Here is a 60948-nt window from a genome sequence, read left to right on the forward strand (position 1 = left end):
GACCCCACTTTGCACCCAGTTTGGCAGGGAATGAAGAGCTCCAGCAGGGGCTCAGGTGGCGGGGCAGGGCACAGTGCCTGCCCCCTCGCAAGGTGGACCCTGTGTCCCCCCCCCATCTCGGTTATACACAGTTCTCCCCATGGTCTGCCGGGATGGAGCCGGGCAGGTGGAGGCCTCGTCCAAGCCCCACCTGAGCCTCGGCAGCCTCACCTGTACACAGGAATGGAAGGAAGAAGCTAGATGCCGGGGCTGCCAGGCGGGCGGGGGCCTCGGCAGCGGCTGATCTTGCTTGTTTCCTGCCTCAGCCCCCACCATCCTCATAGACGTGGACCCCCAGTCCCAGGTGATGCAGGAGGAGATCTTCGGGCCCGTGATGCCCATCGTGTGTGTGCGCAGCCTGGAGGAGGCCATCCAGTTCATCAGCCAACGCGAGAAGCCCCTGGCTCTCTACGTGTTCTCTCTAAACGACAAGGTGGGCCTGGGCTGCCCTCCCCCCGGGGTCCTGGCATCATGGGAACAGGAGCTAGGGGTCCATGGACCCGGGTTCAGATCCCAGCTGTGTGACCTTGGGCAAGTCACTTAACCTTCTGAGCCCCTTTCTCAGCTCTGAAACCAGTCGTTTCCCACAAAGTGTTTGACACCTGGGGAGAGTGGGAGGCCCCAACTGGGGTTCAGACCGCAGTGTGGGTCTGCCTCCACCAGCTTGGCCCTTGAGGCTCTGGGATGCGCCCAGACAGGGTGGGGAGGGGCTTGGGGTGCCCCGGGAAGGAGACTGAGGCAGGGGCTGGGTGCCGTGGCAGGTGATTAAGAAGATGATTGCAGAGACATCAAGCGGTGGGGTGACAGCCAATGACGTTGTAGTCCACACCTCTGTGCACTCCCTGCCTTATGGGGGTGTAGGTGAGTCTGGGGCTGAGCTCATTGCCCACCTGCCCCCTACAGATGTCCCCCCTCTCCCAGCCCTGGGTTGGGAGTTCAGGAGGGACCTCAAACCCCCACGAACCCTCCCCTGTGGACCTCTGGCTCCTGTCAGCATATCCACCAGCCACGTTTGACCTCGAGACCCGAGAGGCTCCTAGAGGCCCCCTGGTACACCAGGCCTGCTTCATGGAGGCCCCGAGAGAGGGGACAAGGGCCAGAGTCACACAGCTCTCTGGTGGCATCGCTGAAAGCAAACTCTTCGGAGCACTCTCCGTTGTCCCCAGTGTGGACTCCCTGGGGGATCCTCCAGGGCTCGACCATCCCTGGGAGGCTCAGAGAAGGGGTACATGAGGGCTGCGGGCAGGGGCTGGGGGTCTCAGGCCACCTGGGGCTGAGCCAGCTCCCCCTCCACCTGCAGGGAACAGTGGCATGGGCTCCTACCACGGCAAGAAGAGCTTTGAGACCTTCTCCCACCGCCGCTCCTGCCTGGTGAGGCCTCTGCTGAATGATGAGTCCCTCAAAGCCAGATACCCCCCGAGCCTGGCCAAGGTGAGAGGCGGGGGCGGAGGCTATCCTAGAGACCAGGCTGCAAGGAGCCTCTGGGCCCAACAGGACATGCGCCTTCCTGTCCCCTTGTGTCCTCTTCACAGATGACCCGTCACTGAAGTGGAGCTGGCCTCCCCGTGCTGCACCCCTGCCTCTCTGCCCAGCCCTAGGAGGATTGTTCCTGGAGCCCCCCTCTTGCTCCTCTGTGGATCAGTGCATGCCCCCACTCCCATCTGGGCCCTGGGCTTCCCTTCCCCAAGTCCCCGCTGCCCCTTTGCTGGACATAGACCAATAAAAGTTCACCAGCCAGACAAATGTGTGTGTGTGCATGCTTCCTTTGCAACCCCCCTCCATTCTCTCCAGTCCCACCCACCCCCCCCCGCCAGTTCTCATCCTGACTCGCAGCGAAAGTCTCCCCAAAGTCCCGCATTGGCCCCCGGGGGGCATGAGGCAGGAGGCACTGGTGTCCGGGAGACATTAATCTTGCATCTAGACGATGGGAGTCAGCTCCATTTCTGGAGTGTATCCAGAGAAGGCAATGGCCAAGGAGGGTGTCTTGATGGCACATGGCTCAGAAACTGGAGGCCAATGTGCTCCTCTCAAATTAGGTTTGACCCCTGGGCTAAGTACCACGGAAAATGGTACCACTGAGTGGTCTTCTTTCTTCTGCTCTTGCTCCTCCCCAGGTCATTCTTGCTCCTCCCCAGATGAGATTGCTAGAAAAAAGCGTCTGCCTTCAGCTCAGGTTGTGATCCTGGGGTCCCGGGATCGAGCCCCTCCTCCCTCTCCCCCTGCTCGTGTGCTCGCGTTCTCTCTCTCTCTCAAATAAATAAATAAAATCTTTTTTAAAAAAAATCAGATCATGCCACTATGAGAGCAAATAATTGTAAAAAGAGGCTTAATGCCCCCACCCCCGTCAAAAACAGAGGAACAGATTTTTTTCCCCTAGTAAATACAAACTGACTTCCGAAAATTTGTCATTGTATGTTCTTTGTCTCTTTGAAACCTGTGGAAATCTTTTTTTAAAAGCTAAAAAAGCCTCTAGCCAGCTTAATACGTCAGGAGCTCTTTCTCAGGGACCTGGGAGCCGCCTTTTGGAAAGGAGACCATCCGGGGAAACAGCGCCCCCTATCTCCTCAGGTCGGAGCCACACTTGGCCAGCACTTGACCCCCAAGTTGCAGAATTACCTACCTCCTGTCATATAGACGTTTGCCCCTGGAGGAAGCCAATTAGTTAGCACAGATAGTGTCCCCAAGTACCAGGTGAGGTTAGGATGAACTCTGTGTGACAAATGGTGCTGCCAAGTCCTCTTATCGAAGGACTAGTTATCCTTCATCTTAAGAACGTGTGTGTGATGGAATGTTCCGCCTGGCTGTGTAAGGTGGTGGGATGCCTTCTGTCTCTGCCTGGGGTATGCATCACATTCTGCTTTAATGCCTCCTGAATCATAAATCTTCGCGGAGAGGTTTCCTGGGTTGTGAGATTTAGGTTTTAATTCTATTCCCCCAACACCACCTTCTGTTTAAAATCCTTAGGTCCCTAAGTTGCCCTGCAAGGGGGCTGTATGATCTGGGCCCCGCCTTACTCTCTGATCCCAGCTGATATCTCAAACTCCCCATCCAACACATACATCACCCAAAGCCTCATGGCAGGTGCGTCTCATCACCCCTGTCTCAGCCCAAACCCCAGCGCCCCCAAGTCCTTCCCCATTCTTTATCACTCACCCTGTTTTGTGTCTCCAAAATGCTTCTTATCATCTGTCCTTAACTTGATCTGTTCATCTATTTGTAGCCTGTGTCTCCCCATTAAAATGAGAGCAGTTACCTTTGTCTGTTGTATTCACTAGAGGCTCCCTAGAGGCTAAAACAGTGACTAGCGCATAGTAGGTGCTCACTAAATATTTAAGTGCATGAATGTATTGCGGGGATGAAACAGCCCAGGAGCTGAAACCGTATTAACCCTAAAGACAACATCCCGATCAAAGACTTCGTGTCTCTTGTCTTCCCCGAGCTTAGGCCCCACAGGCATCGCTCTGATAAGTGAGAGAGCAGAGCGCCCCTACCCCAGGCCAGAGGTGGGAGGAAGGAGAAAGCCTTAGCTGGTCCCCCCCCCCCCCCTCCCCCCCCCCCCCCCCCCCCCCCGCTCCTTCTCTCCTTCACCGCCATCCACCTGCAGCTCTATGAGTTAGTCTCATGAGCCCGTTCACAGATTAGGAAACTGAGGTTGAGGAAGTCCTGTCACTTGGTTTCATGTCACTGTGCCAGTCACAGTGCCACATCCCTGGAGCATCTGCTCTTTCCTGATACCACGGAAATGTCACCCACGGTGACGTTTTGAATGGCTCCTCCAAACCCTTGCACGAGGAGCTGTTGAGAGAGCTGGAAGCACCCAGCTCAGAGAAGAGATGGCCCAGGGTTTCCAAGGACTTGACCTGTGTTATTCCTGAGGGAAGATTTAGAGGAGAAGTGAAATCCCTGATTCTCTTTCTCCTTCCTCTTCCTCTCCTTCCCACCCTCCTTCTGCCCTTCCTCTTTACTATTCTTATCAAACGTACACCTTGCAATGTAACCTATTTTAGTCCGAACGTCCCCAACCCAACCTGTTCTGGTCTAATCCTATTTCCAAACTGGATTTGAACTCAAAAACAACTGGAGGGGGTGGAGAGGGAAGAAAAACAACTTGATCTTGTCCCAGCACCGTGATTCAATCTACTGTTTTTCTTTCTACTGTTTTTCTTGGTTGAAGGAATGGGCCAAAAAACATTTGCCCAATCATGATTCAACTTTTCCAAACAATTGCCATTGTCCTGAACATAAATGGCCAAGAATCGTCACAACTCATGTGTTACCCAGTGAAAGCAGGTGACGTTTCTGGGTTGCTCATCGCAATCCACACCTCACTGGACAGAGTGCACAAGGGGGCACCTGTCACGCTCTCTGTCTTTGGCCATCTCTGAGGTCAGGCAATGGGGAAACCCACCATGCTGCACTCCAGGAGTCTGAAGGGAGGGCAGATGGCAGCTGTGGATGCCCGTCTCCAGCTCTGCTTCTGGGGTCCCCTTGGCCCTGCCCTTTCCGTGGGTCCCCATCACCCTCGGGCCAGCCCCTTCTCTGTCCCTGCTTCCCCAGAGTTTCTTTGCAGTCCCCTTGACTGGTGTGGACTGAAGTGAGGACCTTGGTGACCGTTGCCTCTGCGACGTCCATCCCCTCCATCCTTGCTAACAGAATCTCCATGTCATTCAGATGTTCACCTCCAGGAAAGGTCACTTTGTCCCCAGCTCAGAGACAAATATCACATAGTTTAAACCAATAGTTCCTCAACTCTGGTGGCATGCTAGAGTACTATAATAATTTTAGGAAATTTAAAAAAAAAATAGTAATGCCTAGGATCTTGAGCTTTAAAGAATTTTTTTTAAATATTTTTTTAGAGCAGTTTGAGGTTCACAGCCAGATTGAGTGGAAAGTACAGAGATTTCACACATACCTCTGTCCTCCACCCTGGTATAGCCACCCCCATATCAACAGGTGCATTTGTTACAATTGATGAACCTACATTGACACATCATTATCGTGGATACTGAGCTTTTGATTCATGTTCCAGGGTGGAGACTAGGCATTAATATATACATTTTTTTCTTTTTTAAGTACTCCAAGTGTTTCTCATATATTGCCAGGGTCGAGAGCCCCTAACATGAGCCAATAACGAAATGTGTTTTCCCAGCCAGAGACTGATTAGGGATGACCATGGGACCCAGTTTTGGGCATTAGGGTCTGAGAGGAAGTCTACTGGGGGATTCTGGAAACAGTCTTTCTTCTGGTAAAAACAGAAGCCCAGAAGGGATGACTCCTCTTCTTAGAGGTTGGTGTGTCTGGATGTGACATTTGGAATAGTGCAGCCATCTTGTGACCATGAGGACAGCCCTGCTGAGGCTAAGCAGACCTACAAAGAAGGCTATGGCAGAAGGATAGGAAACAACTTGGCCCTTCAAAGACAGTATTGGGCTAATATAGATGCCCTGTCTTTGGAGTCTTTGTTATATGTGATAACAAACTGTCCTTAAAAAAAATTTTTTTTTTGGAAGAGTGTCTTCAGTTATATACATGTGAAAGCATGGAGGGAATCAACCATTTCCCGCACAACAGACTCCACTCTTCCCCTCCCCTCTGCTGGTGTCCATCTCTCTCCTCTTGGCTCTCGGTCCACACCTTGTTCCAGCGTCTTCCAAGCAGGGCTGGCTTGTTCCCCTACCTGAGACTCCTGCTCGTGATTTCCAGCAATTCCTCCCTGCCGGTCTCCCTTCCCTAACCCTACAAGCAAATGCTAGCTGGGCCTCCTGATTCTGAACACCCATGGCCATCGGCCCCTCACTCAGGCCACTGCTGCCCCCAAGCTCTGGACTCTGAAACCAGAAAGACAGATGGCTGAGGGCGTCTGGAGGCAGGAGACCCTGGTGTTGGCCCCAGCTTTGCTTCTTCACTAGCTTTGGGACTGTATCAGCCTCGTCAGAACAGGAAATGGAAAGTCCTGGCAGTTATTTTCAACAGAAGGAGGTTCAATAAAGGGAATTAGGTCTCTCCAAAAACACAGGAAAAGCTGGGGGCGCAGGGTCCAGGCTAGGTCCCCAGGAATGGTCCCCCGGGGCACATGAGAACTGTCCAGCAGGAGAGTTACCTCTCCGCCTCCGGAATCAGAGGTCACCTCTGCAACTCACAGCCATGGATTGGGAAGGGACGCCGACCCTGTAACTGCCTCTGGACCCCAATCAAGGCAGTGAGTGAGCACAAGATGGTAAGTGCATAAAACCCCACGGGTCCATGCCCTTGCCCATCAACCCAAGCTGCCAACCCCTGCGCAGGTGTCTCTGAAGGACAGAACCTAATTGTCACCTAGAGCCCTGGAGGCAAGGGAGTCTGGGAGTCAAGTCCTAGCTCTCTGGTCCCTGCTGCAGAGAAAGCTGCTAGCAGGAAGCAGGCATGGATGCTGAGAGCCAGCTGAACTTGGGGCAGATTCCTGAGCCCCTCCAGCCTGTTTCTTGATTTCCAAGGGACTATGCTATCAACACTGAGCTCCTAGGGTCAGTGTGAGGATGAAACGAGATAATGCAGGTAAAGCGCTTGGCATGGTGCCTTATGAGGGGCTAATTACTTTTAGTTATTATTTTGGGTACTTTCTCCTGTGGTTCCCTGAGCCCGGGCGAGGCCCCTTACTCTGAAATAGGCACTGGAGGTTGCTTGCATGGTGGTGTTTGCAGGGAGGTTGGAAGGCATGACCCCGAGAGGGTGGCCTGGCAATGACCGTGGACGACTTCATTCAGCCCCAGCCTCCCCGGACACACTGCCCTGGGGGCTCCTGCTGGCCGCTTGCCTCTCCAGCCCGGGGTGCGATATAACCTGCATCTTTTTCTTTGTTTACAGGAAAGCATGAAAATACCAATTGGGTGTGGCTCAAAGTACTTAATTCCTTAGAGGCAACGCGGATTGGGCTGGCGGGGCAGCCACGTGAAAAGCAGCTGCCCAGGCTCAGAGCCAGGTCTAGGAGGACAGGCAGGCTCTGGCTGTCTCTCCATCAGCCACTCCTTGCTGGGAGATCCAGAACACCGAGTGCCTGGGTGGGGGTGGGGGGGCGTGGGGTGGGGGAGGCAGCCCCGGGCCCTCGGATGTGTCGCTTCCAACCATGCTCACTCTCAGACGGGGCCTCGGATTCCCTGCCCGGCCCTGAGGTTCTCCACCACAAATGGCAACCCTCCGTTCTGCCACCTCCCATGTGATCTGGGAGCCCCGCCCCCCAGGCATCTGTTGATTCTTCTGACTGGCGTCAGCCTCTTAGCAAAGCAGGAGGAGAGGGCAGCTCAGTGTCCTGGGCAGGGAGGGACGACAGGGGTAGGTGGTGGGACCATGGTTTCACCTCTCTGGTTTGACCCAGGTTCTAAATCGCGAGACGGGGAGAAAGCTCACACCCTGGGCCCCCTCACGTGACAACAGTACCACGCAGGTGCCAAGCTTCCCGAACGACTGCCAGATCCATCCCGGGAATGCTGCCCAGGCCCGGTCCCAGGGTGTTACAGTCACAGAACATCGTCCCTTTTGAGTCGGGACCAGACATGAGCTCACAAGTCCTCATGTGACCTTCTGGTAAATAAATGTCCGTGCTGGTAGAGCTGTTCTGCCAGAGAAAGACAACAGCTCTCTGTGCCCCAAAGCTTGTCCGCCTGGTAAGAGTTTACGGGGTTGGGGACCGGACGACACAGGAGTGACAACTTCTGCCCCAAACCCGGGCTCGGTGTGATGGAGGCTGGAGAGGCAGACGCAGAACACACAAGCTATCTTCCTTACTCCTCCATTCCAGGCCCAGGGCAGATGGGTTCGCAATACAGCAGTGCAAGGCAAGGTGCCCAGGGGCGCGGAGCTGGAAGGCTGGAGAAAAGCTCTCACCCCAGATGTGGTAGAAAGAGCATGTCCTTTGGATAAAATACAGATCCAGCCTCACCCTCTGGCTCCATCACTAGACGGGGGCAAGCCCTTCGCTTCTCTGGGCTTTGCTCTTCTCCTTTGTAAAACCGAGATAAGCATATCTACCTGAACAGGTTAGTAGAAGATCAAACGAGAAGAGATGTCTGAGTCTGCTCGTCCACTCACACACGATTGATCGAGAGACACTTGTTTCTACATACACCCTGGCATCAGCACAAACCCTCCTACACTCCGTGCAAACATACTCTGCATGGAATCTATAGGGATGAAAAAGCCACCAGCCAAGCTCAAGCTTTCTCTCGAATCTTCCTCTCCAACTCCCCCTTCTCTTTCTCAAAGGATTTGTTGTTGTTTTTTAAAGATTTTATTTTTTAATTATTTGAGAGAGAGAGTGAGAGAGAGAGCACAAGAGGAGGGAGGGTCAGAGGGAGGAGCAGATTCCCTGCTGAGCAGGGAGCCCGATGCAGGACTCAATTCCAGGACTCCGGGATCATGACCTGAGCCGAAGGCAGTCACTTAACCAACTGAGCCACCCAGGCGCCCTTTCTCAAAGGATTTGTAACGCAACAAAGCTTAATATGAGGATTATGGAAGCTACTTAAGAAACCTAGGGATTTTTGCACTGCTTATTGACATAAAGGTTAAAGTCTGGGCTATTTATAAATTCTTCTCCTCGAGTCTCTATGATGTTACCGCATCAGGCGTCAAGGACCAGAACTTGAGGAAGAAAGAAAGAAAAGAGACCCTAACATCTATTAAACGTCTGCCATGTTCCGAGCACTTCCGTATCAACACCTTCTGTGAGGTTTCAATTTTTTTGTTGTTGTTTTTAATTGTGGCAAAATACACATAACATAAAGTTAATCATCTTAAACATTTTCAAGTGTTTCGGTGAGTCGTGTGAAGTATTGTTGTGCAACCAATCTCCAGAAATTTTTTCATCTTGCCAAACTGAAACTCTACCCCCAGTAAACAACAACCCCCACTTCCTTCCCCCGCCCCAGCCCTTGGCAACCACCCTTCTCCTTTTCTGTCTCTATGGATTTGACTACTCTAGGTACTTCATATAAATACCTCATATAACACCTCATTTATCTTCTTGAGACTGATTTATTGCACTTAAAACAATGTTTGTTCAGTGTTCCCAATGTTCATGTGTTGTGTGGCATGTGTCAGAATTTCCTTCCTTTTTAAGGATGAATGATTGCCCATTGTATGTATTTACCACATTTTGTTTATGCCTTCATCCATCATTGGACATCTGGGTCGCCTACACCTTCTAGCTATTATGAGTAATGTTGCCATAAACATGGGTGTGCAAATCTGTTTGGGTCCCTGCTTTCAATTCTTTTGGGGTATATACCCAGAGGTGGAAAAGCTAGATCATAGGGTAATTCCATCTATGTCACGTTTTGTTACAAAGGAAGAATAAGCCAAAGAGAAGAAATGACTTGCCCGACGAGAAAGGGGCAGAATCAGAATTTAACCTAATTTAACCGAGCTTCACTGACCGCATTTCGTTTCTCACCTGTTAAAAGATACACTGAGGCAAATGGAAAATGGTTAAGAGTATATTTGAGTAGAAATCTATTCAAACCAGGTAGTTCCAAACCAGAGTGATTAGGAGCACTCCACTGACAGGAGCCGGGGGGAAAGGCTTTTTATAGAGAAAGAGGCAGACGCAAATCAAGGACATTATTTGGCTATAGCTTAAGCCTTTGCTTTATTGTGGAAAAGCCTCGTTGACTGGGATTGTCCTTAGGTTTTGATTTCTTAACCTTGAAGCATTTACAGGCTGATGTCTGGGTTTGCTTAAACAGGGCAACTAATTTGTTTCATTGATTTAACACTCCCTTAAGCAAGCAGTCGGTACCCCTCATGAAAGGGGTACAGGAGTGAGGGAAAGTGGGGATGAATTCTTTCCTCCCAGGCTGGCATGTGATCTGATGGGTCAGGAAGGGTCTCGGTAGGTGGTTTGGGAGCATCCTCGGCCCTTCATGCTGGGCCGGCGGCCTCCCCGGCAAGACCCACGGGAAGGACAGCGAGGGCATCGTTTGCTCGGCGGGGTCAACACGCCCTGGGGGTGGGGGTGGGGGTGGGGGTGGGGTGGGGAGCCGGCAGGCGCACGTAAGTCAGGGTTGCAAGGAACAGACCTCCACTCAGATCACCTCAAGTGAAAAATGAGGATGGAAAGATAGGGCTGTCATCTTATAGGGAAAAGGAACAGGCCGCACAGCAACAAGAAATGGGAAAATGTTGAAAAACAAAAGAGTGAAAGGCGGACATTGCGACCCCTTCCCCCCGGCGGCGACGGGGTCTCCCAGCTCTGCCTCTCGTGGGCTCTGCTTTTCTCTTTTCTCCTGCCAAATCGGCTGTTTCCACTGCCTTTGCCCCCAGTGCCCGCTTTAGCTTGGGGTTTCTTTCTTTCTTTCTTTTTTTTTTAAAGATTTTATCTATTTATTTGACAGAGAGAGGCACAGCGAGAGAGGGAACACAAGCAGGGGGAGTGGGAGAGGGAGAAGCAGGCTTCCCGTGGAGCAGGGAGCCTGATGCGGGGCTCGATCCCAGAACCCTGGGATCATGACCTGAGCCAAAGGCAGACGCCTAACGACTGAGCCACCCGGGCGCCCCTAGCTTGGGGTTTCATACGGCTCTGCCCAGCCTAGCAGGTACCAGCTTCCCCAAGCTGACCACGTCTCCACCTGCCCGCCCCGACCCGGACTCTCAGGCCCAAGTGCGAAGTCCCGGGAGAGAGGATCTGACTGGCCCAGCCTGATGGGGAGGCGACCACGTGGCACACAGGACCACCCCCTTCCAGGCACTGTGTCCAGCCAGTGGGGGGGACCCCTGGGTGGCCCCTCCCGGTGCGGCCCACGGTGGGAGGAGGCCCCCACCTGCCCGCCTGCGGGACCGTGACCGTGACCGTGACCGTGACCTGGGCAAGTGGCTCCAGGAGGCGTGTCATCCCCAGCTGGCTGCCCCCAGGCTCCGTAATCCGGGCCAACTGCGCACAGGCTGGGCTGAATTATGGCTTGTTTTTAAATAAAGTCGGGTTTATTCCCACCATTTGGCCGCCTGGAGCCAGGGCCCCGCTTCCTGTTTGCGCTCCCGGCTGGTCACGCTCCAGCGCCCAAGGCAGATGCACTGGCCTGGCCTTGCTTTGACCTCAGAGAGCCCCTTGCTTCAGGCCAGTCGCTCCCTGCCTGTGGAGGACAGTGGGCCCTAGCCCCAGGGTGGCCCTTGGGAGGGATCCCTGCAGCCCTGCTCCCAAGCCTTCAGGTCCCACTCCCTGGATGCGCCCTGCTGGTGGCTGGACGGATCCCATCTGGAGAAGTCCCCAGGGCTCCCCCCTCCAGCATAAACTTCCAGCATGAGCTTCCCCCAGGGTAAGGCTTCCTGGGAGCCGAGATCTCCCAGCCCACCCTGTGCCTTCCAAATCCTCCACTGCCCTGGGGCATCTTGTCAAGTCTGAGGGCAGGCAGTATCTGGTTCCAGTGACTTTAGACGTCTCAAAGTTGTGGGTGCTGGAGTCTTGGCCTTGGCTTCTGTCATTCCTTATATTCGAAGCCGCTCTGGGGCAGAGCAGACAGGCCCTGGTGGAGAAGGACATGCTGGGGAGCGAGGGGGACGCCCAGGGGCCCCTCACCCACGAGGAGCTGCTACAAGCTTCACCCCAGCCTCTGAGCTGTCCCTTCTGGTGCCTCAGGATACCACAGGTCTGATGACACTTCCCGGCTGACGTCCTAGGGGCCTCCTGTCAGTGAGGCACCTCCCTGCACCCACAAGTGGGGCCGCTCGCCACCCCTCCTTCCCTCTACCCCCTCTGAGTACCTGCCGCTGCTCCTTCTGGTCCTGGGCTCCTGGTTGGCTGGCCTGGCCTGCCCCTACCCGCTTTCTCTCCGTCCTTCGGGACCTCGGGCGCACCTGCTGGTCCTGGGCGCGGCAGGCTGACCTGGGGTTTGAATTAAGTTCAGCCTGGCCCGTGTGGGACGTTGCCTGGTTCGCACGATCTCTCAGAGCCACTTCGCATGTCTTCAAGCTCACCCACGTTGTAGCCTGGGTCAGTCCTTCATTCCTTTTTAGGGCCGAATAAAATTCCATTGTTGGATAGACCCTGCTTTGTTCGGCCTTTTATCAAGTCGATGCATACTCGGGGGGTCCCCACTTTTTGGTGACTGTGAATAGCCCTACCATTGCATTCTTAAACTGCAGGGACAAGGGGGAGGATATTTTCCTTAGAAACCTCAGTAAATGCTACCCCTTTATTATGATTTTGTCTATCATTTTTTTGTGACTTTTTTAATAAAGTTTTGTTTTTTTTTTTTTGACAGAGAGAGACACAGTGAGAGAGGGAACACAAGCAGGGGGAGTGGGAGAGGGAGAAGCAGGCTTCCCGCGGAGCAGGGAGCCCGATGCAGGGCTCGATCCCAGGACCCTGGGATCATGACCTGAGCCGAAGGCAGACGCTTAACGACTGAGCCACCCAGGTGCCCCTGTCTATCAGTTTTGAATAGACTTTATTATTATTATTATTATTATTTTAAGTAGACGCCACAGAGAGCATGGAGCCCAACACCAGGCTTGAACTCCTGATGCTGAGATCAAGACCCGAGCTGAGATCAAGCGATCAAGACGCTCAACTGACTGAGCCACCCAGGCGCCCCCTAATAGACTTTATATTTTAGAGCACTTTTAGATTCATATAAAAATTGTACAGAAAGTACAGAGTTTAATTTCCAGTCCCCTCTCCAAGCCCCCACCCCACCGGTTTTCCCGAGTATTAATCTCTTGCAAGAGGATGGTACATTGATTATAACTGAGGAACCAATATGGATAAAGATTATTAATTAAAGTCCAGAGTTTACACCAGGGTTCCCTCTCCATGGTGTATGTTCTAGGGGTTTTGACAAACATATAACAGCAGGGAGCCAGAAAAATCCTCCTTCCCAAACGTTCACCCCTCCCTCTCCACCCACCCCTGACCCCCACTGATCCTTTTACTGTCCCCAGTAAATGTCACATAGCTAGAATCACACAGTATGCAGTCTTTCCAAACTGGCTTCTTTCACTTATCGATACGCATTTCAGGTGCCTCCCTGTCTTTTCATGGCTTGAGAGCTCATTTCTCTCTAGTGCTGAATAATCGTCTTCTTTCCTGCAGACTTTTTCCCGGTAGGAAACGCCCCCCACCATCTTTGGGGTTTTAGGAGCCTTGCTCTTGGCAGGCCTCACGTAGGGGCCTCGCCGTTCCCGCTGAGGCTCTGGCAGCTCTGTCCCTCCCCTCACCCGCAGGCCTGGGAGCACCTTAAGCCTCTGTCGGGACTGAGCTCTGGGCGGTTCTGTGGGGAAGGTGCCCAGTGAGGCCTTGTGGGAGGAGGGAGGGAGGAGCGAGCAGGAGGGGGTGAGGCCTGGAGGGACGAGGTGCTGGGTGGACGCAGGGAGAGAAGGAAGCAGCTGTCTTGGGGGTGTCGGAGTGGCCTCGGGCATTTGGTCAGGGCGATGTGGGTCACCGCTCAGCTGAAGGCCTGGGCACAGGCGGGAGGCAGACTCCTTGTCCTTCCCCGCTGTCCTTCGTCCTGAAGATGGATGTGGGGCTGAGGGACCGGAAGACCAGAGTCGCTACTCTCCCCAGTGGATAACTGGGAGTTTTTTCAGTCACGGGGCAGTGAGTGGGGCGGGGTGGGGGTTAAAGAGAGAAACTCTGGCTCCCTGGCCTGGGGGTGCAGGGCTTGGGGTAGCCAAAGGGCAAACAAACGTGGTGAAGCGTAACCAAGCGAAGAAAGAGGTTAGCAGAGGCCCGGGCATCCGCGGTATCCAGCAGTTACTTGAGGGCAGGCCCCCCCACCTCCTGCTGCCCCCAGGACTTTGTGACTTGAGGTCCTTCTTCTGTGGGAAGGTCCTGGGCAGGCCCGAGCCTCACCACTGTGTGCCGGAGACTTCATCCCTTCCACCCTTGCTGGGCCAGGCTGTGGGGGATGGGCCGGGCAGGGGAGAGGAGACGGGGCGAAGAAAGGAGTCGGGGCAAGCCCTGTGATTAGCTCTGGCCGACAGACAGAAATGACCTTTGTCACTTCCCAGGCTGTGTCTTGTTGCGAACGCAGCTTCCTCTTGTACTCCTGGAATGTTCTCTCTTCAAGCCAACCCCTCGCGCGGTGAGCAGCCCAAGCAGCCCAGGGAGACTGTGTGGAGGGAGATCCGGGTGGGCAGTGTGACCCTCAGCAGGCACCCCTGCCAGCCCTCGGGGGCCATCCAGCCCAGGCCGGCCTGCGGGCGCTTGCTCACACAGCAATGCCAGAGCTTCGCCACCAGAGTGCCCAGCTGATCCCCCCAGCCCAGACCCAGCACACAAATGGTGGCTGGTCGAAGACACTAACTTGGGGTGGGGGCATTTACTATGCAGGATGTGTAGGGGATTCCGTTCCTTTTTATCTGTACAGCATCCCGTCTTTTGGGGGAACCCACTGCCCCACCCCACGTGGCCACAGCACCCAGCTCCCCGCGTGTTCCTCTTCCTTTCCCAGCACTGGCTGATCCCTGCTCCCTCTTCCAAGAATTGGCCTCTGCGACGGGAAGGTGTTTGTCACTGAGTAATCTCAGGAGCTTGCCTGAAAAGCCCCGCGTCCAAAGTTGCCGGGATTCTCTTGTTTTCCAGGCTAGTTGCTCAACTTTCTTCTGCCAGTGATCACCTGCTGATAATTATTCCTCCCGCCCCCACTCCCTCCCCTTCTTCCTCCCTCCCTCCTCCTCCCCCTTCCTTGCTCAGATGGTATCATCTCAAGGTAATTTCTACTGTTTCTGCCAAAGAACTGTCATTGGCACCGAAATTGGCACAAGGGAGGACGTTGTAAGTCACGGGGCCCCAAGGGGAAGGGCACCCCAAGAAGCGAGAGGCTCCCCAAGTCATGGGGATTCATGGCCCTGTTCCCGGGAGCTGAACTGTTATCAGTGTGGTGTGCGCTGCTGGAGGCCGCGGGGGATGCGGGACAGGAGGTGGGAGAGGATGCTCGCAATAGCGCTGGGCAGCTTGGAGAGGGGGCCGACACCCCCGAGTTCTCACCTCCCCGCGGGAGGGTGCTAGGGCCTCCACGTTGGCTGCCTTGGCTGGAGTCCCAGAACACCAGCCTCGGAGGCTGGACCTGCAGGCAGCTGAACCACAGCCCAGAGCACAGGCCCAGCTGGAAAGCACCGTCATCTGGGAGCATCTGGAAGACTCGAGACCTGGAGGAGGCAGTTCCCACAGGGCGCCTGTGCCTGAGGCAGCACCCACATGGCCACTGGGCCCTAATCCCTGTTCCTAATCCCCCAGGCCTGGACCTGGACCCACCCAGGGCCTGAAAGCAGTGTGGGAAAGAACAGCATTATTAGCTTTTGTAAGAATCCTGGGGAACATTTGTGGGAATGGCTTTGAGGACGCTGGAGCAAGGACCCGCCCTCGGGAGGTTGAGCTGACCTTGACCTACTGCACCCCCTCGGCCAGACGGAGAAACCCTCACTGGAAACTGCACCCAGTGTTGCCATTTGCACCAAATATCTTCCATCCTGGTGGGGACAGCTTTGCCTTCATTAAAGCTGACCTTGGATTTAGATTTGCTCGCCTGCCCCGCACCCACGGGCTTACCCGAACCCCCTCCCCCAAACCCCCCATCCACTGGGGACTCCCACAACACGTGACTTCTGAGCACGGAAGTCACTTTCCTGCCACAGGAGTGGGGCAGGGGGCCTAGGCTGGCGGGACACCGCTCTGGCCGCGTGGCCCCACATCTAGGGACAGCGGGTGTCACCTAAAAGAGATTTCCCCCACCCCCACCCCCACCCCCCACCCCCGAGGCCCAGGTGCCCTGGAGTGAAGGAAAAGGTTTTGGCCAGCCTTTCAAGAGAGGAAGCCAAACCAGCCCAGAACCAGAAAGGGCAGAAGGTGAGAAGAACTGGAAAACGCATCAAAGGAGGCACATCGTAGCCCCAAGGCACGTAGCCCATGGCGACGGGCTTATCACTAGAACCGTGCAGCTTTGATCCGTAGCCCTGCCTTGTTTTGGTCACACGCTAATCATTGCAATGGTAATAAAATGTCTTCTCGTTCCTCTGTGTCGGTGGCAGTTAATTTGGCTGTGTCGTGTGCAGGTTGTAGAAATTTGCACTAGGAGCTCGGCAGAATGGGGGAAGGAAGAGTGGTCGCCCAGGTCACTGGGGTGCACAGGGCGGCGGAACATTTGGGATTCTGCGTGTGCATGTGGGGAGCAGAGTGTGCGCAGGGCTGTGTCCTGGGGGCCTGCTGGCTGCTTCCTCCCTGCAGGGGAGCGTATGGGAACCAGCTGGGCGGATGGGCCATCCCATGGCCGCTGTCCCACCTGCCCCTCTTGCTGGCGCCTCTCACTTGGGCTTCCTCTTCCTGGCTGAGCCCACCTCCCAAAGCCTGATCGGGGACTGGACCAGGTAAGGTGGCAGTTATGGGCCTCCTGTGGTCTGCCCCCCCGTCCTTGGTGGGTCGCAGGCCAGCCCTGCATGCATGGGAGAGAAGAGAAGGTAGACTGGGCAGGCCAGAGAGGAACCTGGGGGAATGCCCAGTGACGGCTTCACTGGGCAAAATGGAGGGGGAGAGGGGTGAGCTGTTCGCCCAAGGGGGGTCACCCTGGCTCTCAGGGATGCTGCTGAAAGGGATCGTGGGCAGAGAGGGGGCTAGGGGTCTCCCCCAGGTATCCTGGCTCCTGGCTCCAGGCCACTGCCCCCTCCCACCGGACCGCTCCCGGGGCAGGGCTCTGGAGGCTGCCCTCCTCTCTAAGTCTTCATTGCTTCTTCTCTGGAGTGGGAGTCATCATGGGTACCATCATGCCAGGGTGTAAGATGCCCAGCGCCTCAGCTCACCCCAGCCAGGCCGTCCTGCCCTCACCCCCAGAACCAGCACACCCCCACACTGCCCCAAACCTTCTCCTCCTGGGGCTTTGCAGCTGACCGCCCTGGGGACAGCAGACCCAAGGCACCCACAGGCATCAGCCTGGGTGAGTCCCGGGTGCCCAGGGCTCCTGGTGACAGAGCCAGTGGGCTGGGCAACAGGGCCACGGTGCCGGGAGGGAGGGCACGTCCCATAGGTTGCTGCAGCGGCCCCTCCTCCTGCCCCTTACTCATTAGCCAGGCGGCAAGGTGACATGGGCTTGGCTGGGCAAGGCTGGCTGTAGGAGTGCCCAGGCATGCAGGGCGGAGAGCAGCCTGGTCTCGGAATGGACAGCGTTCAGGACGCGGTCCCCCAAGACCGAGGGGGCTGTTGCCCTGCCCTCCGCAGGCTGGTCCCCGTTGGCTTTGGGGCCGAGGTGTGGACGCTCTTCGCTCTTTCCGGACCCCTGGTAAGGAGGTGAACTTTTGCGGGGGGGATAGGCAGTAAGGCTGGGTGTGACGGGGGCTGTGCCAGGAGCAGCTCACACCCCTCCCCAGAAACTTCCCACACTGACCGTGTCCAGGCAGTACCAGGGGCCACCACCCAGAGCAGGTGACAGACAGCGGACAGCTGTCCCTGGCAGTGGGGTCCGACCTCGCTCAGCAGCCGGCAGCCCCCACTCTGAAGGGGCAGGTGTGTCCTCTTTCAGAAACAAATGGGAAGGCTGGATTAAATCCCTGGGATGACCAGTGAGACCCATTAATAGAGGAGTCTGTGGGCCCCCCCTGCAGACAGTTTGCAGGGGGAAGAAGGGGCCATCTGCCCATTTTATTTCCAATGGGAAAATTGCTTTAGATCCTCTTTTCTTTTTTTTCTCACCATAAATACTAATCAATATATGCTCCCTACGAAATTTCCGGACGAAATGAAAAGTTACGATGAAATTTATCTCTAATCCCACCACCGGGACCTAGCCATTCCTCTTTTGTTTGAGGTCTGACCACATGATTATTAATAACACCGTTGGAGTATGAGATGTTTGAGTTGAGCTCTCTGTGCTCCAGACTGCGTGGGTGCAGCTGCTTCTGGAGCATTCCTGCACTTTCAGGCAGGGAAACCGGAGCCCAGAGGTGGAGCCCAGAGGCTCACGGCCGCTGCTGACGGCAGATCCAGGAGCAAGACTCAGGTGTCCTGACCTCCAGCTCCGGCTGCTGCGTCCGCCTTAGCCACAGTGCTCGCTTTCTTTCCCCGGTTGCGGGCAATGGGTCCGGCGGCTGTGTTTTTTTGTGGGTCTCTGGTTCGAGGCCCCCAGGAAAAGCCTCAGTGTGGGGCTGGGCGGTGCAGGGCCCTTGACCTTGGTTGCTGTCCCCCAGTTTTTGTTCCAGGTGCTGACCTTCATGATCCATGTCGTGAGTTCAGTGTTTTGCGGGCACCTGGGCAAGCTGGAGTTGGCATCAGTGACCCTCTCGGTGGCCGTGAGTATAGCTGGGTTGGTGTGGGGACGCTCTCCCCCACCACCACCACCGAGACACAGCATGAGGGCTGACATCCCAGCTGGGCCTGGGAGGGGGGCCTTGCCCGTGCAGGCAGGGCCTGGGGCAGGAGGGGGTTTCTAGCTCAGCCGCACATCAGGGCTGCCGTTGAGTGGCCTCCCCCAGACGCAGGGTGCTCCCCAGGTTCCCCTCCTTCGCCCCCCACCCCTGACAAGCCCTGTGTTCTCTCCTGTGCGTGACTCCAGTTTGTCAATGTCTGTGGAGTTTCCATAGGATTGGGCTTGTCCTCGGCATGTGACACCTTGATGTCCCAGGTAGGTGGGCCTCCTGGAGCCGGGCAGGAGGGTGCCCACTGAAGGCCCTTCAGTGACCCCTGGATCTGGGAGCCCATCAAACAGGCCCCAGGGACACCTGCCCCCCGGCCCGCCTGCAAGGCCTGCATGCTGTCAGGGACTTAGATCCATCGTTTTGAAAGAGCCAGCGCAGACGGGCAAGAGAGCCATGGAGGGAACGGGGTGGAGGCCGGTCCCTGACCTCATGTGTCAAATGCTGAGGGCGCACCTATGTGGACCCTCCCGCCCTCGGGGGCCCACAGCCCAGGGGGGCTCAGCTTTCCTGGGGCGGGGGTCTGGACTCACAGTGGACCTGGGGACCTGGGCTCGGTCCTGGCTGCCACTTAGCAGTATGGGGACTTGACAAATGTTCTCGGAGCTTCCCTTGCTCTAGCTCTGATTGGGAGAATGAAGCGCTCCTTGTTAGGGGCTTTTGAAGAACTGGGCACAAGGGGTAGATAGAGGTTGGCCTTGGCCGCAGGGCCTGGCCTGGAGCTAGTGCTCACTAAATAACGGCTATCGTGATTCTATGAGCAGGTTGAGCCCCCTGCAGAGGAAGCTGAGCCCAGAAGGGCCCCCTCCAGGCTGTAATCAGGGGGTGCCAAAGGCCCGCTCCCGGAGCACGGATGGCTGCCGATGGTGGTGTCCTGGGTCCATCCCCAAGGCCCTAGCACCGCGAGGAGCTTGACGCCCTGGCTAGGCTCACCCAGGGGACAGAGGGAAGGTACTGAAGGGGTGGGCAGCCTGACCCAGGACTGAGCTGTTTTGCAGAGCTTCGGCAGCCCCAACAAGAAGCACGTGGGGGTCATCCTGCAGAGGGGGACCCTGGTGCTGCTGCTCTGCTGCTTCCCCTGCTGGGCGCTCTTCCTCAACACCCAGCAGATCCTGCTGCTCTTCCGGCAGGACCCGGCCGTGTCCAGGTACTGGCTTCTGCTGGGGCGCCGGGGAGGGACCCCGTCAAAGAGACCACTCCCTAGCGCCCCCACCCCCCCAGGCCCCGTGCTTCTCTGGGTCGCCAGCGGTCACAGGTGCAGCTCCTGGGGGGAAGGTTCCAGGATTCCGTGCTCGGGTCTCTCCCTTCTGGGGCTGCTGCTCCAGCTGCGACCAGCAGGGGGCAGACACGCGGCCAGTTTTAATTCGGGAGGAAAGGCGACATGATGAAGGCATTTGCATGTGTGCCACGGCCTGGGAATACCTTGTTCCTTTTGTAGGATCTGCGCTTCATTTGCTTCTTTCTTGATAAGATACCAGCTTCTCCCCGCTCCCCCTTACACACCGCATGTTACCGCGAGTTTAAGTTCCCTAGACATGACGGCCTCGTGGTTAGGTCCTTGCCAACCCCAACCCTCCAACCCTCCCCCCCGTCCCCCGCCCCCCCGCACCTTCTAGTGGCACCCCGTGACTACTTGTCTTCAGGGCTTGGCAAAGCCTCTCTTCAAACCTGGGGTGCCCAGAGTGTTCCTCGGGCAGCCTCCCAGCCCCCGCCCCCGCTCCTGGAGGGCACAGCCTGGGCCGCTCTGGAGCTTCTGGCTCTCTTGCAGGCTAACCCAGGAGTACGTGCTGATCTTCATCCCAGCACTTCCGGTAAGTGCCTCTGTCTGCCGAGCCTGGAGGAGGGTGGACCTACACTCCCTTTGATTCCGGCGGTTTGCTTTTCCATGCTTTTCCATGCTCTCTGCTGGGGAGGCCCATGAGCCTGCAGCCACTTCCGGCCGAGCCACCGAGGCTGGCTGGAGGCAAAATCCGGTCTCATTCCAGTGCATGCAGATGGACCTTTTAGGAAGTAACATGTTTTCTGATTAGAAAACCATTTATTGGAGAAATCGTGGGAAGCGGGAGAAAAAAACACTCCAACCCCCCCCCCCCCCCCCCCCCCCCCCCCATGACCCAGACAATATAGGGTAATTGCTCTTTCCAGGATTATTTCTGTTCGCGGGCGTGTGTTCAAACACGCATGCACACGTGTAGTTGGAAAAAGGGTCAACGTGTGTATTTTGTATTATAACCTGCTTTTCCCCTTTCCAATATGTTGTTAGTCCCTGGATGTGATTATAAATAGCTTTCCACAATATCCACTTCAAAGGCTATGGAACATCCTATGGTGCCCCAATGTATTAACCAATCCCTATTTGGTAGGTATTTCGGTTGTTTCCAGTATTCACTATCAGAAAGAAGACTGTGATAAACACCCTTATACTTTAGATCTTTGTGAACATCTGTAACGATTTCCTTCAGGTGCTTTACTGGAATTGGCGTTGCTTTGGCAACGGCTTTTGATACCAGTTTGTACCAATTCTCCCCCACTGGCAACACTCTCGTTAGCGCAGAGTATTGTTACTAATTTTTTTTTTTTTTTTTTTTTAAAGATCTTATTTATTTGACAGAGAGAGAGAGACAGGGAGAGAGGGAACACAAGCAGGGGGAGTGGGAGAGGGAGAAGCAGGCTTCCCGCGGAGCAGGGAGCCCGACGCGGGGCTCGATCCCAGGACCCTGGGATCATGACCTGAGCCGAAGCCAGACGCTTAACGACTGAGCCACGCAGGCGCCCCTTTACTAATGTTTTTTTTTTCTGATTCGAAATAGTTTTCACAGGCATGTTATTGCTAATGAACATTTTTCTTCATGTATGTATTGATCATTTTATTCTTTTGTGAACTGTCCATACCCTTTGCTTTAGTGGGTTAATCTTTTTTTTTAAGATTTGTTTATTTTAGAGAGAGAGTGAGGGAGGGAGGGGCAGAGGGAGAGAGAGAATCTTAAGCAGAGTCCCCACTGAGCACAGAGCCTGACTCAGGGCTTAATCTCATGACCCCAGAGATCATGACCTGAGCCGAAACAAGAGTCCGATGCTTAACGGCCCGAGCCACCCAGGCCCCTCTGGGTTAATCTTTTTCTAGTTATTATAACTCTTGTTAACTAATAACTCTTTGTCATATATGGCACATCCCTTTTCATTTTTTAAGCTTGTCACTCGCCTTTTAATTTTTTGATATTTTTGACCTAAAGAATTTTTAGTGTATACATAACAGATCTATAAACCCTCTTCTTTATGGGGTCTTTGATGAGCTTAAAAACACTTACCCCCATTGCAAGATTATATAAACATTTGCCTATGTTGTCTTTGAGCCCTCCTATGGTTTTTATTTTTACCTTTAAGACTCTAATCCATCTAGGGGCGCCTGGGTGGCTCAGTCGGTTAAGCGTCTGCCTTCGGCTCAGGTTATGATCCCAGAGTCCTGGGATCGAGCCCCACATCAGACTCCCTGCTCAGCAGGAAGCCTGCTTCTCCCTCTCCCACTCCGTCTCTCGCTGTGTTCCCTCTCTCGCTGTGTCTCTGTCAAATAAATAAAAATCTTTAAAAAAAAAAAAGACTCTAATCCATCTAACAAACTTTAACTAGGACTCATGATTGCATATTCTCTCCTTTCTCCATTAATTTATTAAATACCAGCTAGGTAGTGCATCTAGTCAAGTCAGTTTCTGAGATTTCCGGCCGGACCCGGTGGTCTGTATGTCTGCTCAGGAATTCACTGCTACCCTCTTTAATTTGTTGAGGCTTAGTGAGACACGTGATTAGGGGGCGGTATTGTGTTGGGGATGGCGTCTTTGGAATGACAGCACCCCTTTGGTATCTTGCCAAACAGGGCCACTGGGGCTGGGTCAGGGGAAAGCATCCGATAACGTTATCACTGTGGCCACTCCTTTATCGAATGAAGCAAGTCCCTCCCATAAAATGCTGCTGTAGGGCGCCTGGGTGGCTCAGTTGGTTAAGCGACTGCCTTCGGCTCAGGTCATGATCCTGGAGTCCCGGGATCGAGTCCCGCATCGGGCTCCCTGCTCAGCAGGGAGTCTGCTTCTCCCTCTCCCGCTCCCCCCTCTTGTGCTCTCTCTCTCTCTCAAATAAATAAATAAAATCTTTTAAAAAAAAAATGCTGCTGTAAAATTTACCAGTAAAGTAATAATAGAAGTGCCAAACATCATTTACATAATGCTTACCTAACACTTGGGATGCTTAAACGTGCCATTTACTGTTTTGTAAGCATTTGGCGATATTAACTTTACATATATAGGTAGAGATGAATATGCATGCAATATATGCACAGATGATGATCCCCATTGTAGATGAAGAAACTGAGGCCCAGAGAGGTTAAGCAACTTGCCTAAGATCACACAGCTGATAAGAGAGTGGGGCCAGCACTTGAACCCAGGCAATCTAGCTCCAGCTCCGTGCTCTTAAGCACTGTGCTATACTCAACAGAAGCGGAGGGCTAAGGGAAGGGATGGGGTAGGAAGGCGCAGGCCAAGGGCCAGGCTTTGACAGAGGACATAAAGGGGGGGCAGGGACAGAGCCCCCAGCACACACACACTGACGCGTGTGCTCTATCCTCCACCTGCCACCACGTGGGGACTTGAGCCTACTCAGCAGGGACTACTGATGGCCACTCGGCTGAGCCCCTTCCCCCCACCCCCGCCACCCTAGCCCGAGGCCACTCCCCCTAGATTATGGTTTTCAGCAGCCAGAGCCAGACTCAAGGGTGGTCACAGCCTGTGGACTGGGGCTCTGCTGGGTGCTCTGTACACAGGCCCCTGGGTGGCCTCCCTGAGCTGATGGAAGGTCTGGGTCGGCAGCCAGAAGCTCTCTGCCAGGTGCTCAGCCTCTTACACAAGCCTGCTGAACTGTGCTCTCTGTTGGAGCCACCCCGCCCTGCCTGTCTGTCCTCCCCTGCAGCCGAGCAGGAGCCCGGATGGGGGCCTCTATCCTCCTAGGCAGGGCCAGAGCACCCGAGAGGGCTCAGCGGGCTTCAGCCCACCGCGGGAGTTGGGGGCGCGGGGCTTCCAGACATACTTTGGTGAAGTTATTGCTCCATACTCAGGTATCGGAGAAATACCTGTTGATGTTCATCTCGTGCTTTTGGGTAGTCATTGTTTATTTGTGTGTCTGGCTTTTTTGTTTTTATTTTACACAGGCATTTTTCCTTTATGTCCTGCTGGCGAAGTATTTGCAAAATCAGGTACAGGTCCCTGGCTAGGAGGGTGACCCCCGGGCCCAGCGCACTGCCCTATTCCAGTGGGAAGGGGTGCCTGAGGCTTTTCTCCTTTCTGCACGATCTATGAGCCTGAGTAGGGCCCAGCAAGGAGCTGCACGTCCCCAGCCTCCTTCCAACCCCTGGACGTGCCCGGGCTGGGCCGCACCCCTCCCTCCTGCCCCCCACCCCCTTCATTTATTTCAGGGAATCGTCTGGCCCCAAGTCTTCAGTGGCATCGTGGGCAACTGCATCAATGGCTTGGCCAATTACATCCTGGTTTCCATGCTGAGCCTGGGGGTCAGGTGAGCACCGGGGACCCCGTCAGGGAGCACTGCCCACCAGGCACCCCACTCCCGACTGGGGCGGCTTGGTCACCATCCTCGCCTCACAAGAACTGCAGGGGCTGCCCCTGCCGTCCAGAAGTGGGTGTCGCGAGGAATTGGGGGGTCCTGCTGGTCCCTCGGGTCCTGGGGGGCTCCCCACCAAGGAGACGGGGAGAGGAGCCCTCCTCATCCGTGCCCCAGCCCGCCAGGAAAGGCCGAGAGTGGGGACCTGGCAGGGTGACTCCGGGGACTCTGTTGTCATGGTGCCTGTGGCCGAGGGTCCCGCGGCTGATCCCGGGATGGGGGCGCTGGCTGGGCCATGCCTGGGCCCGCTTCCCCTCCATGCTGGCTTCAGCAGGGGAGCCCCCTACGCCAAGGACCAGAGTCGGCCCCTGGCCCCAGCCCTGCTCTCCCTCCTTTCGCAGGGGCTCTGCTTACGCCAGCACTATGTCTTACTTCGTGCAGACCATCTTCCTCTTTCTCTACATTGTGCTGAAGAAGCTGCACCTGGAGACGTGGGCAGGTGCAGAGGGCCGCCCTGCCTTTGGGGGGCTGAGCAGACAAGCATCAGGCAGGACCCTGGCACGGGCCCAGGGGGTGCATTTGGCAGGTGGACAGAAGACCCGGTTGCAGTCCCGTTGGAGGGGCCCTGTCTCCGGGCTTGCCTCTACTTCCCTTTGGGGCCTCCTTCCCCTTTGCTCCACCCCTCAGGACCCCGCCCCCAAAGGCCCCAGATCGCCCACCATCAAATGTGACATGGTGCAGAGCCCCGCTTTCTGGCCCGCTCCTTGATCTCAGGGTCGTGACACGGGGGAAATCCTAGGTGTCAGCCGTGGGCCCAGCACCCGACATTTCTGACCCCAGTTAAACTCCATGATGCCTTATTATCCCCATTTTATTTACACAGAGGAAATTGGTACATGGTGGGGCTGGACTCGAACCTGTGCCCGTCTGAGCTTTTCTGCCTCCTGAAACCTAACTCTGTAGACCGTGGGGTCCCCTTGCACATTTCTGGGCCAGCTCTCTGGCCGGGGCCTCAGTCACGGGGCAGGAGTCCAGCATCCCCCCCCCCCCCCCCCCCCCCCCGAGAATCCTTTCGGCACCCTTGACCTCATACCATCCTCCCAAGAATCCTTCCGGAGAAGCAGGGCAAAGACAACTCCGATTTTCGGAGGAGGGAATGGAGCCCAGAAAGGGCAGGGTAGTTGCCTGAGATCCCGGCGTGGTGACACAAGCAGAGTGTGGGGACTCTCACCCGCCCTGCGGTGCTGGCCGTGTGAGCAGGCGCCCTGGCCTGGCACCCTCCTCCCGCACCATACCAACCCTGGACCAGCTGGCACGCCCTGTGCAGAATGCAAAGTGCCTGCACTTGCTGAGCCGAGCCCGGGGGTGGGGGGGGCGGGGGTGCAGAGCCAGAGGCTGGCAGGGGCTTCTGGCATGCTCGGCTCTGGAGCGCGGCTTCTGTTCCTAGGCTGGTCCAGCCAGTGCCTGCAGGACTGGGGCCCCTTCTTCTCTCTGGCCGTCCCCAGCATGCTCATGATATGCATTGAGTGGTGGGCCTACGAGATCGGGAGCTTCCTCATGGGTACGTGGAGGAGCACGGCTCGGGGAACAGCGTGGGCAGCTCCAAAGCCCCTCCCCGCTCCCCCCCGCCCCCGCCCCCCGCCCCCCCCCCGGGCCGGCGCTGTTCAGCAGCCTGGGCCAGGCTGGGCCTGTGGCTCTCTCATCTCCCCCACGAGGTCCTGAGCTCCCGGAAGGCAGGCCTGGGCCTTTCATGTCCAGACCCCAGCAGCGCCCAGCAAAATGCCTAGAACGGAGCAGGTGCCCGGGGCAGGGGGTTGAGTCAGTGAGGGAGCGAGGGACTGAACCAGCAGGGGTGTGAGCATGTGTGGGTTTGTTAGGCATGTGACACATGTGTGCTCACCGGAGCACCCAGGGCAGAGTCCACACAGCCTGAGAATCAGGCCAGTGCAAGAATGGCCCTGGGAGAACTTCTGGTCCAACCCTTGCCCCCCATTTACAGATAGGTAAACTGAGCCCCAAGAACAAGAGACTGTCCAGAGTCTCACACAGTTGCACACTGGTAGGGCTGGGACCCAACCTCGGCTCTCCTGATCTTGGCCCAGGTCTCTTTTTCTCTAGCTCACCATGCCAAGGTATACCAAGGACTTGAAAGTCAAACCATACAGGGAAAGGCCTCCAGAAAATTCCACTGGGATTTTCCTGGAAGGCTGAAGGCCAAGTAGGAACATCTTCTATTGCAAATCTGCCTTTGGAAATCATTTGCCTCTTGGCCTCCAAAGCAGAGAGGCATCCTGTCCCAGGTCTGTTAGCCAGCCCCAGGGCTGGGTGCTGACCGTGTGCACCCCAATCCCCCCCAACTCGCCCCCGCAGGCCTGATCAGCGTGCTGGACCTCTCCGGCCAGGCCATCCTCTACGAGTTGGCCACGATAGTCTACATGGTGAGTTTCTTCTGGGGGCACCTTCGTCACACCCTCCATGCTGGCCCAGCCCCCCTGACGGCCTGCGGTGTCACAGAACAGGGGCAGGGGGTCACCCTAAGGGCCGTCTCTATCTCCCGAGGGACCCTCCTGGACCCTCTGTGCCCGTTCAGGTCCGGGCCCTGCCGGACATCGCTGTCCCCCACCACGGTCCCCGTAGCTCCCTCCTCTTCCCACAGAGACATGAATTGTCCATGTCACTCAGGTGTGTATCTATCTGCCAGCCTCCTGGGGACATGCAGTATGCGACCCTGGGCTTAAGGAAACGACTCACAAAAGTCTACACTTAGAGCACTAACGTATAAGGTGCTTTATTATACAAATGGTTTCCACAAAACTTTGTTTTTCTGGCATACTTAAGACCACAGCTACCTCTTAAAAATGCATTTACTCACGAGGTTTTGGCAACACACTGATCTAGGTTGCAGGGCCAGTGGCCTTGTGATGTCTTCTGGAGCGGGGGTGGGGGGCAGCATCGCCTGGCTCACTCAGGGCATCCCCAACCCATCTCCTAACCGCAGCCGAGGATGCCCTCTGCCCTCATGCTGCCTCCTAGGGATCCATCCTGTCTTCCTGCTCTTCTCCCTCTTGGCCCAGCTTGGAGGGCTGGAGGACCGCTCCACCCCCAGCCCCGGCCTCTTCCTGGCTCAGGACCCACCCCATTCCGGGGGCTGGAGGTTACTCCACTGACAGCCCCTTGTTACCTGTGATCCCAGATTCCCCTGGGGCTCAGCAACGCGGTCTGCGTCCGGGTGGGGATGGCCCTGGGAGCCGCAGATACTGCCCAAGCTAAGCGGTCGGCTATCTCAGGCATGCTCTGCACAGGTGGGTAGAGTCCTCTGGGCGTGGGGGGAGGGTCTTGGAAAGTTAGAGCCCGGGGCAGGGGAGAAACCAGCCCGAACGAGGGCAGTGGGGGGTGGGGTCCGGAGCATCCCCTGCTGAGTTGACATGGCCTTTCCATCCCTGATCATGTGAAGTCTCTTCCTTCCCAGGCTTCTCCCTCCAGCTGTCCAGGGTCCTATTGCAAATTTGCTCTCACATTATCTCCCGCCCCCACCCCCCCGCCCCCGAGCTTGAGGCCTGCCCATCCCCCATCCCCCCACCCCGGGATGAACCAATCTTGTGTCCTCCTCGGGATGAACCAATCTTGTGTCCTCCTCCATGGCTCTGCTTTCTGAGGCTGCCCGATCCAGATCAGCTCAGCTGTGGAGAACAGCGGGTCCCAGGCTTTAGGCTGCATTAGACTCTGTGTCAATACACAGACCCCCGGGCCTTCCCCCACAGAGTTTCCGATTCAGGAGGTCTGAGACGGGGGTCCGAGAACCTGCACTGTTACCAAGTTACCAGGTGATGCTGATGCTGCTGGTCCAGGAACCCCGCTTTGCGAACCAGAGGAGGAAAGGCATTCCCTCCGTTGTCCTGCCTTGCGCTGACCTCAGCTGGGCTCCTCAGAGGGTCGGGGTGGGGGGTGGGGGTGCAAATGCTCTTCCTTTTGTCTCTTCCAGTTGGTACCTCGCTGGTTGTGGGCATGCTGTTGAGCCTCCTGAAAAACAAACTGGGGCATATTTTTACTAATGATGAGTAGGTAATCAGTTCTCTTCACTGACCTCTGGGACGTGTCAGAGTGGCTGGCAGCTGGTCCTCGGCGGCTTGTCACACGGCTGGCTGGCTTGGCACTAGGTCCGGAGGAAGTGGGGACTAGCCCCGACTTTGCCCTCCCTGGGAGGAAGCTAGCTGGCAGACGCCTCTGCTGCTCTCCCCGGACCTCGGCCTCCGTCACTTGCTGGGACAGGATGCTGAGCGAAGGGCGGTAGGATATTGGGGGGCTCTTCTGGAGCTTAAGAAGACCCACAGACATGCAGAAACTCAGGGCTAGGAATGTCAAGTCCGTGTGGGGCCACTACCTCTATTCCGACCCTTTCTAGGAGGTGGTGGAACAGAGGGGAGATACATGAGTCTCAAGGACACAGTCATGCCTCAGATTTCCACACAAATGTTCTTCCCTGTCTCTCCTGCAGAGAAGTCATTGCCCTGGTGAACAAGGTCCTGCCGATTTATATCGTCTTTCAGCTCTTTGAGGCCGTCTGTGTGAGTACTGCCCTGGTGGGAAGCCTGACCCCCCAGTCCGAGTCCATGTTCATGGGAGCTCCCTGAGGCCTCCATGGGATGTGAGGCTGAACTCATTAACACGTGTAAAGGGCTAACTGTGTATAGTAAGTGCCCAAAGTCTTCACTTGGATTAATTCTATTATTATTCAAAACAATAATTCCCTTTCCCTTCCGCAATTCTGCAATTCGAACAAGCCAAAAGATGAATGCAGATTAGCAAAAAACGGAAAGATTGCATCAGCATAAACTCCCGCACCCCGTTACCTGTTACCCGAGCAAAGGGACCTGCGAGGGAGGGAGTCACCCCAGAGTCCAGAGGGACCGGAGTTTTCTGTATCTCTGACCCCTACAAGACAGGTCCCATTTAGTGCAGATCTGAACGATGTGAATTTTAAAGAGCATCACATAAAAAAAAAAAAAAAGAAAGAAAAGAAAATACTAACGGCTCCTTTTAGAAGCAGAGTTTGGAACCCTGTGTCTTCTCCTTCACATCTTGAGGTCGGCAGGAATGCATCCCTTGCCTAACGGGCAACAGCTCCGCCTGGGAGTGTGGGCTTCGAGAGCTCCACAGAGCACCTGCCCTCTGGGCTGGTCCTGCCCTGGGGAAAATCACCTGTACAATAACTATTCACCCGTATGAAAAAAATTTTTTTTTCTCAGTGAAGGATTTTTCTAAAAGACAGTGCACTCTGTCCAGATCGCTACATATTCTAGAATTTACTTTCGACTCAAACAGGCAGGCACGAAACTTAGAGCACCTGCTCAGCCTTCCGCAGAACTGCCTCCTCTGGGCTGGGCTTCATGATGATATCGTAATGTTATCACAGAACATTAAAAGAAACCATCCTATGGAATCTATTATGGCTTTTGTCATAGGATGGGGTCAAGGACACTACTTTTTTTTTTTTGCCACAGCTGAGAAATTCTTTTTTTTTTTTTTTTTTTTTAGATTTTATTTATTTGAGAGAGAGAATGAGATAGAGAGAGAGCATGAGAGGGGGAGGGTCAGAGGGAGAAGCAGGCTCCCCGCTGAGCAGGGAGCCCGATGCGGGACTCGATCCGGGACTCCAGGATCATGACCTGAGCCGAAGGCAGTCGCTTAACCGACTGAGCCACCCAGGCGCCCCTGAGAAATTCTTCTTGCAGTTCAGGGTTGGGAATAGGAATTCCTCGTGGAGTTAAGTATACCTCTGCTCCAGTGGGTAACACTTCTCTGTTCCCCAAGGAACTCAAGCAAATTCACAGCCAGCAAGTGTGAGGGATCTTAGAGCTGCTGTATCTGCCTCCTGTCATTTTTTTTTCTCCTGGCTCTATTATCCTTAATTTATGCTTTCCACAAAGCTTTTCTTTTTCTGCACCTTTATGGGGTTGTGATTTATGGGCCATAAAATCCATGCACTTAGAATTGTGCAACCGTCACGGAGATCCAGCTTCAGAGAATTTCCGTGAGCCACCCTCCACCCCCACATTTGGCTCTTGGCCTTTATGACTAAGGCTGCTGGGAGCATTCACACACGAGTCTCCGTGTGGATGTCTGTTTTCATCACTCTTGGTAGAGTCCTGCACATTCAATTGTTGGAAGCGTATGTTTAACTTCTTAAGAAACTGCCAGACTCTTTTCCTTGGGGCTGTACCATTTTACGTGCCCACTGGCGATCTGTGAGGGTTCCAGTCTTTCTACTCCCTTGCTAATTCTTGGTATTGTCTTTTGAAACAAAAACTAGTAGATTTTAAAGAGCAGTCTGAGGTTTACAGAAGGAAATACAGAGTTCCTATAAACCTCCTCCCTCAGTTTCCCTTATCATTCACGTCTTATTAGTAGTTATTAATTATGTACGAGTGTGGCACACTTGTTGAGCTGATGAGGGAATATACGTTATTAACTAAAGTCCACAGTTCATTGTCAGGGGTCACTGGTGGTGTAGAGACTATGGGTTTTGACAAACATAGAAGGACACGGATCCACCATGATAGTATCATACGAATAATTTCACTGTCATAAAAATCCTTGTGCCTCCTATTCACTACCCACCCCACCCCCCATTCTCCCTACTGGCATTTTGAAAGGAATTGTGTTGAATCTACGGGGTCGTTTGGGGACAACTGTCATCTTCACAATATTGGGGCCTCCAATCCATGGACACGGAGTGTCTCTCCAATTATTTAGATCCTCTTTATCCAGCAATGTTTTGTTGTCTCTGGTGGACACATCCGGCACTATTTTTGTGAAATTTATCCCCAAGTATTTTGGGGGGTTTTTTTTGGATGCGATTGTGAATGGAACTGGTGTCTTAATTTCATTTTTAGTTCATTGATGCTAGCCCCTGGAAATAGAACTGATCTTTGTTTATTGATCTTTTATCCTGTGACTTTGTTAATCTCATTCGAGTAGTTTTGTGTGTGTGCGTGGGGGGGGGGGTATTCCTTTAAGATGTTCATATAGGATCAGGTCATTTGTGAATCAAGAGTTTTACTTCCCCCTTTCCATGTGGTTGGAACTCGACTCCAGTATGATGTTGGATACACATAGAGCATAATCTATGCCTTGTTCCCAACGTTAGGGCAAGAGTGTTCAGTCTTTCAGCGTGAAGTGTTATCTGTAGGATTTTTATAAATGCCCTTCATCAGGCTGAGGAAGAGCCCTTCTACTCGTAGTCTGTTAAAACGTTTTCTCAAGAACGGCATTGGATTTTCTAGAATGCCTTTTCTGCATCTATTGAGATAATCAAGTGGCTTTTGTCCCTCATTCTATCAATACGATAGAATCACATTAATTGATTTTCAAATGTTATACCTTGCATTCCTGTGATAAGGCCCTCCTGACCATGGTATGGATCTTGTTTATCTATTGCTGAATTTGGCTTGCTAACATTTTGCTCAAGATTTTGCGTCTACATTCATGAAGGATATTCATCTGCTAACTTGTATCTTTGTGATTTTTTTTTTAAATACATTTTTTTAAGATTTTATTTACTCACTTGATGTCAGGGTAACACCGGCCTCACAGAATGATTCTGAAAGTGTCCTCTCCTCCTAGGCTTTCTGAGTTTGGGAAGGATTGGCATTATATCTTCTTTAAATATTTAAGCTCATCTGGGCCTGAGCTTTGGTCAGAAAATTTTTAAATTAATTCCATTTATTTACTTGTTATAGGTCTCTTCACTTTCTATTTCTTGCTGAGGTACTTTCAGTAATGTGTGTCTTTCTAGTCCTTTATTCATTTCAACTAAATTTGTCTAATTCTTTGGCATGAAGTTGCTCACCATATTTCCTTATCATCCTTTCCTCTGTGGTCCGTGGTTATGTCCCTTGTTTCATGCCTGATTTTGGTGATTCGTGTCTTCACTTTCTTATTTTCTTAGTCTTATTTTACCAAGGTCAACTCCTTGGCAAGCGTTTGTTAGTGTTGTGGATCTTCTCAAAGACCTAGAATTTGGGGTTTCATCGATTTTCGGTTGTTTTTCTCTTGTCTGTTTCAGTGATTTCCACTCTCATCATCATTATTCTCATTCTCCTGCATTATTTCGATAACGGTTTGCCCTTACTAGTTTCTTAGGGTGGAATATTAGGCTATTGATTTGAGTGAGGCCTTTCTGCTTTTTGGATCTAGGCATTTAAAGCTATACGTTTCTAAGCACTGCGTTAGTAACATCTAATACATTTGATATGCTGTTTTACTTTGCATTCAAAATATTTTACAATTTCTCCTGTTCTTTATTCTTTGACCCATAGGTTTAGAAGTGTGTTAACTTCCAAAAAAAAAAACATAGAAGTGTGTTAACTTCCAATATTGGGGGTCTTCCCAGATTTCTATCTTGTCGGTGTCTCTAACTGAATTCTGTTGTACGCTCTGGCACAGACCCATCCCGGAGAATGTCGTGTGTGTGACCTTTCCCCAAGGCCTGTTGTTTTATTTAGTAATTTGCCTGCACTGCTTCTGTGAATCCTGCCTCCTCGACAACCTGTAGCTGTTCTCTCTACTCAGTTTGGTTTTCTGGGGTTTTTTTTCTCCCTTTAATTTTAGGCTTAGCTTCCTAGAGTTGGGGGGGCGGAGCACTGGCCCTTGTGTGTGCTGGTTACTGGAGAGAGTCCCTGTCATTCAAAATGCTCTAAAGGGCTTCGCAATCTTGGCACTGTAACATTTCAGGATGGACAATTCCTTGTCGTTAAGGGGGCTGCTAAAGGAGGTCGAGCAGCATCCCTGGTCTCAACCCACTAGGTACCAGTCGGCATCTCCCCAGACCATCTCCAGACATTGCCAAATGTCCCCTGGAGGGCGAAATTGAGAAATACTTGTCCAGAGCGCATCAGTCATCATTTGGGAGGAGTCTTTTTCTAACCAAAAAAATACCTTCTATGTCACCGATAGATAAACATGAGTAACCTACCCGCCGCATTTCCAAGTTCAAGAGGCACACATCTCCCCTCCCGCACACAGTGCCTCTTTGCTCAAAAGTGTGAAAGCAAACCACAAAATCCTCCACGTCCTTCATCTTAAGGAAAGAAAAAGAACCAAGCGGACACGAACTGTGGCTGTAGTTCTTTCGTTCACTAGGTCGGAGATCAGGTTGGGAGGATGAGCCTAGTAAAATCAAGCAGAGTTAGTATTTTCTCCAGTAGTTCTTGTCTGTGAGCATTACGGGGACAGCAGCGAGCTAGGGCTGCAGGTCTGGAACAGACGACACCTCTGCTCGCCCCGTGCGGCATCCAGAATCGGGGCCCCCAAAGATATGCATCCACATCCGAATCCCCAGACCTGTGGCTGTCAGGTGGGAGGAGGGGATTTTGCAGACGGGATTAAGTGAAGGATCTTGAGCTGGGGCAGATTTTCTTGGATTATCCAGAAGACCCGATATATAACCGCTAAGGGTTCTCATAAGCAGGAGAGGGAGGCCGAGAGAGAGAAGGCAGGCACCAAGCCAGCAGCAGAGGCTGGGCTAATGTCACCGCTGTCTGAGGGCTGGGAGCTAAGGGATGCAGGGCAGCCAAAGAAACAGATCCTCCCCTCGGCCTCCAGAAGGAACCCGCCCTGCCTTTAGCGCAGCGATTTTCTAGATTTTCTAGAAAGGCGGCCATGGGTGGGGGGTGAAGGGGGGGGGGGGCCTGGAGTGGTGTCCAGAACACAGTGCTACTTCGGAGTGACTTGCCCTGACTCGGTCTCCCCACGGGAGGGGACGAGAGCACTGTCCCGGGGCTGAGTGAGAGGAGGCCTTGCAACAGGAATGGCTTAGAAGGGACCCCTTGCAGGAGGCCCGCCGCCGGTCTCACGCCCACCTCTCGCCCCTCCCTGCGCCCCCCCTGCAGTGCGTCTACGGCGGAGTCCTGAGAGGGACCGGCAAGCAGGCCTTCGGGGCCATTGTGAATGCAATCACATACTATGTCGTCGGCCTCCCTCTGGGCATCGTTCTGACCTTTGTAGTCAGAATGAGAATCATGGGTAAGTGTCACTAGGGGAAGCCGGAAGTGGCCTGGGGGCCCTCGGACACCCTGGCCCCACCTCTGCGTGTCCCCTGCAGGCCTCTGGCTGGGCATGCTGGCTTGTGGCCTCCTGGTCACTGCCGCCTTTGCAGTCTACACCGGCCGGATGGACTGGAAGCTCGCTGCAGAGGAGGTGAGTGAGTGGTGGGCCCTGGCCTGACCATGCGTGCGGAGTGACTGCTCCCCGGCAGCGCTCGGGGCATGCCGGGCCTCGGCAGCAGCGATCTGTGGGATAGGCTGGGGGGCACGGGGGGCACGGGGGGCCGCCTCGGCCTCCCCGTCTGTTCCTGGCGCCATAGCGGGACCCCAGACCGCGCCAGTGTAGTCTCCAATTACAAGGAGAAGCACACACACCACAACCCTTCCTTAGCCAGCCCAGGCTGCCGGAAACCCAGACAAAAGCCAACAGCTCAATCAAACGGGGCTGAACCCCGACACGTCCCTGAGCGTGTGGCCCGAGCCGAAGGCAGACGCGTAACCGACTGAGCCACCCAGGCGCCCCCAGCCTACAGTGTGTTAAGGCAGGGAGCTGGTGAGGCCGGTGGTGAGCGGGCACGCCGACCGGCTGACCCAGGCGAGCTGTCGCTCTTGTAGGCTCAGAAGCACGCGGGGTTGCTGCCACAGAGCCCCGACGGCACGGTGAGCGCGGCGACCGCGGCGACCTCGGCCCCCCGCCCCGGGCCTGCGAAAGCTGTCACCTCTTCAGGTAATGCTGTCCTGGTGCTTCTGCTGGGCACACACCATGCCGGGGGGCACACCGCTCCTGGCGGCCTGGCGTCAGGGCCTGGGTCGAGTGGGAACCGTGGGAGCCGTTGTTCCTCCTCTTGGCTCGGACGCGCCATCCTAAGTACCAGGAAGGCGACGTTACTACCTCTGATATAACGGGCCCTGCGCAAAGTACTTCACATCCTCGGCCTCGCGAGGTCGCGACTCTAGTCCCATTCTATGTCACCGATAGATAAACATGAGTAACCTACCCGCCGCATTTCCAAGTTCAGATGAGGAAGGCGGGCTGAGAGCTTAGGTCTCTTCCCCGTGGTCCGGCTGCTGGAAAAGGGGAGAAGATCCTTGCAGGGACCCGTTCTCCTCTCTGAAGGCCACGTCCTGCCCATGGGCGGGCACCCCTGGTTTATATCCGGGGTGTCTGTGATGAAGGGATGGCCCAGGCGGGCGTGGAGTGCAGGGCGTGCGTGTACACAGCCCAGAGGCCTCATTCAGCTCGGTGAGCTCATCGCCTCCTGGGCTCTGCCTTCAGTAGGGAGCTTCGGACTAAGCTCGGGGCGCTCAGAGTGTCGCGAGAGACCACGGTAAGGTCTGACTAAGCATTTAACGCGCTCTGAAGACACATGTGACCGTCACACTCACCAGGTCATCCCAACAGGCTCAGAGAGGAACCCCTGTAATGTGATCTTAGTAGTAGCTCTATCTGTGCGTCGAACTCACATCGCGAGAGGTTTTCCCACCTCGTTTCCTCCTCTGATCCTGCTGCGGGGTAGATGAGGCTCCTTCTCCTATGCGGGCGTTTTCTAGCGTAAGGCACAGAGGCGGATTCTTAACTGTCACCCCGCATAACACACGCAGCCGGGCTTCCTGATTCAAGGCCAAAGCTCTCCCCCTGCCCCCCAGCCCCCCAGCCCTGCTGAGTTGGCTCCCGTTTGTCTCCACAGTGGCCACGGGTAACTCCCCAGGCATCACCCTGATGACGTATTCAAGGCCCGAGTGCCACCTGGACCTCTTCAGGACCCCAGAAGCAGCCCGTGCCCTGTCGGCCCCGGCCAGCCCCCTGTCAACAAAACAGCTGCTCATCCGCCGCGGGGCTGCTCTGGGGGTGGTGTCAGCCATGCTGATGGTGGGCCTGGTCATCAGGTTCCTGACCGCCAGACATTAGCCACACAGCTCGGAACCAGAAAGGGAGCCAAGAGTGGCCACCCCCACCCGCCCACACCTGCCTACAGCAGCACCCGCGGGAGCCAGGCTGGGGGGACACCTTGGTGCACACCTCCGAGAACGGCCTGCCGCCGGCGCCTCATGTGACCAGTGTCAAACTGGTGTGTCAGACTGGCTTTCTCCCCTCTGCTCTTTAAGAAGCCATCCGCCGACCGAAGAGACAGAGTCCTGGGACTGCTGCTAGGAGCCCGTGATGTGCACGGCTTCAAATCGGGAGACTTCAAATCAAAGCACGATCCCAAAACACACTGTCACCCAATTAAAAATTCCATTTTCTCCCAGGAGACTCTGGTGCCCGGGTCTGTTCACAAACCCTTTGTGAAGTCCCTGCCCCACACGCCCCTGTAGATCTGGGCGCCGTGAAACCCCGACGAGGCAGGTGGCCGTCCACAGACCCTCCTTTGCCTTCGCCTTTCCGCTAACCGTTCGTTCCGTCAGCATCACGCTGATCACAGACCTTGAGAAACACTGGTTCTTACAGCAGGGATGGGGTAGAAGCAAGGGCAGCCGAACCCAGATGTCCCAGCCACACAGCCTCGGGATGGAAGGCAGTGCCGACCCAAATTCTCGGACGCTTCTCCTGGAGGCCTGGGACTGCCCAATGTTTTCAGGCTCCGTGCCTCCAAAGTGGAGGGCGGTCTGGCCTCCCCTGCCACACACAGTCCCTTCGGCATCAGTAGCTATAAACGCGTCACAAACAAAATGAATTTATTGATCAGAACCAATAGAAACAAAAGGAAGCACAGAATGTAATCCCGGTTTGAAAGAGTCAATGTGAATTCATGTTGAGGACCTGGCAACACTCCGGGCCTCCCACTCCCCGGAAGGCAGAGATCCTCCTTGTCTGGGACATACATACCTTAGTGAGCTGTTGGCAACCCAACAAAATGACTGGGAACCGAGCACAGAAAAGTATTGTTTCCCCAAATGTGTTCTAAGGTTACAAAGTCTTCAGAGCAAAGGGTTCCCTGGTCAAGTATGTTTGGAAAACCACCCACGCCAGCCTGCAAACGTTCTACAGGCCTGGGGTCCTGAAATATGCTGCCGTGCTTTACGAATCCCGGTGGACAGGGTGGGTGGTGGGATCAACTTTTGTGTAAAACCTTATGGGATTAATGTTCTGGGAAGAGGCTTACGGAAACACTTGTTTTAGATTAGCAAATGGGGATAGGAGGGTAGAGGGGAAAAACCTATTTACTATACAGGTATTTTAAAAAATAAAACCCCACGGGGGCGCCTAGGTGGCTCAATCGGTTAAGCGTCCGACTCTTGATTTTGGCTCAGGTCACGATCTCAGGGTTGTGAGATCGAGCCTCGCGTCAGCTCTGTGCTCTGCATGGAGTCTGCTGGAGAATCTCTTTCTTCCGCTCCGTCTGCCCCTCCTCCCACCCCTTTCTCTCCCTTCCTTAAAAAAAAAAAAAAAAACCACCCCACAAATGATAGAAAGTAAAGTCTGAGAAAATCTTGGCTAAGAATTTAAGTGAGAAAGCAAGACTTAAAGAAAGTGGATCAATACCACCTGTGATAGATAAAGGCAAAAAATGGATTTACAGTTGGGGGAAAACTTATGGCCGAAGAATGGTCTTCGAGACAACAGGGCATGAGGGGTTCCACGCTAAGAATGTCATTCTTAAACTTCATGCCAGTTTTAGCAAATACAGTGTATTTATTTTCAAGCAGGATATACGAATAGACAAGCCAATAATTTAGTTGAACTAGAAATTAGAATGTACAATATGCTAAATGAAAATTCCACATGGAAATTCTAAGATACTTTATGACCGATTATCCTGATGGACTAGCCTAGTGATGAAGTCTTGACATCTCATCCTGGGATGAAGATCGCACACTCAGACAGCCTTCCTGGAAGAGATTCACACAACCAAGCTGATTACACATTCTCTTGTTGCGCAGAGGCGGGGAGGGTCACCTGCAGGGCAGGGAGGCTGCACTCCACCGGGCTCTATCCCACTGGGTCTCAGGTCTCGGCCGTGCTCAGGAGAGATCCCCTTCCTTTGCCCTCCATCCCCTTCAGCACGGCCACCTGCTATGGCTTTCAGAGTCCTCCTCCAAACGATCCACCCATCAGCCCCCTGAGGCTCTCCAGCTCCCAAGTCCTGAATATCCGAGGCCTCTTGGTCACCACAGGCAATGGCTTTCCGCGTTGGGTCCTGAAGGCTGCACTTATTCAGAAAGGGAGCTCTCTGAAGTGTAGCAAAGTGAAATTTATGTGCATTGTGCTGCAGATATAAGAAACTTAAAGATCTGTCCACTGACTTGAAACTTTAAGATCCTGAGAGAGAATAAGTATTGTTATAAGTCATTTTATTACAGCATAAAAACACACCAGTTAGGTTTTATGAGATGTGGAATCCTACAACTCCTATACAGGAAAAATGACAGAGGATACTTGCGTGAAATTGGCAACTTGTCTTCCCAAACGCCCCGGGACGTACAAGATGATTTGCGTGGTATTAATTGCAGAAGGCATTTCTGGACAGCAGACTGTCCCGAACCAAACACGAGAAAGGGTGGAGAATGGTTGAGAAAGGAGGAAGACCACTGGTCCGATGGTACATCTGACAGGAGGGTTGACTCCTGAAAGTCAATTCCTCGTGTCCCAGTGGATGAGGGACGGGGACCCTCCCCCACCAACCCCATATACAATTCTAGTGCCTCAAACCTCAAGCAGAGCTGGAAAGGTCTAGCCTCACCTCTCTGGATGCAGATGGTTTCAGATAACCCTGGGCTGGGAGGGGCCCCTGACGGCTTCACAGCAAGATGGCGGAAGGCAGCAGGGGTGGGGGCAGGGTCCCCTGTGTCCCATGAACTGGAGTGAAGAAGTCACTCAACAGGTTCGGAGACTCCTTTACATCTCCCAAGGAGTCCACGTTTAGCCTATCATATTCTCCTCCCCTAGACTCAAGCTCTAAGGTCTGGGTGATACAATGTAAAATGGGTTCTCCGAGTGGGGGAGGAAGGCTGGGGTTTGGCTGAGATGGCAGGTTTTATCCCTGAGGAGTGGCAATGACTTTGAGGGTTGATTATGGTGCATTTGCATATTTCCCTACTATTTTGGGTAGGGTTTTAAATCAACTGGTTCATTAGCTATTTAATAGAGGAATAATTCAGTAGAGGCAACCAGGAGGTTGAACAGGATCTTTCTTCAGTAGTATCCAGCCTAGAGAGAGGAGAAAGGGATCCAGGTTACTCTGCTGGTGTAAGACCCCACCCGACCAGCCCTGGAATAGGAACTCCGTACCAGGACTCAACCAAATGCCTCCTATTTTCAGAGACGCGAAATGCGCTGTTTAACAAAAAGGTCCCTGTCTCCCTAAGAAGTTAAGTGCAGTTTGGGCTGAGGATAAAAGACTATGCCCTCCAGTGCAAAGCAACAGTAACGAGACAGGGAATGGTGATGAGGCGGTGTTCGGTCTCGTGTCAATGAGACAACATCAGCGTTGAGCCAGGAATGGAAAATGTTCATTTACTATCCTCCAGTTGTGAGTGGGAGGCTGAAGTCTCGACATGAAATCTGAAAACTCAGAGTTCTAATGGCATACTCAATTCTCGAAGGCCTCATGACATCTCTCAATTGTAACCCTTTATCTTTCTCAACTTTTTAAAACCTGCATCACCTACTATGCTTTCTGTGGCTCATATTACACTTTACTAGAACTTTACTTTGCATAGATGTGTATACACACATACACACACACACACAGATATTTTTTTAAATGCATATAGAAAATTCCTCTCCACTCTGTGATTTTGTCATGCTCCCTTTAAACTGATCATCGCTGCTTTCAATTTCCCATTTAGAAATGTTCCAAGCCCATTCTCGTTCTAGTGAAGTGAATTAATGAAATCACAACCCAGCACATAAAATAACTACTAAGTGCAGAAAGGCCATTTCAGAAAAATGATTGTAGTCCCGATAAAGACTCCTCAAATAAAGGCACAACGTGGGCTCAGAATCACTTCTTTAAAATAAAAGGTGATTTGGGCGCCTGCGTGGCTCAGTTGGTTGGGCAACTGCCTTCGGCTCAGGTCATGATCCCGGGGTCCCAGGATCAAGTTCTGCATCGGGCTCCCTGCTCACCAGGGAGTCTGCTTCTCCCTCTGACCCTCGCCCCTCTCGTGCTCTCTCTCTCAAATAAATAAATAAAATCTTAAAAAAAAAAAAAAATGTGATTTGCTAGAAAGAAGACAAGCTCAGAGACAAGAGCAGAGAAGCAGCAAAGAGGAAAAGAAAACCAAATCCTCGCTGGTCCCACACGGAATCCAAAAAGGTCCGAACCACTAACACATCCGCTCATAGTGAGAACCGAGGTTTCCCCACTGAGAGACCGCGGCTGGTGGCCCCCATTCCATGGATGAGCAGGCCGAGGCCGAAGGGCGGGCTCAGAAAAGGCCTTGCTCAGAGTCGGAATTGGGTTGATCTCGGAGCCAGGGATCAAAGCCACATTTTCCTGTTTCCAAGCTACCTGTTTTAATACACTGCTGCTTCTCCAGCCGTTCACAGGGAAAGGCTTGTCTGCCAAACCCTTTGGGGAGCTCTGGGCAGGCTACCTGGCCTGCCCCAGCCTGTCTGACCCGGCATGCTGCCCCTGTGGGGAGCACCACAGCCTGGCGCTCTGAATTTCCCACGATACTAAGAGGTTCCACCACCAGCAGGAAGGTGCCTCTCAGGCTGGGGACTGTTGTCTGGGGACAAGAGAAGACAGGCAGATACCGACCGGAGACCCAGGCACATCTCAGACCTCGGGGAGATGCGGGGGGAGGAGTTGAAAGCCTCTAAATTACACACGGTGTTTTGATTCACTCCGTTTGCCACCACCAATTCTAAAGTCAAACTTCTTTTTAAACACCCAAACAACTCCAAACAAAACAAAAGAGTGACTAAGAGATTTTTTTTTTAGAAGATGAGTCTCAGGGAGACTGGGTGGCTCAGATGGTTGAGCGTCTGCCTTCGGCTCAGGTCATGATCCTGGGGTCCTGGGATCGAGCCCCACATCAGGTTCCCTGCCTGGCGGGGAGCCTGCTTCCCCCTTTCCCTCTGCCTCTCCCCCTGCTCATGCTGTCTCTCTCTGTATCTCTGTGTCGCAAATGAATAAAACCTTTAAAAAATAATAAATCAATAAATAAAAAAGAAGATGAGTCTCCAATTATAAAGCACAGGGTTCACTGTGTACGTGTACCTATAGATCTGAGCCGGTCAGCTGGTGCGACCTCCAGGGGAGCTAAGCGGACGGGGAGGAGGCAGGAGGAGCACCCGTGACTCTCCTTTTTCTAGAAATGATGTGGGCTTCATCTAGACCCAGCTGGGCCATTACCTCCACACGTTTTGTTTTTTTTTTTTTTAAGATCCCAGCGAGCCACCCTCGCCCTTTTGAAAGTATGGATAAGTTAGGTTTTAGCACTCTGATACCCTGGGCCCAGCTCCAAAATAAATGCCTGGAGATTTTTTTCTGAGAAGCCTCCAGCTACGGGAAAACGAACCACTAAGAGAGAACAGACACCCGACTTGGCCCACTTTATACAGGGATAGAAAACAAGCAGTTCCTACCTCACTCTTAACAGAGCTGGGTCGTGGAATCGGCTGTCCGTCACGGCTTACTGGACAACACGGTCTAAAATGCCAGAAAAATCAACAGGGCCTTTCTCCTCAGCACAGCTTGGTATTTCTGAGAAAACCCAAATGATTTCAAATGCAACTGGTCTCTCCAGTTCCACCAAAGCTATGTGATACCGGCAGACGAGCCAACCCCCTTGCAAACCGTAACTGAAGTGCAGACATGAACAACACAGCTATTTCCAGTAAACGCTAGAACCCGACCTCTCTTCCAAGGTGACAGGTCACGGGCGTTGTCACTACATTGGGTACATCGCCTCGGTTTGGCCAGCCGAGCACCCCAAGAACACAGTGGCCTTGCCCCCACGCCTGTCTTCATTTCCGTCATCTTGGATCTTCTCCATCACCCCCAGGGACACACAGACTGCCCTGGGAAGGCAGGTATCGTGGGCCACTCAGGGAGCCGACGTCTGCAGGAACTCATCACCAAGGACCGAATTTACAGGGCAGTCAACTGTGGTGGAAGAACATTCACGCTTCCCTCGTCACAGTCGCTCCAGCACAGAACTCTCCCCGTCGAGTGCCCTGCCTGCGGATGCCAGGGACACTGGAGCAGCACACCGGAACGGAGACACCCAGTACCACGAGGATCAGACCACTGGACAGCTCGGAACGCCGCAAGCAAGTTCTGCAGGGTTTTAACCTTTGGGGTTTTTTTTTGGTTTGGTTTTTTTTTTTTTTTTTTTAGATTTAGCCCACGAGGGGCTCGATCCCATGGATCCCACGACCCTGAGATCATGGCCTGAGCCACCCAGGCGTCCCGGGGTCTTAAAACTCTTACACCAGAGGTCGGCACGCTCCTTCTGTGATCGTTTAGGCTCTGGGGGCCGCACGACCCCTGTGGCTACGCTAAGTCGGCAGGGGGTCGTGGCTGTTCCCCAGGAAGACGGGGCAGGCTGCGGTCACCGACCCTGCCCTAGACTTGGGAAGTTAACACGAGAGACAGAGTCCATCTCTAAAAGTAGAGAAGCTCCCCTGACGCAAGAGGACCATCGACAGCCCTTCGGGCGGGACCAGAAAGGGACTCACCTTGGCCAGCCCGGCCGCCACCACGCCCAGGAAAGCCAGTAACAGCAGAGCGAGTTTCCCTTTGTTGAAGCGCTTCAGGAGGAAAAATTTTGCCCAATCCACCTTCGACTGGCTGTTGGGAGGATACCTGAGCTTGTTAGCGCCTTCCCTCTTTAAACTTTTCAGCAGGCAGGGACGTTGATGAGAGAAGGTATCGAAAGTGTATTTGCCGTGATAAACCCCCATGCCGCTGGAACCTGGAACAGAGAGGACAGACAAGACACACTCCACTGTAGGTGACACAAGCTGCCTGTCTGTGCGAAGCCCGACGGAGGAAACCCCCAGCACTCCCTGCTGCCCTATCTCACTTCTCAGTGCAAGGGGCTCTTTCAGGAGATTCCTCCCCACCTTCACCAGCAAGGTGATCTCCCTGCCAAACAGGGCACTCTCCAAGGGTCCAGCGAGGACTTGCGGCTCTCCGGGCCAGCGGCTCTCACCGAGACAAGGCCCCTGCTCTGTGTTCTCTAAATCCATTCTCGCCACAATCCCCCTGTATAAAGGCATCAGTGCTCCCGATCCCAGAGAGGGTGAGGGAGCTTGGCAGGGTCAGGAAACCTGCCCAAGGTGCAAAATGCAAAGCCAGAATGTGAATCCAGGTCGGCTGGACTCTTAACTACCGTGTGCTCTTTTCCTGCTGTTCCATGTGGCTTTATCCATAGCCCTCTTCACCCACTTGCTTCCTCTAAGCTCCTAGAGAGCAACAACAGAGGCAGGATGACAGGGTTACCCCGCTGGGTGATAGTAAGCAAGTGGAAATCCCTGCCCTCTTCAAAAGCCAGGCTCCGGGACAGTCTTCTTTATTATGGGTGCTGGGGAGATACGCCGCACAGATGAATGGGGCCAGGAAGGCACTTACTGGTGCTTTACGGGGCTGCTGGTACATCATTTAGGGGACAACTGAAGCTATGGGGAAATTTGGCAATATGCATCAAAAGATACGCATTTTTAAGGAAAAATCCAAACTATATGTCAACACATTAACAGGGTTTATGCCTGGGAGAGTATTACATTTCATCCCTACAGCTGTCTGCAGTGTTGTTGTGGTTGCTCTTTTCCCCAAAAAACCTCTTATCACTTTTAGAAACAGGAGGCAAAAAGCATTTCACTTTAAAAAAAAAAATAGCTCTAAGCCTTTTTAAGACAGCAATGACACTTTGAGACATTCTTCCTCAGGAAAAAATCAGAAATTGCACAAAACTGCTTTAGAATCCTAATACCGAAAAATCTGGAATCACAGAAACCTAAGGCCAGGAATTAAACACAAACAGGCCCCAGCGGTAGGACAGAGCAGTATGCGGTTACTGAAATCATGACACACGACCACGCTGACGTGGGAAAATATCACACTATCCTCTCACACATGGGGTGAAAAACAATCTACAATAGGATACGATTTTGAACAAAATTTGATGTATACGTATGTAAAGAAAAGAATTTTAAGGACGTACACCAGAGCTTATCTTTAAAGAGCGGAGTATGGGTACTCTAAGCTTTTATTCTTCCCTTTTCTTAGGAAGCCTGGACTCCTTCTGCATTTAGCCGGGGGGGAGGTTTTGTTATAAAGAGGAGGATATGGTCGATGATGCTAAACTCTACTAGTCAAACCTAGTCAAGCAAAATAGGGACTGAACACAAGTCACTCGACTTGCACTCAGGAGGCACCAGGACGCCACGTGGAGCAGTGAGAGTCTTTGGTGGGAGCCAGGATCCTGGGGGGCACTGAGGCACAGGAGACTGGAGTCTCACCGAATCCTTTAAGAATCCGGGCAGTGAGGAACAGTAGCCCCCATCCTGTAAGCTCTCATTGCTTTCGTTCACCGCCCCTCCCTCCACAACACGTGCAATCCATCAGCTTGACCCCCCAAAATATCCAGCCCCTTTCCACCAGCTCCCCTGCAACCATGCGAGTCCAAGCCCCCACTAGCTCCAGCCTGGGCCCCCGACTGGCCTCTCACCACATGCCCCTCATGTGTGCCAAGCACAGTGGTGGGTGCTGGCCATCCCCTTACGTCCTAGAATGCGACACAGGGCATGCTGGGAAGCAGGCCATGGTCTCTGGGCCTCATGTGAGCCAGCCCGGATCAGAAACAGGTAGTCCTGTTAAAATGAGCCACTTCATTCCCATAGACTCATTATGCGATCACAGAGGGAGAGTACAGAGCAAGAGCTTTTAAGACAAGGGTTTTCATTGCTTTTTACTCTAAGAATTCCTCCATGTTCGTTATTTGTGATACTTCTAATGAGATATTAGAGAAGCCGACCACCTAGCTCCTGAAGGAAAAATAAGAGTAGAGCCAGTCGTCTGGAGTGTAAAGAGTCAGGCCGGTCACCGCCCAAAGGGAACAGCAGGGACCAGGTTGCGTCCATGGAGCTTCTCCGAATTTCTGTGCATCCTGTCTAGAACACAGGGAGTCTCTTGCTCTCTTCTCAAATCGGGCAATAATTCGTGGAAAGGCTACGCCCCACACAGAGGGCTGGGGGGGCCCTGGGGGTGGACACGGAGGATGACGTCGCCCCACCCTGAGCAGACAGCAAGGGGGCCTCAGAAACCCCGACTGCCAATCAGAGAAAGACAAGTATCATATGACCTCACTGATATGAGGAATTCTTAATCTCAGGAAACAAACTGGGGGTTGCTGGGGTGGTGGGGGGTGGGAGGGATGGGGGGCTGGGTGATAGACACTGGGGAGGGTCTGTGCTATGGTAAGCGCTGTGAAGTGTGCAAGACTGTTGAATCACAGATCTGTACCTCTGAAACAAATAATACATTATATGTTAAAAAAAAAAAAAGAAGAAGAAGAAGAAAGCAGGAGGCGAAGAATGAAGGGGGGAATCGGAGGGGGAGACGAACCATGAGAGACTATGGACTCTGAAAAACAAACTGAGGGTTCTAGAGGGGAGGGGGGTGGGGGGATGGGTTAGCCTGGTGATGGGTATTGAGGAGGGCACGTTCTGCATGGAGCACTGGGTGTTATATGCAAACAATGAAAAAAGAAAAAAAAAAAAGAAACCCCGACTGCCGCCTGCTCTGGGCGTTCTGCACCCGGCATTCGCTACCTCACTTTGAAAAAGACCTTATTTATGAATCTGAGACCTGGCTTTTGTCCCCCCTCCACCCCCCCAAAAAAAATGCCCTCATTCTAAGAGAAGGACAATAACCAAGTAATAACCAATAGATAAGTAAACCAACAAAAGGAACAAAGCCGGTTATAGGCTGTGCCGGGGGCTGCTAAAGACGGGAGGGGGTGACAGGACGGAGTCAGCCCTCGGCCGGGGGGCCTGACAGGGTGGCGGGAAGGCAGCCCCCACCGGGGTGGCCAGGTGATCGGAGCCACCGCGCGGCTTCTGGAACCGGCACCAGGCGCACTCACCCACTCCTCCGAAGGGCAACGAGCTGAGGGTGAAGTGCATGATGACGTCGTTGGCGGTGACGCCGCCGCTGGACGTGCCGTCGATCATCCGTCGGACGAGCTGAGGAAGGGAACGCGGGCTCGGGTGAGTGACGCCCGTGGCGCAGGGAGGGGACGCACGCGGACCGCACGGAGCCACACGCGTCAACCCTCTGCAGCGCTGCGGCACTTGGCCAACGCGATCGTGCCCACGTGCTCGGACCCGTCCCTGGTCCTTCGAGGGGCGCAGCACTGAACTGGTCTGTTCTACGGCCGCGCACCCGCGACGGCCACGGAAGCCTGTGTCCGCGAGGGACAGCGCAGACTACGTCCTGGTTTTCACCCGTCGCTATTTCTCTCCCTCTCCTCTAAGTGACGGCGCGGGACTGACACATACCCTTTGGTGTGTCGGAGCTGCCAAGCACATTAGATCTCAGACTTGGTATTCTATTTGTTTTGAGGACACGGTTGGCCGAAGGCCGGAACAGGCACGAGGACACCTGACTGGTAATGTCATTTCACCTCGCTGCCCACGAGCCCTCGGGAGCTCGAGTCATGAGCGTCACAGTGGACTGTGGTCACTGAAGGTGACCCCGTTGCTGGGCAGCGCGCCCCCTCGGACTTGCACGCTGCCCAGGAGACCTCGGGCTTCCAGGTTCTCGTCCGCATCACCTGTGGTCGTTTAAACTGACCACAGTTAATAACCCATTATTTACGGAGGCCCACGCGTTCGGTGTCACTTTACAGAGCTGTACCTCCAAGAACGGCAGGCTCCAGAAGCTGCGAGTCACCATGGGAGGCTCTCCGCAAAACCTCTGGTGTGTGAACTCCTAGACCTTGACGGGTCCCGCCTCCGTGTGGGTCTCCCCTTTCTCCAGAGGGCTCCTGAGCCCACTTGCCCACCTCAAGGCCACCGTCCCTCAGCAACAGCCGGTCCCCTCATGAGCCGTGCAGCAGGGTGGGGGGGCTGCTCGCCCTGGTGTGATATGGCATCACACACTCACCTGGCTGGCGTGGCCCCATTCACTCTAACAACAAAGGAGCTAGAGAAAGCGAAGTGTGCGATTGCACAACCACGTCCGTGACCGTGCCACAGACCTCAGTCCCACAGAGCCCACCTGAGCGCCGCAAATGCCACTGGGGTAAGAGGGAAGGCTCTCACACAGGAACGCCCTGGGGGTTAATGCCACAGAAGCTTCTAAGGCTGGTATGGAACCCTTCCAATTACAGGGGAGATGACTGCTGGTGCAAAAGTTCGTGACACAGCCCTGAACACTCAGGTCTGACCCCAGGGAGTATGGTAAGGGTGACAGCCATAACCCCAGGGTCTCACTACCCAAGACAGCCATCTGTGAGCAGCGCCTCACTCGGTGGACTCTGTGACTCGACAAAATAGAACATTGTTTGCTTTGTGGCCAAAGAGGAACAGGGTCTGTGATGGTGGCTTATGCCAGGGAGTCATTCTCCGGAGCGTTTACCTTATCGTTGTGAGAAAAGATGTAAAAAGCCAGCGGTTTTTCACGGCTGTTTATGAATTTTATGGCTTCGTCGGCATTCTTCACAGGCACGATGGGAAGAATTGGCCCGAAAATTTCTTCTTGCATCACCTTGGCTTCAGGATCAACGTCAGTAAGGATCGTTGGGGCTGAAAAAGGAAGCAGCGAGGTGAAATCGTGAAGTCAAAGACGGGAATGCCAAGCTCTCATCTTAGGTTCGTTTCGCTGGCTCACCGAACCATCCCCTCGCAGCTCTTGCCCAAGTATTAGCTATTGACAAAAATAAAAATAAAGTCCTGAGTCTGGATGTGGAGGAACCGTGCTCTGTCTCCAAGCTTGTGCATCGGGGGATCCCCATGCAAAGCGAAGGAAAGATACAGACACTTGAGAATATTCCTATCTAACCCTGTTCACAGCCATATTCACATGGACCAGGCGGTTATGTTTCCGTCTGGGGGTGCAGACAGCCCCTCTGTGGATCAAATCAGCACTACTTCTTAACTCGCGTGCTTTCATGCGTAGGATCTCGTTGCCCTTTATTTCAACTCTGTTAGATAGGTTAAGAACGGACTTCAAGGGTCAAGAGTCCCTGAGTTCAGAGGCGCCTGGGTGGCTCAGTCAGTTAAGCATCTGCCTTCGGCTCAGGTCATGGTCCCAGGGTCCTGGGATTGAGCCCCGCATCAGGCTCCCTGCTCAGTGGGAAGCCTGCTTCTCCCTCTCCCACTCCCCCTGCTTGGGCTCTCTCTCTCGCTGTGTCTCTCTGTCAAATAAATAAATAAAAAATCTTTAAAAAAAAGAGTCCCTGAGTTCAGAGTTCCAGCCACTATGGGGAAGGCGCACGAGAAAGGAGGACATCATGGATGCTGACAAAAGCTTTGCAGAGCGTCCAGGCGTCCGTGCCGGGCCAGGCACCAAAGAGCAGCACTCCGAAAGACCCCGTAAACAAGCCGGGTCTTCAACTAAAACAGAAGACACCGCCAATAACAAGTCTGCTCTCTTCCTTTCCGCCGCGTTTCCTACTGGGTCACCCTGGCAACGTGGCAGAAGACGGCTCTCGCCAGCACCCCAAAGGGTGCTGTCTCTGCTGTCACCCCAAAGCCACCGCCTGCTGCTTCCCGGGCTCAGAGAACCGTTCCGTGTGGGTGTCTACTCCCCACGGAGCCGTGCGCTCAGGTAAGCTAACCTGGGCTCCAGGTCGGGGGAGGCTCCTAACTGGGTGAGCTAATTGCAACAGACCTTTCCTCTTGCTGCTGATGGGCCGAGGAGCGGGCAAAGTCAACGGCTGATGGGAAAACAGAAGGATGAAAAATTGGGGGTTTGGAGGCCATTACTGATGAGAGAGAATACATTCTTCCTCACTGTTTTAAGTCCTTTATGGTTTTAGGTTTTTTGAAGTCGGGTTTTTTGGGGATGTGCAGCATCCCATCTGATAAGAGGGGCTAAGTAAAGTCATTTGAGGCAGCTCTTCTGCCAAATAAATGTGTTATACCCCTGTCACCTTAAGTTATTTTAGAACAATGTGTTCGGGGAGCCTGGGTGGCTCAGTCAGTTAAGCGTCTGCCTTCGGCTCAGGTCATGATCCCTGGGTCCTGGGATCAAGTCCCACATCGGGCTCCCTGCTCAGCGGGGTGCCTGCTTCTCCCTAGCCCTTCCCCCTGGCTCGTGCTTTATTCTCTCTCTCAAATAAATAAATAAAATCGTAAAAAAAAAAAAAAAAGAAATAGAACAATGGGTTCAACATGCAACAGGAATACATATTCATGGCAAAGAATAAAAGAACACATAAAGAAAGTAAACAAATAATGTCAAGCCTGATAAATCAAAACATTATTTCCGGGCCGCCTGGGTGGTGGAGCCAACTCTTGGCTTCGGCTCGGGTCGTGACCCCAGGGTCATGAGACAGAGCTCCAATAGGCTCTATGCCCAGGGCAGAGTCTGCTTAAGATTCTCTCTCCCTCTCCCTCTACCCCTCCTGCCCCCCTCCCTCTCTGTAAATAAATAAATAAGTCCTTTAAAAACAAACAAATAAATAAATAAATAAATAAAACAAGAAAACATTCTTTCTGGAACAGTACTGCCACTCACTACTTGTGGAAGAATGATTTCCTCCTTGGGCTGTCCCTCCAGCCAGAAACCAGAAAGACTTACACGAGAGTTCTGTTTTGCTTCTCAGGGTGGTAGGTTACAGGTTGCAGAAAGGAAAAAAACCAAAAAAAACGTGTAAAGGCAAAAATCCAGCGTGACATGGGTGCTGTTATTTATAAAGACATAAAACCATCCGAGTGGTTTTTAAGGCCGCACACCAGAAAACAGTGTGTCGTCGCTTATTAAACATTGTGTATCTAAGAGTTTATTCAGCGACAATAGAGTCAATGAAAACTGTCACGCGGCCCGTGTCCCCAGAGCAAGAGGTGAATTTCCATTACCTATGTAGCGCGTGGCCTCGTCGGTCTCCCCACCAAAAGCGATCTTTTGTCCTTCAAGCAAATTTAGTATCCTCTTAAAATGACGAAGGTTGATGATCCGCTCATAGTCAGGAGATTCTTTTATATTTTCGCCATAAAATTCCTATTTAGAACAGTAGTATTTAATTGCCACAAAAGGCCCCTATTTCAGTGTCTTTAATAACTGCAAAACCCACTTGTCCCCAAAAAGCCATCTGGTTGTAGATCACCGCCCTTCTCCCTCAGGTCGTCTAACAGTGTTTACGCTTTCTGGCAGGCTGAGGATGAGAATTAAAGCAGGTGCACAGACCAGAGGACTCTCTGTGATGTCCGGGGTTTGTATGGATCTCCTGCAGACTGGTCGGCGGCCGTCCTGGAGGTGAATGCTCTCAATTTACTCTCAAGTCAAGAGGAGCGTTGTTCACCACCACCCCCAAGCAACGCCCTCAGGCCTAGGTGCCAAAAATCACCCAGGCAGCTTGCTGACGGGCCCCAACTTCCCGGGCCCCAACTCCGGAGCCACTAACAGTGGTTTTCTAGGCTACTTGCCCCTTAGAATCACCTGGAGACCCCAGACCAACTGAACTGCAGTCTTCGGAAGGTGAGGACTGGAAACTTCCATATACAGTTCCCTGGTAGAACCTCAGTTGAGAACCACTGTCTTAAGGACAGAAATGCCTCAAAGGAAGGCAGAGGGGATCCTATTCCTTTGAAACCAAGTTCATCCCCCTACTCAACTAGGCACGTCTTCTCCAATCTCCAGGGGTTTTCCGTCTCACAGGTACCCTGAAGCCCTGCCACCCCACATTCCTTGAGTCTGGCCAATACCCCTTTCCTGTTCTACTTTTCTGGCCCTATCTTCAGTCCCATCCCTCACGGCCAAGTCCCACATCAAGACCTTCGGCCCCTTGTGCCCAGAGTGACCCCTCCTGGATCCCTGCTTTTCTCTCAACTTCCCGGGACACGCTCTTCATTCTCTGACCATAATGTTACTCCTCGGTGTCCCCAATCCTTCCTTTGAGGCCTCAGTTAGCATCTGCTGAGTGAACCGTGACTGTTCCAGTAATTTCTTCCACCCAGGGGGCTTAATGACCCCCTCCCACCGGTGAGCTCAGTCACACTGGTTCACCCCCTTCTTTCTTCCCAATCCTACATTTCTTCGAGGTTTAGCTCAGGCCACTACCACAGCATTTCTCGATTCCTTCTAGAGAGATCTTTAATTGGAACACCCTGAAAGCCTGATAACCAGGCCGAGAGTATAGTATCCATACTTACTTGATTAACTCACTCCTCCAAACTACTGGCCTTCCTAAGCCCTCTGCACACAAAAGAACCAATACCTGAATCAGCAATGGCCAACAGGCCAAAGGGCCTCTGATTGCATTTCACAGGATTGGCAATATCCTCTAAAAAAAACCATGAAACATAGCTATTTCATTTTTTTTTTTCCGGAGTCTGTGCTACAACTAAATAGTTGTTTCAACACATCAACTAGACAGTTGAAGTGGGTTAAACACCAACCTATCTTGCTCCTAGCAGACATTCTATGAAAGCTGCCCAGAGCATTCTGAATCAGCCCATAAATTAATTCAGCCACATATGCTCCTGGAATTCTCCTGGGGAGGCGGGGGAGGGACCAGGAATGCTGCCCGCACAGCTGATTAGATGCAGAGCTTAACAAAACCAACGGACTCAGATACATTAAGCACAAACCTTCACAGTTTCCTTAATCTTCTGCACAATCTGATTCTGGAGGGACGGTTCACAGAGAACGTAGTCAGGAGCAATGCAGGTTTGGCCACAATTCATGTACTTCCCCCAAGTTATACGCCTGAGGGGGGAAAAACCAGAAAAGCCATAGAATTCGGTCTACTATTCATCTGCTACACCTCTTCTGTTGTTTGACTCTTTTGCAACTAGCAGTATTCATAGATTTACTTAGTAGTCCTTGTACTTATTTTTTTTAAAGATTTTATTTTTTTATTTGAGAGAGAGAGAGAGAGAGCATGAGCAGGAGGAGGGGCAGAGTGAAAGGGACAAGCAGACTCTGCGCTGAGCACAGAGCCCCATGTGGGGCTCGATCCCACGAACCTGAGATCATGACCTGGGCTGAAGTCAAGAGTCGGATGCTTAACTGACCAAGCCACCCAGGTGCCCCTGTAGTCTTTATAAAGAACAAAAATGTTTTAAAAACTCATCTCTTAGGGGCACCTGGGTGGCTCAGTTGGTTAAGCAACTGCCTTCGGCTCAGGTCATGATCCTGGAGTCCCAGGATCGAGTCCCGCATTGGGCTCCCTGCTCAGTGGGGAGTCTGCTTCTCCCTCTGACCCTCCCCCTTCTCATGCTCTATCTCATTCTCTCTCTCAAATAAATAAATAAAATCTTAAAAAAAAAAAAAAAACTCATCTCTTAAATCAGTCGGTTGGGACTCAGGATGCATTTTCCCACCGACACAGTATACTCTAAGGAGCAGAGACGTTCTCGTGCCAGCTCGTGGGAAACAGTACTTTATAAGCAACGAAGCCACTGCCAGTTCTGAGAAAAACAGCAGACTCCCACACCCTCTTTCCTCCCACTCTAGCCAAGGGGACATCCAGATGTCAGGAGTTCCATCCAGACTTCAATTTTCCCGGTTGTGGCTCTAGGTCCTGCTGGCAAGAGGTTCAGCTAAAAAGCAGGAAAGCAGCCAGCCCCCAAGACCACCCTCTTCTCTGGGGAGCCCGTGCCCACTCTGGAAAGCCGCACCTACATATGGATCAAAGCCTGCTTCCTGAACCTTCCCTGAAGGCCTCATGCTCTGGCAACCAGACAACCTGGACACGGCCTACCTGCCTACAAGCCCTCTTTGTGCATCTCTGGAAGGGGAGCGAGAAGCCAGACCACCCCGAGAAGCACAGAGCCAGTCCTGGGTTTTGGCATTTCCGGGGAGCTAAACCTGATCTAGCAGAGAGAGAACCTGAAACCTTTTGTTTTCTGGCTCCCAGCTGCACGATGTTATTCTGAGTGAAAACGAGTAATAACTGATTTTTGTCAACAAAGGAACTCGTTAAGAGGTGAGCATAATACCATTCTGTTGGGAATCTGAAGATTTTATTATGTACACGCGATCCTTTACCTACTGGCCGGATCAGCTACCAGCAGAAGAGTGAAATTTCTTGCTATGTCTGTAACCTTAAGAAAGCACTTTTCTGTATCTCCTAAGGACAACCACGCAATGTCAAGACCCACTGCTCGTTTCTTCTGGCAGAGGCAGCAAGAGACGGTTTGGGAAGGAGTTCCGCTGCCCCTGGGGACATCAACCACCCAAGCGTCCCGATGTCTCTCTGAGCCAGGAGGCCCAGGACCCTGGTGCCGAGAGGACACACCAACCTGTCGGTGTCGGGAAGCCCTCAGATATAAGCAGGCTCACCTGCAGGCAATGTCCAGGTCACAATCCGTGTCGATATAACACGGGCTCTTCCCTCCCAGCTCAAGCGTCACGGGGGTCAGATGCTTGGCGGCGGCTTCCATGACAATCTTCCCAACGGCCGTGTTCCCCGTATAGAGAATGTGGTCAAACCGCTGCTTCAGGAGCTCCGTGGTCTCTTTGATGCCACCGTTAATAACAGCATACAAGTCCTTCAGGAAGGAGAAACAGAAGCACTGACGTCACCACATTAATCCCACCATCTAACGAGCACTTTCTTCGACGTAAACCTGCAGCATTCAGGAACAGTGGGGAAAAGAGGGGGAGCGGCCCCGGGGAGGAGGCAGGAGGGCGCTGACAGAGGACACGTGCAGAACAGAGTCTGCGGGCGTCTGAGACCCCTCCGCCTGCGGTTTCCACACCGAGCTCGGCAGTGAGGACACCCAAGAGAAGAGATCAAATGGCTGGATGGATTCGACTGGGGAGATGCGCGAGATGGGGGCCATGCGAGTGGGAGATTTTGGTGAAGAGTTTGAGATCAGGGAGCAGGGGACAGGTCCCAGCTCCAGCTGAGCGTCTCGAGCTGAACGTTCTCACCCTCCGCAACCGTGCAGGGCTCAGCCCGGGGCCAGGAACGAGCAGAACTCGAGGCAACGGAGGGGAGAGCCCTCGCTCTAGAAGTCAGATCTGGACTCGGTCTGGGCTCCATCACTCACTAGCAGCCCTACTGCACATCTGTGAGCCTCAGGTTCCTTACGCGGGACTGGGGAGAGGTCCCAGTGCTCCGGATGGAGCCCTCAGGTGCCCTGTGCTCTTCCTCACGAACAGCTAGAATGGAAGAGCGCCTCATGCAGCAGCAGCTGAGGAGCAAGGACAGGAAACAGAGAGCAAGGACGGGACACAGAGACAGCTGTTCAAAAGACTCAGAGAGCATGACATAAAAGCGGCCTGGGGGGCCTCATGCTTCCACTCGATCCCCTACTAATTACGAGGCCTCGTTAGTTCTCGCTCACCCCACAGTTCAATTGTCCAACAAACGCTTCAAGTTTTAACTTGCATGTGGGTTAATCTACGGAACGTCTGTGACTGGTCCCCCAACAAGGTCTCAGAGAGGCGGGGTGGGCCTTTCTATCCCCATGGAGACTGAAGAATTTATGGGGTGAGGGGCAAAGCCGGGCCTGCAACCTCCATCTTCTGGTTCCAAATCCTACTCGACCCATGACCTCTCCCTGTCTTCATCACCCTCTTGAGCCGGATAACCACAGCTATTAGGACAATGTAGTTCCGTGGGAGTGACAGTGACAGGACAGCAAGGAGAGCCCACGGTCAGCCTCCAGATTGTTCCAGTAACATGTACAAGTCCAGTCATGACTCGATCCTAAATCCTAAATTAGGACTCCTCCCTACAGCAATTCCATGCAGACAGCCATCCATGACACGCACTAGTAGGAAGATCAGATGTGTGTCCCCCCCCTCCACTAGAAACGGACACACTGAGGGTGGGTCAAGACATTATTACCTGGTCCAAATACTGTGGGAGGAGTTCGGCCAAGATCTTAGCCGTTTTTTCACTTAGTTCAGAAGGTTTGATAATGACAGCATTTCCTAAACAAAGCAAAAAAAGCAGGACAGCATCTTTTAAGACTTGAGTAACTTTAAAACCTACCAGAACGGTGTTCATGGTGGGAATACAGGCTAGGTACTCCTATTACTTCTGCAGCTGTGAATTCTGCTCTTCCTCAACGAGTGTTAAGAGCTTGTCTTTTTTTTTTAAAGATTTTAGTTATTTGAGAGAGAGAGCTCGTGCACACAAGTGGGAGGAGGGGCAGGTGGAGAGGGAGAAGCAGGCTCCCCGCTGAGCAGGGAGCCCAATGCGGGGCTCGATCCCAGGACCCCAAGATCATGACCTGAGCCGAAGGTAGATGCTTCACCGACTGAGCCACCTGGGCACCCCAAGAGCTTGTCGTACTCCCTCAGATTCGAACTCCTTGGTGCCCATTAGCTTCACATCACTGACAATAGGCTCCATCATCCTCCCCTACTCCTATAGCTTTACTCCCACTCTCATCGTTGGACTTTCCTGTTTGCCTTGGAATTACTGGGCGAACAAGCCTTGTCAACATAAAGTTGTTGACTGGGATCCGGCAGAAGTGAGAAAATCTCCCGGTGTCTGCCATAGACCCAAGCTAGCGTTACTCCCACAGCCCACAGCTGGATGAAGAATCTGGTCAGATACGATCAAATGGTTCACCCAAGGCCAGAGTCAGCAACTAAAACCACCCGAGAACATGGATGGCTGACTCCCAACTCCTGGACCCATCAACGCATGACTCTAGACCCTCACAGGTTCATTCTCCGCGTATTTCAAAAAACAGTCACCATGCAAACAAATCTCTGGAGCCCACTTTAAAAATGATAAAATAAAGGGGTGCCTGGCTGGCTCAGTCAACAGAGCGTGTGGTTCCTGATCTCAGGATTATGAGTCTGAACCCCACACTGGGTGTAGAGATTACTTTAAAAGAAAAAAACATTAAAAAAAAAAAAAATTCCTTTCTACATCACAGCTCCTCCCAGCCCAGAGAGACCTAATAATAACCCGTCCCAAAACAACCTTTGGCCGGTTCCACCCCGCAGAACCTGTCTGCTCACCTACCCTGACAGTGGACTTTCACTTTAATGAACTGCTTTGCGCTTACTAAAAATATATATATATATATATACACATATATATATATATATACATGAATGATGATAATACTTTTGCATCCTCGGTACACTGCTGGTGTAAAGCAAGGCAAACCACCACAGCAAATGACCCCAGACCTGCGGCAATGGCTCCGATCAGAGGTTGCATGGTGAGAACAAAGGGGTAGTTCCAAGCTCCAATAATCAGTACGACTCCCAGGGGCTCCGGCTGAACATAGGCCTCGTCCAGCATGGTGAGCAGGTTCTTCTGAGCCGGTTTAGCAGTAACCCATTCAGGAAGATTCTCCAGCACAAGATCAAGTTCGCCAAGAATGGTAATGACTTCGTGACTGTATGCATTGAGTTCACTCTGTTACAAAGAGAGTCACGGTTAACCTTGCACAAGTCTGACACACTCAGCCCTGAACGCCGAAAATCAGGTCAGGTACACATTTATGAGACTAAGCTGGTTTGCTGTGCAGACTCCTTTCACACCCTTCATGCCCTCAGCAAGGCCTTGCGAACTTGGCTCTAAAATAGTCAACCCCTCTAAATCCTTCTTTACTGATCCAGGCCTTTTATTTTTTTTATAAAGATTTTTATTTATTTACTTGTCAGAGAGAGAGAGCGTGCGCACAAGCATGGGGGTGGGGGGGAGGCAGGCAGAGGGAGAAGCAGGCTCCCCACCCAGCAAGAAGCCCGATGCGGGATTTGATCCCAGGATGCTGGGATTATGACCTGAGCTGAAGGCAGATGCTTAACCAACTGAGCCACCCAGGTATCCCAGATCCAAGCCTTTTAGAGTCAGGATTAAACATTACTTCTTTCAGGAAGATTTCCCTGATTAATATTAGCCTGTCTTGATCACACTTCATAAATCATAGCAATTCTGCCTCTGATGTGTATCTTTTTTTTTTTTTAAGATTTTATTTATTTATTTGACAGAGAGAGAATGAGAGAGAGAGCACACGAGAAGGAAGAGGGTCAGAGGGAGAAGCAGACCCCCCGCTGAGCAAGGAGCCCGATGCGGGACTCGATCCCAGGGACCCCAGGATCATGACCTGAGCCGAAGGCAGTCGCTTAACCAACTGAGCCACCCAGGCGCCCTCTGATGTGTATCTTAATGTCTCACCTTTACACACTGATTTGTAACTGTATTCACACTCTATCTGTGTATGTTTTGTTTCCCAAATTCAAATCCCGCAAGGGCAAGGGATTACCGTTTTTCTTTAGTAATCATATATATATACACGTACTCACACGAACATCTGATGTTTATAGAATGACTGATTCATCCTTTTTGAAATCTTAATTATATCACCTTGTTTATTTGGTATCACAGTCTCTCTCTACCAAAAGTGCTAAAAAGGAAAGTTTAGAGTTACCGTTGTTACTATTACTGCTGGTGTTACTACCCCTCAAAATAATCTTTGACTGGGGGAAGTGAGGGAGACTCACAGAACCAGAGCAGGGCCTTGTTACCCCTGGAATAAAGATAAAATGTAAAAACAAGGTGATAACAAAATAGAGAGTAGGGGCGCCTGGGTGGCTCAGTCGTTAAGGGTCTGCCTTCGGCTCAGGTCATGAGCCCGGGGTCCTGGGATCGAGCCCCGCGTCGGGCTCCCTGCTCAGTGGGAAGCCTGCTCCTCCCTCTCCCACTCCCCCTGCTTGTGTTCCCTCTCTCGCTGTGTCTCTCTCTGTCAAATAAATAAATAAAATCTTTTTTAAAAAATTAAAAAAAAAATAGAGAGTAATATACTTACACCCTAAATACTACCCCCCACCTTGCTACTCAAAAAGTCGTTCCAGGTGTTTTTGGGAAGATGGTGGAGTAGGAGGATCCCGAGCTCACCTCCTCCCACGAAGTCTCCAAGGCTCCCACCACATAGAGAGTAACTCTTCTCTGAGAACGACCTAAAGACCCACAGAACACCTCTTCCACAGCTAAAGACATAAAGAAGAAGCTACATGGAGAAGGGCGGGGGGAGCAGAGACATGGTCTAGTCCAAACGCACACCCCCCGGCCCGGGGACCCACAGCCAGCAGTGATCTGATAGGCATGGAGATCCTCCCTGAAGAGGGAGGGGTTCAAGCCCCACATCAGGTGTCCCCACCCTCGGGACCTGCACCGAGGAGCCTCTGTAACTCTGGCTTTGGAAATCGGCGGGGCTTGATGGGGACGGGGTCAGTGACGAACTGGAGGGCTACAAGAAACCAAGACTCTGCTCTTAAGCCGTCTGCACACAAACTCACTCAGCATAGAGGTAGCGGTTTGAAAAGCGCCTGGGCCATATGTGAAGGAGATTTATTGACTAATTTTAGGGTGTGTGCCATATTAAAAACAGAAATACCACACCATCCCACAATTCCACTTCCGAGTATTTATCCAAAGAAAACGAAAACATTAATGAAGGGGCGCCTGGCTGGCTCGGGCGGTGGAGCATGCGGATTCTTGCTCTTGGGGGTATGAGCTCAAGACCCACACTGGGTGTAGAGATTACTCTAAAAAATAAGATCTTAAAAAAAAAAATACACTAATTCAAAAAGACTTATGCATCCCTACGTTCACTGCAGCATTATTGACAATAGCCAAGATACGGAAGCAACCTAAGTGTCTGATAGATGAACAGAAAGAGAAAACGTGGTATATACACACACGTGTATAGATACATACACATGTATATGATGGAATACTACTCAGCCCTAAAAAAGCAAGTAATCTTTTTTTTTTTTTTTTAAAGATTTTATTTATTATTTGACAGAGAGAGACAGCGAGAGAGGGAACACAAGCAGAGGGAGTGGGAGAGGGAGAAGCAGGCTTCCCGCGGAGCAGGGAGCCCGATGCGGGGCTCGATCCCAGGACCCTGGGATCATGACCTGAGCCGAAGGCAGACGCTTAACGACTGAGCCACCCAGGCGCCCCAAAAAAGCAAGTAATCTTGCCATTTGTGACAATATGGGTGGACCCAGAGAAGGGGAAATAAATGAAAAAAGCCATATTGCACACTTACATCGTACACCTGAAACTAATATAATAGTGTATATCAACTATACCTCAATTTTAAAAAATGAAATAATTTTTAAAAAGCGTGGTTTCAGAATAGGCAACATGGTATCACCTGGGAGCTTGTTAGAAACTTCGAATCTCAGATGCCCTCCAAGACCTACTGAACTATAGCTTGCATTTTAACAAGATCCCCAGGTGATTCACTAAGGCATTCCAGTTTGAGGAGCACTGGCCTAAAGCACAGAGTCAGGGAGGAAAATTTCAACGCAGCAACGACAACCCAAAAACCTGTCAACAAAAGAAAACCATAAACCAAAAGGCAAGAAACAGACCTGGAGAAAAACATTTTGCGATACATTAAGCTGACAAATTACCGAAATCCGCAACATACAAAGAACTCTCAGAAATAATAAAAGAAAGGACCGCAAATGCAACAGAAAAACAGGCAGGGATATAAAAGGCAATTCACAAAAGAGAACAGAGGCCAGAAGACACTTGTGTCTTGCTTTCTCTGTTCTCTGCAATTAGAGGCACTGACTAAGCCACGTCAGCGCTTCGGCAAAGTCCAGGGAAACTGGCTTTATCGGTACGGCTGGAGATAACACTCCCACAGTGCTTACGTAATCAAAAATAAATTTAAAAAAAAAATGCAAAAGTTCGGGCGGAATGCGGTCCCCAAGTGGGACGGCGGCAGGCGGGTGTCCCGGCGCCGGCCGCCCCGCGCGTACCTTGCACAGGTCGGCGGCGATGGCCTCCAGGATGTCCTTCTCGCGCTCCTGCACCATCCTTTTCAGGGCCTCGAGCTGCTGCAGCCGGAACCTCAAGGGGCGCGACCGGCCGGACGCGAACGCGTCGCGAACCCGCTGCATTTGGCTCTCCATGGCCTGGTCCTGCCGAGAAAGGGGAGGTCGGGGAGCGCCGCGGCGGCGGGGGTGCGGCGGGCCGGTGGGATGCCCCCGCGGGGGGCGCCGCCTCCCTCTCCGCTGCCCCCCACCTCCCGCCCGGCGACCCCCCCGGCGCGGACCCGGAGCCGCACCTCTCTCGGCCGCCGGCTCGCTCGCTCCGCCGCGTCCTCTGCAACTGCCCGGGGCCGACACTCCCAGCGCCGCCCGGCGGGGCCGGGCTCCACCCGCAGCCGCGCGCCGATTGGCCGGCGCGGGTCACTTGACCTCGGCGGGCCGGCCGCCGCTCCCGGGATCTGGCCGCAGGGTGCGCGCGGCGGGGCAGGGGTGCGCGCGGCGGGCAGGGGTGCGCGCGGCGGGCAGGGGTGCGCGCGGCGGGCCAGGAAGCGCGCCGACCGCTGGAGGAACGCGGCCCACGCGCAGAGACGCCCTCGCGAGGGGATTCCCTTCCCTCCTCCATTTTGGGGCTCTCAGAGGCGGCCCAGTGCACCGAGGCGGGAGGCCCGGCGCCGCCCAAAGCTTGGGGCGCCGTGGGCCGGGCCTCGCCGCGTCGGTGGGCAGTGAGCGCCATGACCCCGCGCGGCCGTGCGGCTCTGGGCCCCCGAGGCCGCCGCCCGCCCCCCCGTCGCTGCCCTGACTGCTTGCAGCGTGCACGGTTTTCCAGAAAGTCCTCCGAGGTTAGTCTGCCGAGGGCAGGAAGCCAGGACCTCATCGAGGGCTGTGCTGGCCGAGTGCGGACGTTAAAAACGCTCTCCCCGGGCTGCCTATCACCCGCTAGCAACCTTCCCGTTTTTCTGTTCCCCTTTGCAGCAGAACTCCTCCAGAGAGGGCACCCACGCCGCTCACATTTGCCTCCCGCTTGCTGTGTGCCAAATGCAACGAGGTCATCCTCAGATCCC

General features: G+C 53.2%; 3 protein-coding genes across 5 annotated transcripts in view; 2 read left to right on the top strand and 1 right to left on the bottom strand.

Moving 5' to 3' along the window:
* The window catches only part of ALDH3A1 (aldehyde dehydrogenase 3 family member A1), a 6322-nt gene extending 4547 nt beyond the window's left edge, over window positions 1-1775 (top strand). Inside the window, exons 8-11 of the mRNA XM_032432050.1 lie at window positions 306-472; window positions 801-900; window positions 1340-1470; window positions 1572-1775. Of these exons, the coding sequence (XP_032287941.1) occupies window positions 306-472; window positions 801-900; window positions 1340-1470; window positions 1572-1586 (413 nt within the window). The 3' untranslated portion in view covers window positions 1587-1775. The remainder of the gene's footprint in view (window positions 1-305; window positions 473-800; window positions 901-1339; window positions 1471-1571) is intronic.
* Window positions 1776-17153: 15378 nt separating this feature from the next.
* SLC47A2 (solute carrier family 47 member 2) lies at window positions 17154-37241 on the top strand. The gene is made up of 17 exons (XM_032432156.1): window positions 17154-17276; window positions 18181-18282; window positions 18546-18614; window positions 19404-19552; window positions 20174-20216; window positions 23600-23644; window positions 23864-23961; window positions 24408-24505; window positions 25454-25567; window positions 26377-26444; window positions 27200-27308; window positions 27989-28064; window positions 28502-28571; window positions 33897-34029; window positions 34109-34203; window positions 34665-34776; window positions 35738-37241. The coding sequence occupies exons 1-17, from the start codon at window positions 17154-17156 to the stop codon at window positions 35956-35958; spliced, it is 1725 nt and encodes a 574-aa protein (XP_032288047.1). The 3' UTR covers window positions 35959-37241.
* Window positions 37242-37503: 262 nt separating this feature from the next.
* Window positions 37504-60269, bottom strand: ALDH3A2 (aldehyde dehydrogenase 3 family member A2). Of its 3 annotated transcripts, none has more exons than XR_004302654.1 (12): window positions 60184-60269; window positions 59876-60037; window positions 56279-56510; window positions 54975-55060; window positions 53459-53667; window positions 51763-51880; window positions 50032-50173; window positions 47588-47754; window positions 46092-46191; window positions 42682-42917; window positions 41587-41704; window positions 37504-39198 (listed from the first exon to the last, which is right to left on the bottom strand). XR_004302654.1 is itself a non-coding variant. In XM_032431923.1 (12 exons), the coding sequence occupies exons 2-11, from the start codon at window positions 60026-60028 to the stop codon at window positions 41627-41629; spliced, it is 1467 nt and encodes a 488-aa protein (XP_032287814.1). In that variant the 5' UTR covers window positions 60029-60037; window positions 60184-60269; the 3' UTR covers window positions 37505-39198; window positions 41587-41626. The 3 variants fall into 3 exon arrangements, 2 of the variants coding, with proteins under 2 accessions (XP_032287814.1, XP_032287815.1); XM_032431923.1 differs by having other exon boundaries at window positions 37505-39198; window positions 41587-41650; XM_032431924.1 differs by lacking the exon at window positions 41587-41704 and having other exon boundaries at window positions 37509-39198.
* Window positions 60270-60948: the final 679 nt, after the last annotated feature.

The sequence above is a fragment of the Phoca vitulina genome, unplaced genomic scaffold, assembly GCF_004348235.1.
Source record: "Phoca vitulina isolate PV1807 unplaced genomic scaffold, GSC_HSeal_1.0 scaffold47, whole genome shotgun sequence".
NCBI classification, from domain to species: domain Eukaryota; kingdom Metazoa; phylum Chordata; class Mammalia; order Carnivora; family Phocidae; genus Phoca; species Phoca vitulina.

Excerpts from the sequence above, each read along its gene's own strand:
- SLC47A2 (XM_032432156.1), top strand. The coding sequence starts at position 17,154 with ATGGACAGCGTTCAGGACGCGGTCCCCCAAGACCGAGGGGGCTGTTGC. Across the intron at positions 17,277-18,180 it reads TCGCTCTTTCCGGACCCCTG|TTTTTGTTCCAGGTGCTGAC; the intron begins GTAAGGAGGTGA and ends GCTGTCCCCCAG. Across the intron at positions 28,065-28,501 it reads CATATTTTTACTAATGATGA|AGAAGTCATTGCCCTGGTGA; the intron begins GTAGGTAATCAG and ends TCTCTCCTGCAG.
- ALDH3A2 (XM_032431923.1), bottom strand. The coding sequence starts at position 60,028 with ATGGAGAGCCAAATGCAGCGGGTTCGCGACGCGTTCGCGTCCGGCCGG. Across the intron at positions 55,061-56,278 it reads GATCGGAGCCATTGCCGCAG|GAAATGCTGTCATTATCAAA; the intron begins GTCTGGGGTCAT and ends TGCTTTGTTTAG. Across the intron at positions 41,651-42,681 it reads TGGCGGCCGGGCTGGCCAAG|ACCGTGTTGTCCAGTAAGCC; the intron begins GTGAGTCCCTTT and ends CTGGCATTTTAG.